The sequence below is a fragment of the Amblyomma mixtum genome, chromosome 3, assembly GCF_055824585.1.
Source record: "Amblyomma mixtum isolate Tamu chromosome 3, ASM5582458v1, whole genome shotgun sequence".
In the NCBI taxonomy this organism is placed as follows: domain Eukaryota; kingdom Metazoa; phylum Arthropoda; class Arachnida; order Ixodida; family Ixodidae; genus Amblyomma; species Amblyomma mixtum.
In genome coordinates, this window is record NC_143014.1 from 107,854,638 (window position 1) to 107,926,726 (window position 72,089).

The 72,089-nt window shown below is 47.9% G+C and overlaps 1 protein-coding gene across 1 annotated transcript; it reads right to left on the minus strand.

Moving 5' to 3' along the window:
• Positions 1-595: 595 nt before the first annotated feature.
• LOC149351299 (protein obstructor-E-like) lies at positions 596-24,505 on the minus strand. The gene is made up of 5 exons (XM_089580618.1): positions 24,247-24,505; positions 12,486-12,677; positions 9,183-9,371; positions 890-1,103; positions 596-736 (listed from the first exon to the last, which is right to left on the minus strand). The coding sequence occupies exons 1-5, from the start codon at positions 24,290-24,292 to the stop codon at positions 667-669; spliced, it is 711 nt and encodes a 236-aa protein (XP_089436744.1). The 5' UTR covers positions 24,293-24,505; the 3' UTR covers positions 596-666.
• Positions 24,506-72,089: the final 47,584 nt, after the last annotated feature.

Here is a 72,089-nt window from a genome sequence, read left to right on the forward strand (position 1 = left end):
ACGTTGGATGCCGACTGGCAGCGATGAGGCAACATTCCACGAAGGCCCATTCATTGTAAAGAAAGACAATTTTCGGCTACCCGACAGCATTCCTTGAATTAACCACCTAAGCATGGTAATGCATTTTTATTGAGCAGTCAACTTTTATTACGGAGGCATCAACCACCAGGAAGGCAACACACTTGTAGAGATTTATGGCTGTACCATTCTTCTTGAAAGGGAGACAAAAGCGCCTGCAATGACCTCCAAAAATTATTCAGGGGTCATGAGCTCGTGCTGCAGTAGTGCAGGGGGCTTCTTCTATAGCTTCGTTGCCCACATATGTCCGTGATCCAGCGTCGCTCTCATAATGGCACACAGACATTTATTTCAATTAGTTACTTGGTAATAACAGAAATTCTTGCTAAATTTTTAGATACCCATTTCTTGTATATGTCTGCCAGTAAGAATGCCTAGAACATGGGAAATGGTTTTTCACTGCCCAGACATTTGTTTTGTGGCGAAATTACAGCTTTGTTATTTTGCGGTTGGACTGCATCCTTGTAGTCTGAGCCTGTTATTTGTAATGCAGGATTGAATGTACAGGACACATGACTGGCGAGTAAACACTGTGTGCATTTTAATGGGTTCGGAAGATGCGACCAAAGTGCTCTGTTGTGTTGGCTCTTATCGTCCCTGGCGCCGAAGAGTCTGTCCCTTGTTGAAAGGGTTTTCCTGGGCACCGTAGTAGTTCTCGCTGCGAAAGAGCAAAAAATAATTTCTTAGAAAGATTGCCTCAGTTGTAATTAGTGGTCACTTCGCATGGACGAGGTTCATAGAGCTTATGCTCCGCGGCTACGAGTAGCGACGAAGCAGGACAGCTCGACTGTAGTGGTGCGGGGCTACGTACCAGCCGGGAACGTTGACGGGCTCGTCACAGGTCCTGGTGGATGGGTTGAAGACGGTGCCTTCGTCGCACGAGAGAAGACGAGGCAGTCTCTTCCCGTAGTACGTGGACACGCACACAAAGTGCTTGGCGCAGTCCCGAGGATGCGCGTATGGAGGATTCACGAAGTCTTGCAGCTCGTACGCTGTCGGCTCAGGACACTGGAAGCCCAGGTACGCTGCGAGAACAAGTGACACCACGCCCGAAGCATTTAACTTGCAGTTTGCAGGCAGTGGCCATTTGCCGTCCCTAACTTCAGTAAGGTACGTTCGGGATTTTGATACTTGTCCCAAGCAGTACGATCGAGCTAACTTGCGGTCCGTGTACAGCACCGTTAGTGCTGTAAACTTCTAGAATGTGTGCATTTTTCATGGCCTTCGTTTAAGGCTGATAAACCGGATACACCCTGAGCGCTTTCGTGGCTTTGTCGCTGCCTACAGAAATTTAAAAATCAGCACTGAAGAGTGGGTTGACCGTGGAGCGACGAGTATCGCGCCAATTGAGCGGACACTAAAACTGCAAGCTGTCTTTACTGCAACGCCTGTATGTAGCGCGCCATAGCTGACTAGACATGCCTGGGTAAACATTGGTGCATAGTTCGATATAATATATTTTATGCCACTACGTGAGAAACTATGTTTTAAGAGCTAATAGCGTTTACTGTAAACAGCACTGATATTGCATTCGCCTAACGGATAACTCCTCACTTGTGTTGAGCTCTGCAGACCGCAAACCATTTACATACGCCTGGCACTTCCTTTTAGAAGACTTGCGCCCAGATGTCGCGCCAGTCATATCGTTGTGCTTTTTATTCCAAGTGTTTGATGACCACGGGATACCTCTTCTGCCTTTGTAAGGCCTAGAGCTACTTGTTTCCTGGAATCACTTTTCTATAGCGGAGAGAGCCTGTATTGCACTTAAGTTTGAATCAAACCAAATCAAGCTTTATTTTAACATCGTGATGTTGGGTGGGCACATACAAAAAGCCAAAAAGAGGCTTGACGGGGAATGTGCCCCCCTGTACAGGGCAGAGGTTGTTACATCAGCGGGGTGAGTTACAAATAAACAGTAAAAAACATCATGTGGTATCTGCGTGCAGCAAAGGTTAATAATTGCATAGGACCACTATACAGGCTTATTAATGAACAGAACAATCGCGTCGATGTTAACTGGCGTCCCCATTAACTTCGCCTGCTGTTCATGTGAACGACGGAAGTTCTTGTTAGGAGAACTTCGCATACCTGAATAAGTGTATTCAGGTAAGAAAACAGATCTTAAGGCCTCATGTCTGATTAACACTTTGATCTAGACTGTTTGAAAGAAGAAAAAAAAAGCGTTGTCGGATATTGTTATGCTCGATAGGCATATACTCCTCGCTGCTACACGACTGACCAAAAACCAAGCGAAATCTGTAAGTTTAATACGTTAAGAGGATTGAAGGGGCGTTGTTATTTGAACGATGCATACCCATAGCACTTATGAAACCATAATTCGGTCTGCATGGGGGGAAAGACCCGAGTCCGCAAAACAGTGATTTCCATTATGCGCGATACAAATATAGTTTTATGTTTTAGAATTTAATTTGTAAACTACGCATTCGTGGCGTTTTGAACGATGTACAATACAAGAACTTAGCTGGGAGTTGGGAACGGAGCGCTATTAACTCAGGTTGTCGCTATTCTTCAAGTATAGCGTTCGATATTCGTGCACAATTTCGTGAGCGATTATCGATGCGCCTGCATGCACCTACACGATAGAGCAGAATGAATGAGTAGTTTGATACTGCGCTTCTTTTTGCATTTTGTTTACACCGCGGGGTGAGCGATCAAATATTTATGCACTCGAATCCCGTTGATTCGAGCTCGCTTGATTCCAACTTGCACTTTATTCGAACTGATTCTTTGGTTCCGTCAACTTCAAGTGCAGAGAGAGAGAGAGAGAGAGAGAGAGAAGCCCTTTAATAGAAAAACAGAGAATTTAGCCGGCGTCTAAAAATTGCTGGCATGCTGCTCTGCGTGCGGAAAGGAATTTAGGAGATAAAGGCAGAAAGACAACGGAGCGGAAAAGGTTAAATAAAATAAAAAGGGGAGAAGGTAAAATGCGGCCATTAAATGCGTACTAAGGTGCATCGGCCAGTAATGATGTTACATATGAAATGAAGTGCATAGTCCTACATATGAGCTAACAAAGTTCACTGCGTGAAGGATGGTTGAGGATAACATGCAAGGTGAAATTAGAGCTTGTCAACATGTCCAATGTCCTTTATATATGCGAACAAAAAGATCATTGCATGTCTCTGTTGCCTAGGGCAGGCTAAGGAACATAAAACACTGTCTATCGTTAGAGGCACTGGGGAGAGCTTCGCCATGCAATGCTCACAACACGCACGCTTGTCAGCATATGCAGGACACTCAAGCAGGATATGTTCCACGGTTTCGATCGAGCCGCAGCCGTCACAAAGCGGACTGTTCATTTGACTGCAACGGTATCGCAAGCCGTTCGTAAATGCAGCGTTCAGGTGAGGTCGGTGATAAAGTGTTTCCAGATGACGAGGAATTTTGGATGGGAGTCTTGATCTGAGATGTGGGTCGACTGAGTACAGAAATTGGTAGTGATGTGTCGGCAAGCTCCAGAGCCGATACGTTTCTTCGGAAGCAAATATTTTAGCCATTTGGGACACATCAAATTTCGTAAAGAGAGTCCGAATATATTTCCGATGTAGGTGGCCTTTATGGGTTGCTTCACCTTCTTTTTCATTGGCCAGAATGCCACAGTGTGCTGGTATTCACTGAAATCTTATGCAGTGGCCTGCAACAACAGCCAAATGATGTAGATATCCGATGTCAAGAGAAATGGGCTGACGACTGGTGTTCTTCAGCAGGTTGAATAGAACCTGCAAATATGCTTTGCAGTCCGTAAAGATGACACATCGGCCGGGGGTTTGGCGCAGGATGTAGGAAACAGCTTCCTTAATGCCGTGAAGCTCAGCTGTCGTAGGTGTCTTCTGCTGCAGCCAGTAAGAGAGGGCATTGTTTTTTGAGAGCATATAAAGGCCACGGGAAGAGGTTTCTTGAGTAGTTGAACCGCAGGTGAAAATGTGGGTATGCTGCGTATATTCCTCGGTTAAGTAGGCTAGAGTAGCTTGCAGAAGCGCTGCCTGTGGCATGCGGCTTTTTTGCATTCACACCTGGAATAAACTGCTTCACCTTTAGAGGCACGAGTGTGCAGGGGAGAAAGGACAGAGGCAGTAGTTTCTGTGGCTGATTAATAGTGGGGAGGGGTAGGAGCTGCACAGCTTCGGCAAAGCCAGTAATCTAGGTGGACACGATGTAGGAAGTGCTTCTTCCCTTCGATGAAATGGTGGAGGTGGGTACGCATAGTTTCCTGGGAGGCAATCACATCCAGCGGGAGCCAGCCTGCTTCCGCTACTGTTTCTGATGCAGAGGAACCCTTTGGGAGGACAAGGCATATCCGCAGGCAGTTGTTACGTGCGGCCTCGAGAATCTTCTTGCTTGTTGGAGATAACCTTTGAAGCACCGGTATACAGTAGCACAAGGTTCCTTCAAAGTAGGCTTTTTCAAGCAGAACCATTGAACGACAGTTGCTGCCCTACCATGTTCCCGCCATGAACCTGAAAACTTGCGATGCTGCACTGATTTTTGATCTGAGGCTACCACGGAGATTACTGTCTATCACAACACCTAGGAATCGCTGTGATCGTACATAAGGTTGTAATCGTCCACCTGGGACGAGCGCACATTGAGTCATCGTTTTTCTTGTAAAAGACATGGCAGCACTCTTTTCTGGTGAAAGGCGAAGACCTCGGGAGGCCAGTACATCGAGATGTGCAGTAGCGCTCTCTGAAGACGTTCCTGAGTAATATAGTGCGAACGTGACGCGTTCCAGATGTCGATGACATCTGCACAAATCTTTATGCGTACTCCTCGCGGAGGGTTTCTTGTTATTTGTATAAGGGTAATAATTAACAGGGGACGGCTGAGCACCGCTCCCTGAGGTACGCCCCTTTCCACTGCGTGAAAGAGTGTCGGACCATTTGGAGTGCTCATAAAAATTTTTTGTTCTTTTAAATAGTGTCAAATCCGTTTGTACACCCTTCCTCCGAGGACAAGACTCGCCAAGGCTGCGAGAAATGCGTGGTGAAAAACAAAGTCAAAACTGGCCTTGATGTCAAGGAAAACGGCTATCGGGATGTACCCGGCATGAAGGTACTCTTAAAGTGATGAGATGAGGGCGATGGCATTTTCAGTCGCAGACCTATTTTGACAGAACCCGTTCATTTCTTGAGGATACTTATTTCGGGCTTTCGAGGTACCAAGTGATGCGTTTGCAAATCGTTCGCTCCATAAGCTTACCTACGCAGCTCAGTAGGGCGATGGGCCGGAGGGATGCGTAGCTTGTTGGCTGCTTAGAAGGTTTCGAAACAGACAATTTTCGTCAGCTTCCATTCTGTGGGGACCTCGCCAGTTATCTAGGAAGAAATGTAATATTCCAGGAGTCGAAGACGGGAGTTCTGGGGTAGCATTGTGATGGCGTCATAGGTCACTTCATCGTGACCAGGAGACGTGCGTCTGTTCGATTCCGCTGTAGCTGTGGATAGCTTTTCATGTGTAAAAGGCAGGTCCAACGCTGGCACTGCCGCCTGTGGAATGCTTGATTGACCATCTTCGCAGAGTGTCGAAGGCCCCGACCCCGCTGACAGTAGTCTGCAGTATTCTTCCGAGACTTCTTTAAGGGATTTTCGTTCAAGCAGAGGGAGTAGAGCGCAGGGGTGAAGGTGCTGGAGTAGCGTACGCATACCTCTAACGATCCGCTACGTCTAACGATACCTCTAACGAAATCTTATGCAGGCGTACATCCAGAGTACAACAAAAATCACGCCATCTTTGCCGGCTGAGTTTAACCAGATAGCACCGAATGTGACGTTGTGCCCGTCGGCAGGAACGGAGGTTTTCAATGTTTTTTTGTGCGCATGGCTTTCCTTTCAGCTCGCCTGCGAATAGCGCACAGCCTTTGAAATGCCTCGTCATTTGAAGGTTGCCTATCATTTTTAGCTGTAATTTGTGTACTCTCTCTCTCAGGCAGTGAGCCATTGTCGATACTAATTCCTCATTCCGGGTTGCAACAGTAATTCCTCTGCTTGCAACGTCCTTGTATGCATCCCAGTCTGTAGATTTCGTAAGGAATTTCTTTGGCGCTGTCTGCGCGCGGACAGCTGATATGAGGGCTGCGTCACTTCCGTGTGTTTAGAAACCTTTGCAAAAGGCAAAGTTGTCGGCAACTAAAATTGTTTCAGAGGTCACGTCGATGCTGCTGGCAGTCGTCAGGCCTCGGAGGTAGGTTATGCTGCCCTTATTTAGCGGCTCATTTGAATGTGTTGAGAGAAGTTCTGCAAGCTTGGCATATGTATGTGAGCTGCCCTAAATTTCATTGTGAGCATTGGAGTCTCCACAAATAATATGCGGAGGACGTCCCTGCTATAAAGTCTTCAAGCCTCGGAATGTCGAATGGTTTGCCTGGCTCAAGATATACTCTAATGAGTGTGCACACTTGTCTGCCAATCAACGTTACGGCGCATACGCATACGTTGTCACTGTGAGGCGGGACATCAACCAAGAAGGTCGGGGTATCCTTGCGGAAGCCTATTAGCAATCTGCTGACGTCATCTGGTCGTTGTGAATGGTGAAAGTAGTATCCGTGCAGTCGAAAATTTTCTCTCCAACGTGCGATTCAAAGATGATTATGAAAGGGAAGCGGTACGCTCGCACGAGCTGCCGCAAATCGGAGAGTTTCGAGCGTAAAGCGCGAGCGTTCGACTGGAAAATGGCGCATGTGCGAAAGATGTTGCGGATGGTCAGCTGTGGTGAAGCTGTCGCTATTGAAGCCATGATTATCGATGTCTGGTATTACGCCCGTGTGCGGCGTAGAACGCAGACACCAACGGCTCCATGGGAAAGACAGCTTCTACTTCTAGGAGAGCTCGTGACGCGGGGTTGGCGCGGTCAAGAGCCTTGATGGCTGCAAACAGTATCGGAATCAGAAGGCATGCGATGTCTTGTTCAGTGCTTCCGTTTTGCTGCCTTTCACTGTTGGTCCTGTCGGGTTGCGGTGCCTTAGGCTGAGAGCGAGAGTAGCCTTTTGTCGGGGCTTGTGCCGAATGCACCGACTACTACGCCATGTTTCACCACTACGCCATGATTCGCCACTACGCCATACTGTACTACGCCATGTTTCGGCAAGGTCATCGGGTGTTGCAGTTTGACCTTCAGCAGAAGGAGCACCGGAGGTGTAGCTGTGACGTCAGGCCACGTGACTCGCCGCAGCTGCAGCCGCCGCACCGCTGCTCCGACCGCGGTCCCACGGTGCGCCGACCACCGCTTCGCCAGGTGGGGTCATCTGATTATGCCCGTTACTCGGTGTTCGCTTAAGAAGGCGACGCTGCTCTCGCATGCAGTTTCGCTATGGATGAGAGCGCGGCTGACAGTGTGCCTAAAAGCTTCTAACCCAGTCGTAGCCAAGTGTAATGGAGCTTTCGCCCTAACTAGGTTTAGAAGAGTTAAACCACTGCCAATTTTTTTCATGCTTTATTCCGAAGTGAAAACGTTTTTTTTTTTTTTTTGCACTGCGTCACACAGAAAAGTTTGCACATTATTACAAAAATGCCACAAAGTTTTATATTTCGTTCAGCGCTGATCCACACATGCAATTTTGTGAAATCGCAAAATCGACGTTTTTCCCCGTTTGTGACATACTTTTGTTTCCAGGACAACTACAAAGTTTCTTGCAAAACTAAGGTCCATTGCTTTATGTCGACACATTTGCCCACCACATATAAAAATTACATAATGCTCATGGGACCTCGATTGCCCTCCTTATCTGAGCACACACATAATATATAACAAAAATAAAGAACTGCTGAGAAGGTATATATCTGGCTCTCACCCGCTACTGTCGGGTATAGGACAATACATTTTGATGCCGGACTCATGTACGACGGTATGCACTGTACTATAAAAAAAAATGACGGACGATCTAGAGTTATTTATTTATAGGTTATAAAATAACCGCAGTTATTTTAACCGCGGTTAAGCGCGCCCGTGTAACAATGGTATTGGGTGCGCTAGCGCTTCGGTTTTCACTTCGGTTTCGGTTCGAGGCTCAGTTTTCAAGGTCAAGCAGGTTTCAGACAAATATCGGCGAAATCGGTGAGTGGGGTGCCTTAGTGCGCGCTAGAACTTTCGAGGGACACTTTAAGGGCATGACGCGATAAAGTTAATGGGTAAGTGCCCATATATTCTAAACTGGACATTCTCTACTTGCCGTTCATACATCGCTGGGAGTCCTCATGCCACTCCTGGGGCAGCGGTGCAGTGGTTAATTAAGCGATACGCGGCTGCCTGCGATGGCAGGTGCTGCCACCGATGGGGCTTGTGCGATCCAGCTGCTCTTCCTGAGAAACCTCTCGCGACCAGTCATTAAATTAACTGGCACCTGCCCCGGTGGTCAGCTTGCTCACAACCGGTGGGCAGGTTGTTATGAGGTCACAAAGTCGCGTGACCTAGGTGGCCCACTGAGGACAAGCAGGCTTCAGAAAAAGGTCGGTGAAATCGCGGAGTGCGGGCTTAACGGTGCACTGAAGAGGAATCTGAACTCGTCTTTTTGCCGCGGGAACTCGATCTACACGTTCCGAGCATTCTTAGAAACGTCGACTTATTGCCCTGTGTGGCCGATTTCCCAAATTAAATCGGATTAACGTCCGGCTCCCGCCTTTATTTTTTGAGTTCTCCCCGTACAGTAGGCGGAGTCGACCTACGCGTGGAGTGCCTTTTAGCCAGCTCCGTGGAGGCTTTGCTTTCGCTTTATTTTGTTTTTTTTTTAGGTTTCCATGAATAAATAGTTTCATTCGCAGATAATATGGCCGCAAAATAAGCCCGCTGAAATAAAAATACGCGCGGACTATTTGCTACTACGGATTACTACGTATTACTCCGCCGATGGCAGAGCGGCAAGCCGCCACGGGACTGGGTGAAAGGCACTCCACGCGTTGGTCGATTCCGCTCATCGTACGGGGAGAATTAAAAAAAAAAAGCGGGAGCCGGACATTAATTCGATTTAATTAGGGAAATCGGCCACATAATTGTGAACGTAATTTGCATATACACTCAAAAGATGAAAGAAGAAATGGGAAAATAACAAAATGCGGCAGGATCATGCACGCTCAAAGCGGATTTGGGCGTACCTTCGGCGTCGCAGCGCTCGACCAGGTCGGGCCAGTCGCAGACTCCGCGGCGCTCGTTGAAGGCCAGTCCCTCAGGGCAGTCGAAGGCGAAGCCTTTTCCATCCACACAGTTGTAGAACTTTCCGCAGTTGGCCTCGTCCGCGTACATGCCCCAGCGACGGGGGCAGTTGCCCACGCCCTGCGCCGGCTCTGCAAAAAAGGAACGCGCGCAGCCGCCCCCCCACGCGGTCAGCGCCTCTGGCGGGAGGGGGACGCGGTGCTCACTGCGCCCAAACCCCTCCGTGGGCGGCCTCTTTCTCGCTCAGAATTTGGAACGAGCAGTCCGTGCTTCCGCCGTTCCGCGACCGATACGTTCACAAACAGTGGAAGGCCGCGCGGAACATTCAAGGCCGCGGAATTCATTACAACCTGCTTTGTTTCCCCGCACACGCGCTGCGCATACTCGGGCCACAGCCATAAGCAATGATTCATCGATCCGAAAAAAGCTCGTTCCATCTACATGCTTCCCCCTACCATACCCCAACAGGCTCCTGCTGGCATTTCTTTTCTGCAGCTCACGCCTACAAAGGAGATACGAGCTAATACCACTTTCTGGATTCTTTAGTGCACTCTCGACTGGACGCTGCTCGTTTCTTCCACGGCTGATGCAACCCCTCCCCTTTGTTTCTTTCTACTGAACCTAAAGCGGGAGACTTCTTGGCCGGTGCGTGCGCTTGGCATCCATGACCTCCGCGCCCCTTCTGCGTAGACGCCGTTGGCTGTGCGGTAAATGCGTTCGCGAAGGCCTTGGCAGTTCAGCATCCGCCAGGCCGCGAAAAGGCTTCTGTGGACGCGCCCGCTGGCAGCTGGTGCGCGGTGTGCGTGGCTATTGTGTGCATCCAGCGCACTCACTTACGCGCGCGCGCTACTTCATTTCTTGCACTAGTCCTTTTACCGGATGCAAGCATAGGTGGCGAGCCTGCATTTAAAAAACTAACGTGAGGCAATATTAAACTTCTGCCTGGCAATGCGCACAAAAAAAATACCGCAAGCAGCACGATCTATGGCGCAACGCTTCAATGACAAGAAACAGCGGAACTTTGGCTGTAAAGTCGGCCTGTTGCTCTCTCGAGTGAGCAAGAGTTGTGAACACGAACTGTGGCTCAAGTTTTTCTTTTTTTCTTGCAGGGGAAGGCGTAGCACTGCAAGAAGGAGGTAACTAATATACCGGTGCTACGCAAGCGATTCTGTTTGTTTGACGTTAAGTCTTGTTCTTTATACCGCCGCTCTTTCAGCTTCTTACGTCGGGGAAAGGCAAACCTATTGCTTCACGCCTTGCGTGGTCGCAGTGTGGGCAGTTGGAGCTAAACCTGAGCTGCATCCGGAACCCTTAGAACGAGTTTCGCATACAGTACGGGGCAAGCATCCTGTTCGTTTCGCAAGGAGACTTCACTGTAACAGTGTACGTGCTTCATCGTGCGACACATATAACACAAAACACTTGTTGCTACATCAGAACTGAGAAAACCTGCAGCGCTGAAGACCGTGTTAAGAAACTGTACAACTATTCACGTGAGATCTGGAAACCCAATGACGAATTTCAATATTAATTTCTCCAAGCGCGCATCTAGCGCACTTTTGCAGCATGATTCAGCTGCAAACATGAGCAGCAGTAGACAGGTACACGAGACGAAGAACCGTTGTCCTGGATCTCTGAATTCGAGCCAAACGATGGGCTCACACAGAGACGATTAAACATTATTCTGCCTAGGAACGCCATCAGCACTCAGCCGCATGCCAACCAGACCCTTGAATACCGAACGAAGTCCGGAAACAGTGGCGGCGGAAGATTATTCCTTGCTGGAATATAATAGTTTTCTGTCCCAGGATGAAACACGCAGCGTTTCCGCTTCGCGTCTAACAGTAATAGTCGCACAGTTGTGCGGTGGGAACTACTCCTGATGAAGGCAGCGATCAGAACACCAGTCTAGCGGAAATCTAAAGCTCATCCAAGGTTGCAGTATGTCGTCACTGTAAATCACCGATGTAATAAGCTTGGCTGATGATTACTCGATAAGATGAGCCGATCGAAGGTGACCCTTCAGTTCGTTATTCTGCTACTATGTACTAATATATTGTTAAAAAAGGTGCAGTTGGATAGAAGTCAAAGAGACCTTGGAGTCCTTCCGTAAGCATTTATCCGGTAGTGAACGTCCGAAGCAGAACTGACTATACGTCGCCTTACCCGAAGAACATAACGGGCCGACGCTGCTCGCATTCAAACGCGCAACAGCCGTATCAAATACTAAATCTTGACTAGAGCGAGTCGGATATATTCAAAGCAAGATTCGCTTCAATACTTGTACTTCGTCTAATGCAAACCACACAGCGCGTTGCAGAAGCAAAAGCCGACGTAAACTGTACACCCAAGAAGTTGTTCGCGCGTATGAAGGGTTCGTGGAAGGGCGCTGCCGATGCGATGGCAGTCCAGAACAACCACCAATAAAGAAGCCAAGGCGCCGGCAAATCACGCACCGTTCTTACGTGCAGACAGCTCTGTGAGTGTGGCCCCTATTTAGCTGACGCTTCCAATTTTCGGCAGCTATTTGAGCATCGTGTTGTTTGCGGTACAACGAACAGCCGTTGCCAGTGCAGTTGGGTACGTCCAGCTCGTCATACACGCGGGTCGTTCGGCCATATTCACTTTCCTGCTAAAAGCGTGAAGTCGGGTTTCAGAGATGAAGGCGCTGCCGCCGTACACCGTAAAAGAGAATCGCCTCAACAGTGGCCGCAATTTTAACTTCACCCACAGCAGGACGAAAGGCAAGTGTCTGATTTCCAAGGCGACGTATACCCCTCAGTTCCCGGTCATACTTGTTACCCCACAAACAGTGATTTGCATAATTCCCGATAGCCCCGCGTTAGTGGTACAGGAGTGGAGGTGCAAGTAGCCGGAAAGAAAGCGGAAAGGGGTGTGGATTTTTTGCGCCATCTGGAGGCTTCCATAAGCTGTTACAAAGAAGGGGCATTTACATACCTCTAGCCTGCGAAAAAAAAAAAAAAAAACAAGAGGGTGACACATGCAGCGCGCTAAAAGTGTGGGCGAAGTGGGATATCCTGGTCGGGGGAGCATTGCACGACGATCAGGGGGCAGGCATTTTCTCAGCAAAGCAAGCCTGGCGACAGGGATGCAACCCCATGCAGGGACACCCGCAAGGCGAGGGGGCCGCGCCAAGGGGATGTGCAGGCGCTGCTAGGGCGGTTGGTTTTTCGCAGTGGATTTCTGACCGAGGGGACACGCGGGAATTCTCCCGATAGACTTACGCAAGTATGGCCGGTTCTGGCAGTTGATGTCGAATGGAAGGTCGCAGCGCAGGTGCTTGTAGCTGGCCTCGTCATTGAAGACCAGCCCGTCGGGGCAGAAACCTTGCACCACGGTGCCATTCTTGCACTCGTAGTAGCTGTCGCACTGCGTCTCGTGCGGGAAGAAGCCGTTGGTCGTGCACTGGCACCGGCCTGAGGGCGGATGGAGCGAGCGCACACCGTTAGTGCGTGCCTGCACAATGGCGTTCGCACGCGGTGCAAAGCCGAACGGACGGGCCTGCGCCTCGCACTCTGCTGCCCCGTGCCACCGCAACACGACGACTCTGAGCGCCAATTTCCAATACTCCCTCTCTCGCTGGCATGCCAAAGCCCTCTAAAGAAGCATCTCGCCTCAGTGAGTCCTAGTTAATGCAGTGAGACGTACTGAGGAAGCTCATATACGGACGATCAAGGCGGATTGACAGTATTTTTCCGAACTGGCCTGGTCTATGTGTACCGCCCCTGTTTACCGCCTCCTCCGAGCGTTGTACACAACTCCCCCTTGCTGCTGCACCCTCCATGCGGAGTTGGATGCTCTAGTGGGCACAGCCTCTTTTGGGTTCTCTACAGGTCAATGAGTTTTTATTTATGAATACTCTAAGTATAACCAGGACCTCTAAGTGTGAAGAGACGTCCCACTTTCAGATCATTCGTAATGCCACTCGCCTTTGATTCTTCTGCTTGACTCTGACGGTATAACTGATGACAAGTGGACGAGACGGTAACCTCAATAAGCAGAGTCTGGCTTAATTTAGAGCAAGTATTTTTTTTTTCAAGCTTCAGAGCTGCGTCTTTGAATTCTCCCATGTCCCAAACTCTCCCCGAATATATCTGACTTCTCTACTTGCTTACTGCACACAGCTGTAGTAGGTTTAAACATGCCGGTGATAATTAGGAATGGCTCCCAGGACGTGCTCATCCGATGCGCAGACACAGCAGTTAATAAATACTTGAAATGGCATGGTTTAGAAAGCAATTAGCATGGCTACTTCAGCAGCGACGAACTGTGTGCTGAGTAAGTTCTTGCATAGCATGGATCCAGTACAATACCGCAATGTGCTGAGTGATTCGCAAGGAAGCTGGGGCGAAAGTTTCGTAGTCTTGTCGTACAAGCTGCCAAGAGCGAAGCTTTCAAAACAGGACCTTTAGATGGATCTCCTTCGCGCTTGATAAATCGTCCTGCAGGCGTAGTTTCGCTTCATTTTATTAAAAGGTGTGAAGGATTGAGAAAAAGAGATGACAGACTGCACCTCGGCGTTTCATGGAAGCAAGCTCGTCTACGCAGCACAAATCGTTGACTATGCTACAAGTCAGCCGAAGCAAGCAAATGGAAACGACTTCTTGTTGGACTAGGCCATATGGTAAAAATAAACTGCGCCCGATCCTCGTTGGGCCTTCGGCAAGGGGCCTTCACTGCCCACTTTGTTTTTTACGCGACTAAAATATGGGTAACAGCCTCCAGCGAGCGATTTGCGCTTCATCGGCAAAGAACACGACTGCAATTGAGAAGCCGCTTGACCTTTAGCGTCCGCACTTCGTCCTTTGTATGTGCTGGGAAGAAAAAGGCCAATTCGCGTTTTACATCGTGGCACTCCGTGACCCCACTTTCCACCGTACAGTGCGCTTCGGGTCATTCCGGAGTCGCCTCACAGCACGAACTTGCTCCTGTCCTGTGTACTGCTTCAATACGTTGAAATCTCACATGACCACTTTCTAAAGCGGTACTGCACGACCAGCCGGAGCACCGAATTGCACCTCTTGAGCTGAAGCTTGTGAACTGGAGGAGTTTCTCTCTTACGGCAGCTACACGCGAGACTTCGAAAGGAAACAGAAGTACGTATAGTGAGTGCTAAGGGTTAAAAGTGTCCCGTCCTTGAAACAGGGGGCAGGTAGGCTTTCGGCATGAGGATGAAAATTGAAAGGACATGCGTTTTCCTGCTTTCGCGTTTATTTACGAGCTGGCTGCTGACATTGTCGACCTCATGGCATTTGGTTCGGTACGAAGGCAAAGGGCTAGCGCTCGCTAATCTCGTTGTTTGTTTAGCCGATGTCGGCCTTCCCACGATTTTACCGGTGCCGTCAGGTGCGTAACACGGAAATGTTGACAGTCTGTGGAACGCACTGCACTATCACTGTGTTCTTTTCGCGGTGCAGTTTCAAGACTTTGCGGAGCTCTTCTGCATAGTTATCTGCATTTATTCGTTTGTTACTAAAGGGGCATAGTTTTTAACGAATTTCAGTGTCGGGGCTATGAATCGAATGCCATAAGTAAGCGTAAATGATCTCTGAACTAAAGAAGGCGCACAACAAATTATCGTTTCTGCGGCACACCTTTTCGCGTCTCGTCCATTTCAGTGCAGTGAAGAACGAAAAGGAAATCGCTGTTTTGTGTTCTGGAATTCACAGTTAACGTGTGCGCGCACTAAATAACGGCGCTGTATACTTTAGTTTCAAGACGCAGCACAGACGCCCAAACGCAACACTAAAAGTTAAAATAGCAAGTTCAATCCCACCAGACTCCCGCCTAACAGACAGCTCGCGCGACTAACGGCCTCCCCCAAGGGTAATGGTTCTCTCGCGAACTATAGCTAGGAAAAGGACAGCGCATAGCGGTAGCGGAGAACACCTTTGCTGACCTCAGGGCGCACTGCGCAAGAGGCGTATGCGCTTTTGGACTCGCGGGTGATTTTCGGCTGCCTCCACTACGCGTCGGCTTTAACGTGATCACGGTACAGGATGACCCAGCTGTGGAAGCCAAAGCTGCGCGTTACGCCATTCATCGAAGGTCAAAACTTTGCGACTGTGCAGGTAGTTTATTTTGGATCGCCCAGGATCGCTTCCACCCCGGCTCCTTTGTTGTTGGTTTTTTTTTCCCCCTACCCCAACGTAACGTAGCCTGTGAACACCCCGGATGGGCTTTAGTGATAAGACAGACAAAATTCAAACCAGGTTTTTTTTTTTAGCCCCTACACACGTTCTGCACTTTTCGCTGTTGCACCTCTAGCACACTCCATAGGCCGTAGCGCGAATTCTTGGAATAATGAAAAATGCCAGATTGCCAGTGTAACTCATACAAAGCCTCCCGAAATGTATCGCGCTCTTTGGGAGCACAGATATCGGAGCTGTGCTACGGATAAAGCGATCTGGACTTCTTTTCACGTTCCTCAAAAGTTGCGTGTCGCTGCAATACTGAGGCACTGAAGCACTTTAGTCATGTACGCATATGGCAATATTATGGTCATGGCAGTGCTCAGACTCATTTTTATCTGCATATCTAGCCTCTATGTTTGCATGTGTCCATTTCTCACAAGGATCATGTGCATACGAGGTGTCCCCATTAACACAAGGACACTTTTAGACGCTTATTAAGCTGTCTTTCCTTCATTTTACTTTCTTTATAACTCTTTCTTTCTCGCCAGCCGGAATTTCTTTTGCGGATGCCAACATCCCTTTCCGTCTTTTCCAAGGAACCCTCCCGTGCGTTTACACACGCGAAACTCTTGTGCACGTGTACAGCGGTGAGCGCGCGAATGAAAGGCCAACCCATCTGTTTTCGGAACCTCGCAGCAGGCGCATCGCAATTTGGCGCGGCGCGACGAAGCTTCGTCGTGCGACCTCGCCTTAGCAGCGATATAGACGGCACATTGAGAACTTGCCAAGAGAATCGGCGCAGGGGCTACGATAGCTGGCCAAGGCTGTGCGCCGTTGAGAAGCGAGCGCCACTCTCGTGGTGGCCGACTGCATGCGCGGTGCACTCGGCACCTGCGCGCCGGCTGTGCAATGCCGTTGCGGGCAGGGAGAACGATCATCACACATACTCTAGGGCCTGGTCCCGCGGCGGTAAGAAACGAGCTTTTGCAGCGGGGCAGTGGGCTGTGTAGTAATTCATAGACCCCCTATTGGCTGCGCTGAACATCCTGAACGGATACTACAGCAGCAGCTGATACGCCCTGACTGTATCTGGTGCCCCATCGCTAATGAAGCGCCTAGGAACAGCAGTTCTTGCCCGCCACATGTGCTAAAGATAGCCTGTCAGGGTAGACACCTAATTATTCAAAGGAGCCATCGCCTTAGCGGACCTCTGGTGTTCTGTGCAAGTGAGGTTGCGTACTTAAGTGTGGGAGACGTCTATCCTTGGCATGCATCCTTCAGCCAATAGCTAATGGTCCCATTGCAGATCTTTATTCACTGTGCGTCTGAGAAGGCCCCGAGGAAGAGAGAGTGAAAGATTTAATAAACGCGCGAGGTCCAGGTGGTTGGAGCATTTAGGAGAACTGAGGCTAGAGTCCGAGGCGGTACAGTGGTCACCCAACAAACGGGCTGTGTGAGCTACTGTTACGACTCGCCTTCGTCCTGGGGAAGACAACGACATGGCAGCAGCGAAACGCCGACAAACCCCGAGACGCGCGTTGGGTGAGCGCCTGGATTGCCACGGAAGCCGCGTCCGTCTGCCCGGTTGAGCGAGCGTTTCCCGTACACCGAGTGTGAACGCGCGTTCGAAATGCGCGCGAACGCCGCTCATGGACATTCCGGCGTCTGCGCTACGTGGTTGGCATCGTTCCCCTCTCCCAGCGCGTGACGACGGCGTGATCTCTCGGGAGTGAGTGAGTGCGGGTGTGTCTGTGGTTGGTGCCAGTGAAACCCGGCCCCCATCTAGGGACCCTAGGGAAGGGAACTCTTAAAAAGCCGGCAGCGGCACGGCCGAAGAGCTTGCTGTCATCATGGTCTCCTGTTGAGCTGTCGTGATGCAGCGTTCCTGCAGCTCACTTGTAAATATTCCTGTATAAAGTCCTCTAATTGCCTTTTCCAGTAGCCTCGTCTCAGACGTCCCTCATCCACTCTCCGGCACACGGCCATGCTACCTCGTCCGTAACAAACTGGTGGCAGCGGTGGGATGCTGCTACCTCGGCTTTAACACTACCAAGAGTTCATAATACTTTGGTGTGCACCTGCGAAACGGTCTATTTTAAGAATTGTGCGTGAAGAGGGGAAAAGATTTTAAAAATCCATTTCATACCGATAAGCACCGTCACTGGACTGTATGTACTTGATTTCGGGAGAAAAAAAAAAAAACAACGAAAAACAAGCAAACATGTAGTGTCGTTCCCTTCTCGAACCAACATTAATTTAAGCCATTTCTAACTAAGGAAACACGAAGGGGACAAAACAATTGAAAACACTCAGGCACTCAGTTAAGTAAATTTCTGGTCATGGGGTTTTAAATTCAGCAGTCAGTATTTACTTAAGAGCTGTGGCGCCTGTGCTTGGTAACTGAAAACAAAATGTGTCATTACATCAACCAAAATATTACACTTGTTACTTTCTTAGTCGTACTGATACAGTTTCGTATCATTTCATGACAGTACGAGCGTGATAGCAATTTGTATCTTTTTTTTTTGTGCTTCTCGTGGTTCTTCGATGGCCAGGCACTAACTAAATCAACTGTTTCACCAAAGTTCGTTACCAGTGATAAGTGCTGTATAGCTGACAGTATCAAGTCAAAATGACAAATGCTTTATTAAACAAAGCTCGTTATGTTTCCGGAGGCACTGCAACTTCTCAAAAGAATATTCGGTAATCTTCACTGCCCAGGATGGTCCGAGGTGGATTGCTCAAAATTCGCTCACAAGCATTTAATGACCATGCCGCTAGACCCGATACCGTTTTCTGCAAAAAGAAAGTCACGGTGGTATCGTTTGCCAATCCACAATTTTATTTCTCTTTTATTTCTCATGCTTTCTTCATCCTTCGCTTTCTTTCATGGAGAATCTGGACAGGCCGAATTAAGCACCTCTCAGTTACTAAACACTAGGCGAACTTTCACTGACGCGCTCACTATATTCGTCAATTAGACTGTTCCGAGTGGAGTAATGTAGAGTTTTTGTTCCTCCAATGACGGGCCATTTGCGCCGTTGATTATGGCTTCATAGCCTGAAACCGTGTTGTTGATCGATATAAAGATAAGTTAAACGGTCGCCGCCTTCACGCCCTCCTGCGACTTGCCATCGGAGTAATCGCACGCCGACATCCGACGTGACCATCGGGAATTCCGGATCCGACGGACGTGCAGCGAAAGAGGCGCAACCGCAGTGCACGTATCTAGTCGTCGCGCATTCTCTTTATTTTTTTCCTCCCTTTCGTTTCATTTCTTTTTTCCAAATTCTAGGCCAGTTTTGAAACGAGTTTTCTCCCGTCACGCGTGGACAGCGTGCAAGGGGTTCGCGCGGCGCGCAACCTTGAATTGGTCCCGCACTGTCGATGCGTCGCGTCGATAAAAAGCGGACCAGACCGGTCAAGGCGGAGAAGAGACGAAAATCCGTGTAGTACGTGGGCGAGAACACATATAGGCGCCGCAAACCTTGGATCCCGTAATGAGGACTGCATTCCGCAGCGAACCGTCGACGCTGTGTGTACGGCGTCATTACTCAAGGATCCGCGCAGTCGGCGAGGATATCTCGGCCTCTCGCGCGAATAACGAGGCTATACATACTACATGCACAGGCTTCTGGCGTCGCGAGCAGCCGTACCTTTTTCTTCGCTTTTACTTCTATCTCGCCCGTGCAGTGGCGCTCCATCGCTATCGCAGTGAGCTACGGAAAGCGACTGATTTGTTCCCGGCATGCTAAGTGATGGTAGAACGCACGAAGCGAGATGTACAGTGGAGCTACGCATGTCGTTGCCTTCGTTTGTCGCGGTCCCATTTTACGCGGCACCGTTTGCTTCCGTCCGGTCACGGCCGTTTTCTGGACCACATTGATTGCACAAGCGGAAATAACGGTTGAAATTTGTCTCGCTCGCAATACTCTGGGGGGTGCAACGCCTAACGGTGTCCCTGGTTCTGTTTAGATAAGAACGGTTGAGGTAGTGCCATGGCTATCTTTTTGCCAGGAACAGGTCATCAGGGTCGCATTCGTTGTGACGTTACGAGAGCCAGCACGGCGTTATGCGGTCGTCTTGGACCACCCTCTTTCGTGGCTCTGTTCATGCACTGTTTTGATCACTGAATACGTCGCAGTGAGGACACAACGACACACGCATATGTACTCTACGTGATCAGCTGAGTTCGATCTAGTGGTCATCCTTGAAAATTATCCGAGAAAATTACACTTGAAGGACTTGCAAAATCTAACGCAAACGGCAATTGAGCTGGATGTTTACGGCAAGCGGGCACGGAATAGTGTTGCGATGGTGCAGGTGGAATCGTCAGCCAGCCGAGACGAGGGCACAGTTTGCGGTCACACCATCAGTGAGGGCATACTGATAACTTGCCTGAGCACTTGAGTCCAGGTTAGCACAGACGACCAAAAATGACTTCATGTCGCAGCTTCCTGCACGGCAGCTTGTGGAAGAATTCAAGGTAGGCCAACCGTTCAATCTTTCCAATCACCTAAGGAAATATATGGCGAATTTTGTCCGATTTTGTGGCTTGCCTCCGGAGACAACTTCGCAACTTTAAATTTTCTTTATTCGCACATGCCAGAATATTGAACTTGCGTTGGAACGAAAGGTTGGCGCAAATTTATATGCAAAAAAAATTCGTCTATAAAAACAAAACTCATTACCTTTTCTTCAGGTTACCAATGTATGAAATTTTTCATACCGCAAATTGGCACCTCTTGCGACTTCGGATTTTTTTTATGTCTAAACATTTTTTCATTTTATCGCAAACTATAAGGTTGATTCCTTTGTGTGCATTCATTTTCTAATCTCCCACAATCTAAAACGAAAAAAAAATAATCGTGAGACCACCATCAGCGTTCTTATCTAATCGTGACCTCTTGTTTCAGCTCCATGCACTGTGAATAGTAGAAGGTGCGCAACCGTCCAGCGTGCAAACATGCAGTTTCGACAAAAAAGCTGCGAACTCTCGGCGCGCGCGCGCACCGGAAAAGAAAGTCCCACAAAGCTCTCATCTGGTCGCGCGCGCTAACGCGGGAGCGCCTTGTTTCGACATGAGTTCAGGAAACGCGTGTGCGGCCGACCCAGATACCACCTCACATGCACTCTTCTTTTCACCGAGGAAGCGGCGGCAAAGTAGGCATGAGACGAGGCGAATTTCGTTTTGTTGCGCTCGGGGAAAGCGCTGCCGCCGCCACGCATAAAAGCCACGCCACCCACTCCGTAAGTGCCTGCGCCAGTCGTGAGTGCGAGGGGAAGAGAGTTCCACGCCACGAAAACGGCACCCCGCTCGAGGCGTTTTGTTCCAGCCGTGCCGAACAGCTGAAGAGATCGTACGGCACCGGTACTGCCCATGCGGCGTGGATATGCAGTTCAAGCGCCAGAATACTTAGCGCAAATTTGTGCAGTGTTCCCACGGAGACACAGAAGGCGCGCTACAGCTAGCAAGCTCGTGAATGGTCTTTATGGACTAGCTAATCTGAAATGACAGAGCAATGCCCAAAAACCAGAGGTGGCTCTGTGCAGCAGCGAAAACAAGAAAGCAACAACGTGTAAAGCCCGCGTGTGACCCCGCATTGATGATAGTGCTTTTGAAAGCATGTTTGCAAAACTAAGCGAGAGGAGAAAAACTTGATTTAAAGAAATTGCGATTGTAGGCAGCGCTCAGGGACGGATCGAAGGAATGATTCTATGGCACAGTAAGACACAGAAAGCGCACGTCCCTCAAAGTCGATTGGAGCGCGCTTACCAGCACCGGTAGATACCTCGTTATCGGCATATGCTGTCGCGGGTGCACGGCGCCAAAGGTTATTTTTTGGTCTTTACATCGTTGTTTTAGGTTAGCCTGTCTACAGCTGTACTAAATATGTGACAGCTAAAAAGCACAGCGCAACTTTGAGACAGGGACGAAGAAAGACGTCTTTGTCCCTCTGTTTTTTAGCTGTCATGTGTTACGAACTAGCCCGATCAGCCCCGCTTGGAAACTAAATACGCCGCCGAACACAAAACGGTGGGCGGGCGTTTGCGGGTAAAAAAAAAGAAAAAAAACGAGAGCAGGCGGCTGGGTTGTGGGAAAGAGGGAGAAATGTTTTTTACTTCACAGCTTCCTACCGTTCGCTGATGCTTTCTGCATCCGATGCGAGGATTTTTCTCGCATTTGCACTTCCAAGGCCAAATGTCGGATATTGAAACTCTCAGAAAGACTGCGCTTACCTTTAGTTTTTATTTTTGCCATCGTCAGTGCTGTGAATAGCACAGGTAATTAATACATGGAGGAAGAAAAGTATTAAAAGGCCTGATCCAAACGCGCTCACATCTATACGCATGTGCCGAAGGCGCCTCGTGAAAGCTCGAGCTGCTTTTATTATCGCATCTGTGTTTTTTTCTTCGTTTCATTTATTTCGACTTGAGCGATCATCATTAACCACAACGCGTACACCACAGCGAAAACAATCCCCTTTCATAAAGCTACTAATAAATTCGCGTGCGCGCTTCAACTGCGCGCGGCTTGGCCTATCCTTGGTCGAAGTTCTGCGCAGAAACATCGTGTCGCATACATGGCCTAGGGGTGGCGTCCTTCGAGCTGGCGCTCATAAAGGAGCGTGCGCTGAGGCCAGGTGCCCGGCGCATGAGACAATGGTCCCCGTCGCAACCTCGGATAGGCCGCACTAACAACCCCTGGCTACTTCGCAAGGAAGCGCGCTTAGCAGTCGAGAGGGCTATCGTGAAGCCGCAATGTGTGCGAATACAAAAAATAAAAGGAAGTAAGAACCAGCAGCAGTCGTGGTATTGCGCATGGCGCAGCGGAATAGCAGACGCATATTCTTGGTTTGAGAGATTAGGCCTAGTATTTGTAATTCCCTCGCTTTTACCATTTATTTATAATTCGCGCATGGAGGTTTTACCGAAAGGAGTTCTTGAACGAGAGTAATCTGGTGTTCGCAGTAGTTAATGCTGTATCCGCGCTGCGTTTGTGAGCAGCGTGGTCAATGCGTCGTCGTTCGAAGCGCGAGTTTCGTGTCCGTGATAACCACGGTGTCGGCATCAGAAAATGAGAGCTCGGCGGGAGGGGTCACGAATTCTTAAGCGCAACGCGCAGTACCGGCTAAATGCAGCCAGAATGCCACCACAATACCTCTGATGGTACGGCGCTCAGACCGAGGATAAACGAGAAGGGGAAAGATGGAGGGAAGGCCATCTTAGTACTACACACTGCGCAAATTTCGAAACGCGGCAGTCCATCAACAAATAGAGCTTGCATCTTGCGATAAAGAAGCTACAAGCGAACGCTGCGAGCGTGCATTGCACGAACAAGCTCCGCGTGCGAGAAAAGGAGATCAAGATCAACCGATTGTTTGCTCTTGTATACGAATGCGCACTTTCGCTCTCCGCTATCTTCGATGCTTGGTAAGGAAGGAGTCGTGTTTTCAACGAAAACGACGCATCTATAAATTTATTTCTAAGCCACATTTGTTTTCGCGCTTGCAACATCGCGCTGAAGAGAGGACAGGAGGGCGTAAAGGAGAGCAACGATTCTAATTGGACTAAGTCCTACGCTTTGCCTTTTTTTTTTTTTTTCAGTGACAGGCACCCTTGGGGCGATACCAGACGAACGCGAACTAAAACTAAATACCATTGTATTTTTTTGGCCCCGGGAAAGTATAGTGACATTAATATGAGGAAGAATGTCTGCACTTCGAATCCTTAGCGGTTGCACAAGTGCAAAGTTAATATTCGCCTTGGATACGCATCGCCCCTCTGCGTAACTAGATACCTGGCTTTCAGAGCTGAGCGAGCGACAGACACCACTCGCTGGAGGCTGTTGCAAAGTATTTCATCCACAATAAAATTAGGCATAAATATTCTGAGTCGATTTTTTTTACAAAGCCTGGACTTACTATCTCCGTCCTCGAGGCACAGCAAGCATTCATATTCGCTTCATAATATTATTTGCCCAACTCACATATATGTTTATGCCACCTCTATTCGTTGAATGATCACGCAATGCTCTTAACGTGGCGTTTGGTACGGTGGGAATACGTAGTGGCATAATATATTTGAAATTCGTCATTGCAGACTGCGGCACTCGGAAGGTAGGCAGACACGGGAGCTGCTGCCCTATCGATGCCATGTCTCCTTTCTGAGTACCGCATGATACGCGAATAATCTAAGTATTACTACCTCTATTTCCCAAACTAACGCTGCGAATCGACTGCGCAGTAAACCTTCATTACTGCACTTAATGTTGGCCACCAAATGAAATGCAAACGGGTCAGCACGTTTCTGACCAAGCTGTTATTCAGCTCCGCCGACAAGTTCTCGCATCATTTGCGGTAATAAATGCACATGCATGAAGTACTCCTTGCACCTATCTAAGAAGCTACGTCCTTTTTTTTTTTTACGGCCCATCACGTTTCGGGTACGCGCTACTTGTGCGAAGGTTCGATGAGTCCTTTCGGTGAACAGCACGTCAGCTTTTCCATGCACAGTGCAAGCTGCGCAAAGTTAGAACATACCGTCACATTTATGTGGCGATATAAACGAACGGGGCTCTGCTACGGCACGACACTATGAACTGCATTCGCTTCGAAAACGAGAAATCTGAGGACTGAAAGCGAAGGGCCCAGGATCCGCGGACTTTCCGCAGCAGACAAATCCCCGGTCCTGTGCTCCTTCTCAGTAAAAAAAGCGTCTAGCCAAGGGCCGCTCAGCAGCGAGACGATGGACAAGTAGAGAAAGCCCGTGGTGGGGGGGCCCAGCCGAGGCTGGGCCCCCCGCTGTCGGGGACGAGCGCAGGCGCAGGGCCGCGGCGGCGGAGACTCACCGAGGCCCAGGAGGCCGACGAAGATGAGCGTTGCGTAGAGGAGCATCTCTGGAGGAGCTGTGATCCGGTCGGCTTTCACTCTCGCTATGGTAATGCGCCGGCGGCGCGGCGCTCCTCAAGAACTGTAGGAGGGCTCGCTCTCTCCGAATCTGGGTCACGTACGGTGGCGCGTTTGCGTGACCCTCGGGGGTCACGATGGGACCCTTCCTTCCCCATCGCCTCCGCGCGCCACTCGCATCATGTGCGCGGCTTTTCCGCCCGCGTGCTGAGAGGGCTCGTGCCCAAGAGGGTCGCCGGATGCGCTCCTGCGGCGGCGGCTGCGCGGGGCGCCACGGAACTGTCGGCCGTCGCTTATGTCACGGCGGTCAGCGGCCACAGGGAAGAAGGCGCATTTGGCCGGCGTCGTGCAAACTCGCGCCCAACTGCTGCTGTACGCGACGGACGAATATCTCCGGGGAATCGGCCAATGCGTGGCCAATGTCTGCCTGCGCGTGCTCGTGTGGACGCGCGCACGTATACTGGCGTTTCATAGTGAAGACAGCGCGGGAAAACGAGAAGATCAAAGAAAGACACAACACAAGCGCTGACTCGCAACTGACTTTTATTCGAAGAAAACGTTCTTTAAATGCTTTCCTTACAAGGAAAACACCAAACGTAAAGGAAGACAACCAAAACTACTGATCATACATGACGGGGACAACACACACAAACAATCGCCGTGGCGCATACGCGTGAGACAGTTAGATGTCTTTCCCGGATAAATAAGAGACTTGGTCGACCGAGGAGAGCACAACCAGCATGCATGGTGCACTTATAGGTGTAGTCTTAAGTCGAGAAATTGGAGATCCCGATCTTTTGGAAGTTCTGTCGTGAAAGTCAGTCCTCTTGAACTACAAGTAGGGTCATACAAAACTGGTAAAAAATAGCATTATTCTCTCATGCCTTAAATCCGCCATTTCCAAATCTTGTGAAGATAGGATTAATGAGAGTGCGATGTGCCAGACTGCCCGATTAAGGTCAAGCGGTTTCCCTTGCCATTTGATTTCTCGGGCACTTCTTGCATGGGTGAAGAAAGGTGATTAGCCAAAACGGGAAAGAAAGAAGTTCGTGGTTGCGTCGTACACTCATGGTGTAGCGCATGGGTTAAAGAATGTTGCTGGAAGATACAGCGTTGACGTTGTGTTTTCAGCACCGAGCAAACTTCACCGTGTGTGCAGGCAAGTGGAGGTAAAAGCGAAGGGAACAAACACAAAAAAGAAAAATATGGGTGGTTGGCAGATCAACCATCAGAGTCGTTTTGTACCATGCAGTGTGGGGGTGGTGTACAGAATACCTTGTACTTGCGGAGCGGTTTATATCGACCAGACGGGGCGATGCATAAATGTTCGTTTGAGTAAACATTGCAACTGCCGCTCCAATGATTCTTCATGAAATCATGCCCGTCATTGGAAGAAAGGTACATGCTCTCCTTTTCTCTAACACCGTCATCCACGCCAAACATAAAGATAGGTGAACGCGTGAAATTATAGAGGCATTTCATATTCACGATAACAGTGGCGGTGCATCAGCGATCCCTCTATCGTTCTCAAAGATAAAGAGTTCTCTTATTTATCCGGAAAAGGCATCTAACTGTCTCACGCGCATGCGCCACGGCGATTTTTTGTCTTGTCACCGCCATGTATGATCAGTGGTTTTGGTTGCCTTCCTTTACGTTTGGTGTTTTTCTTGTTAGGAAAGCATTTAAAGAACGTTTTCTTCGAATAAAAATCAGTTGCGAGTCAGCGCTTGTGTTGTGTCTTTCTTCGTTCGTCTCATTTTCCCGCGCTGTTATCACTATGAGTAAATACCAACTCGCCCAAATCGCAGCCTTAAGTATACTGACGCTCATGCAACCTCACAGTACTCGTGCTTGATCTGGACGGGATCAAACGTGCAAGGTGAAGTGCCTGCGCCAGTGGTCGCAAGTGGCTCGTCTCTTACTGCTTTTCAGCACTTCTGTATAGCTCTGTATAGCTGTATAGCTCTTCGAGCACAAGATTTGCAGATGAAGAACAAAGCGACGCATAAGCGGTACGCACGCTTCTTAAGCACCTACATGTATTTTTATAGCTACGTTGCAAGCTCACGTGCCACCACTTGCTTGTTAGCGACAAAAGGAGACGTGCGTAACATTTTGTTCTGCTTCGCCAAGGACGGCTAAACTGCACGCGGCTCGTTGCTGTCTTGTAACGGAGCGCCGTCGTTCCACAACTGGCCACTGCGACGTCCTCTGAAATGTAGTCGAGAATATCCTTTTCTAATGACAACAACTGAAATGAAGGTTTGACTAAGAGCTCAAATCTCCTGCATTTTGTTTCTTACTGGTCACGGGATTTCTTTGGAAGCGCTAACGGCTTTACACTCAGTGGTGTGACGCACTTCTTCGCTAGAAGCGAGATTTTGATCACAAGGGCGGCACAGATTAAGCTCTTATTCGGTTAGAAAACGCTCGTACAAAATGCAGGGGATAGTGTGAGCGTTTCTAAAAGTGAGAGACACATCACGGATCACGGTCCCACAGTATTGTTTGTTTGCTGGCTGAGCGTCACAGAAACCATAGAACCTGTCACTTCAAGATAAAAAAAAAATGATACTCCAGTTCACCCTGCGGGACATCAGTTCTTAAAAGGACTTACGGTAATCGTAATTCTATATTGCCAGCGCTGAGTTGCGTTTATTTTCAGAAATTAAGTAGAAAGCATTTCACAGTCACTACCTTACGTGTCACACGAAGAAATTTTGAGTTTCACGTCATGAAATTGAATGTAACTGCATGAAAGGCCATAAAGCGCCGCTATAGTGAGGAATTTGTGAACCAATATTTTTCTGCATCATTCTGATAGCCGGGATAGATTTGAAAGGTGGTGCCATAAGCACTATACTTCGAAAGTCGCCTACAGGATTGTAAAAAGTGAGCGTCGACTCTACGAGCGGTGACCTCCTCTAGCCGCTGCTTTTGTCGGGAACAAGAGAAGCACACTGGGCTTCATGACTACCACGCCAACCGTAAGCAAAAGCTTAAAGTCGGCGGTGATATCGGGAGCAGTTTATGACCATCGGAGAGTAACGAAGCAACGCCCAGCTTTTGAAAACTAGGCATGCGTGCGTGTATTTTTTGCGCTATGTTTTAAAAAATCTACCGAGCTACTGTTGCACCAATGCCTAGTGACGAAACATTTTAATAGCAGGCCGGTCCTAGCTTCAAGTAAACTTTCGTGAGATATGTTGTATATGAGGTTTTGCTTCACAGTGACTGTCAAGAGAACAGCGGTAGCTGAAGACTTTTGCCTTCAAGAACTTTTTTTTTTTTTGATAGCAGAACATTGTTCTGATTGGCATCTATCCCTCTAACTTGATACCTATAGAGCGCCTGCTATTGGCTTATTTAAAACAATAGTAGGTGCTCGTTCACGCAGTGCAATCTATAACGGCAGGTAAGTGATCCTGCAAAGGCAGCAAGGATATTATACCGCACTGACCTTGCCAAACGCTGTCAAAGAATCGCTCGTTTTGTGAAGATGTCTCCGAGCGGCGTAAACAGGCATATTGTGACCATGCTTCAGTGCGGAAAGGCGTCTTTTAAAAGTTAGCGTCCTCACTTGATATTAATAAAATTTCCAAGAGCGCCTGACAGATCATCGCGCGAATGGAAATCGTTGGACAAAATTTCTAACATTCGCCTTTTGTTAGGGCCACTAATAAAAAAAATGCCTCGCTCCGATGTGGTGCATATTACAGCCGGACGAAAATGGACGTCGTAACGGCTCTTACTGCCTTCGAAACAGAACATTAATGTCTACATACCTGACGTATTTACAGAGCACGGTTAGAGTACAGAGAACCTATTTTTCTCTTTTTGGCGGGATTTTGCATGCGAAAAATTGGTCGTTCACACATAATCACACTGTGTACACGCACTGCACGGCTTGTTGTCTGCGAGACATTTAAAAGGGGGTGTTTGTTGACCTTGTAGTGGGAATTCTAATGCAAAGGGCTTGAGCCTACGCACGGCTCAGACATCTTGTTTTATGCCTTCACTGCAGTCGGCGCCGTCTGATTTCTCCTTGTTCAGTTCGTTAAAAAAATATCTGTCCACTGAAGGCAAGTATGTCATGCCCGAGCCAAGCGCTGCAGTCAACAGCCCCTCTCAATACACACGCGGTAACCTGGTTTACGTTGAGGGCCGTACGAGACCGGGGCTTGCAAAAATAGCGCACGCTGGAATGCGCGTAGCGTGTAGTGACGCCCTCAATCGTACTATGGCCGTGCAAACGTCGCAAAGTGCTTCCAGTACGACCGCAGCTGTGTCGAGAGTTGTTCCACTAGAGCTACTGTAAGCCGTTCTTGTGTGGCAGCTTTTCAGTGTTTGAAAGGGAAATGGCAGTGTAGAGCAAGGGTACGAAAAGTTAACGAATAAAAGGGCTCCTCTCAGCATAAACTGACGTGACAACTTAATCTAAACACTGCCTCTATCACAGTTCGATGAATATGCTCTTTGTAAGTTTATTAAAAGATGATTTAGAAAATTCGTTTAGCTATGTGCGCCACCGACTACATTGAATATATTTACAAAAAGCACTTTACCCGCCGCGTGGCTCAGCGCCTTTGGCGTTCCAATGCTGATCCCAAGGTCGCCAGTTCGATCCAGGCCGCGGTTGCCGCAATTCATTGGAGGCGAAGTGCAAATTGAGCTGTGCTATGTCAATGCATGTTGACATAGCACAGCTTTGGGTGGTCTAAATTAATCCGGAGACCTCCACTACGGCGTCCCTCACAGCCAATCTGCCGCTTTGGGACGTCAAACCCCACATACTGCAGAAAGCATTATAAATGTAGGTGCTCAGTACAAAGAAGGTTAGGTTAGGTTAATGGTGGTTTAACGTCCCAAAGCGATTCAGGCTATGAGAGACGCAAGTACAAAGAAGGTATATTCAGTTTGTCTGATGGTCTTCACTATTAAGGCAATCATAAATGCAACAAGCCTGCGCTACTGTGCATGGCAGTCGCGCGTTCGATGCTCGGCCGAGACGACCGCATCTTACTGGGAGCGTAATTCAAAGACGCAATAACGCGCGTGCTGTAATATTCTCTCCACGTTCAAGAAATTCAGGTGGCCGAAATAAATGGACATCTGCGTCGCAGCTGCAGCATCCCTAATAGCCTAAAATGCAGCTGCGGAACGTAACTTCTTTTCTTCTTCTTTTTTTTTAATCTAACGGTCGTCTGTCTCGTTTTCCTCCTTGGAGGCCTTTAGTAATGCGCAATAAACACTCAGTGCCCGATACAGTATGTACATTACTCGGCACTGATTGACTCAGTACACTTACTTGATACACGAGACTAACGTCGCGTTAATTTGAACCAAGTTTAACTCGCATGGTTCGGGCTGCACTGAGTCTCGAGCTAGCGCTTGCGCACCTTTTTTACACTGCTTTTAAAATAAAAAAAAAACTACAGACGACAGACCACTCAGACTCTGGCAGCCGAATTCGTTCTCACGCCGAAGACATTGGGCAAGCAGCTTCCACAACAGGCGAGAAAGTTTATACGCCCTTCAGAGGGTTTCTTGAGACGTGTCAGTTGCCAAACTCGGAACGATTAGCTGCCGCGTCATCGGTTTAAGAATGGCGCGCGTAGCGATGTAGAGACGGCGCCAACTGCGCGGTCAAGTTATTCTACGAACTTGTTCGTTCGGTGGCGGAGAGCGGCGAATCTTTCGAGCACGCGAAGGAGATTTGCCGAGTGTCTGCGTGCCCAGAATGCCAAGCACCACGTCGCGATCTCAGCTGCGACAAATGCTGGAGGGAACGTGTGATTCGCTTTAATGACCCTCTACAACCCCCCATCGTTAAAAAAAAAATCGAAAACCAAGCAAGCTTGCTAACGTTCCCAGCGAAATAAATACCTCGGTTGCAATTCTGACGCGGCTTGTGATATATATGTCGTGTTTTAAGCTTCAAGTAGTTGGTGTTCAAACAACTCCTTGCGCGTTCGCTGCTTGGGAAGTTATTGTTGCATACATAAATTAAGCTTCTGCGTAACGATACGGTTCTTGTGCGACGGACTAAATAAGATTCTTTAAATAGTCGGTTATGTCTGATTTGTTTCAGGTTGTGCGAAATTATATTAGGTTGTGGCATATAACTACGAACAGATAGTACGCGCCGACAAATAAAAGGTTATGAAGGGTGCAAAAATTTTATTTCTCGTTCAGACTACCACCTCTTTGGCACACCAATGTTCGGCAGAAAACATGTTCTCGATTATTCGTCGTATGGGCGTGTTTTTATTGTATTCTCTTCCTTAGCATCGCAGTGATTACTGGTATGAATCAACAGCAAAACATTCGCGCCCAGCACGCCAGTCGGTAAGCATGTTGAGTCACAAGCCTGATTCGTCTGAGCTTCTGGGCTTACAAAAACTGTGCAGGTGGTGGTAGTGAATATGATGATCGGGGAAAAAAGAAGAATACTCCTTCATGAACGGGAAAGCGAGGTATATCGCTCCTTACAACGGCCCTTTGTCACGCGGTGCGAAGCGGCCTCGAAAGTTGCCGTTCTATAGCCCTTCTGGCCAGAAATATAATTTGTATACATAATGTGGGTGCTTTGCAACACCCAGCATCGTGCGCGGAGTGTAACATAATTAAAAGTGTAACCTGCGGTCTCCATTACTTGGTGGAGAAAGGTGGCAGCCCAAAAAGTATATATCTTTTTTTTTTTTTTTTAGCTAGTGGCAGCCTTCTTCTGCGATCACTACCTCAAGAAGACCGTCATCATCTCAGACTCCAGTCAGCTTTGCCAACCTCACTGTTATCGTCAGGATCCGCTCAGGAGACCACATCGTACACCAACAAGTAGCCGCGCGGGACCACAACTCAGTCTCATCTAGAATGAATGAAACACTGAGGCTTAAATCTGAAACCTCCACCTGCAGATTTTGTCACATTTCAAAGCATGGCCTTGTATACGGCATGATGAGTAAATGAAGCGCGACGATTCGGTTTCGCTTAATGCACGCTCGAATCAATGGTGATTAAGGGGCGTACTGGGATCGATGTGTTGCCATTGCACTGATAATATACCAGCTTCTGTCCAATGCAATTTTGCACCGTAGCGCCATGCTTAAGTTGCCTTTTCTGGCGCCTCTAATTTGGGACATTTAATATGACTGCCTATATTTTACAGGCACATGACCGACGTCGTCAGCGCACGAGCGCTATAGATATGACACAATTTCTCTCCACCTAGCACTATGCTCGCAGAGCGTGCTTCATCTTCTGAGCGTCCCTGCATATCAAGGCGTGGATAGAGAAACAAGCGGGAGGCAGAGGACACGCACGTTACGGTCTCCTCCCGACCCGTTTATTGGCGGGAGACCGAGCCCCGGATCGACATGGACCGGACCACAAAATCAAACATCGGCTCCAGAATCAAGTAAACTCGCTCAACTTCGAACTCGGGCGTGTTTGGGATCGATATAAAATGAGCGCCAAGCCTGTCTGACGTAGTTTTTAAATAGTCCTCGGTTGTACTCCCCTGTCCGTACCACATACGTTTGGGTTCCTCTTTGTATACGTAAGATGCACCACTGAATATGCAGCATTGGTATAATATAGCGCACGGCATGCATTGCATTTCACGCGAAATTCTTGCCCTGTTTGAGTAAGGATAAAGCGACTGTGCAGTTGAAACGCGTGTATTTCTGCTGCGCTGAAGCTTGCACGGAAGACTCGCAAGACGTCGTCTTCGTGCGGCTGATCCGCACAGACGCGCATAAGCGCCGTAAAGGTCGCAGCGTCGGGCTGGCTGCGAGGCCGGGGGCATTCCGGACTTGTCGATTACGATGCGGTTGGGCAACGGGATCTGCGCGAGACTCGGTGGCCGATATTCTGGACACGTCGAAGACCTCCGGATGGCGGCCTGCCAGAGCGGCCCTTGGCGGCCGCGGGCGAGGCGAAGACTGCATTCGTCGACTGAATTCTCGCTCGCGGCGCTCCGCGGGGCTAATAACTGCAACCGCATCGATGTCACGCGCTGCTGTTGTCAACAGAGTTCACACAGTCCCGAAAGAATTTGTCGCAGACATCATGGCCCCGAGATCTACAGCTCGATGGCGCTAGAGGTGTTTCAGTTAACCTCTCCTTCAGAATCTGGGATCTACGCAGCAACCGGCCGCCTCTAGTGTCAGCGTCATGAAAGAGGGAACACGCGCACAACGTTGGAGCATAGAGAAAGAAATTTCATGAACTTTCTTTCTCTACGGTTGGAGCTTGGGGCAACAGTTGTACCAAAAAGTCGTCTGGCATAGACGCGCTGCCTAGGGAAACAGAAAACCGAGGTGAGAGACCAGTGGTGGGTGCGTGCGTGTCAAGCGCGACGTGCAGCTGGGGAGACGAAACAAGACAGTGCTTGGAACCATTCGCCTCGGCCAGGGAAGGAGACTAGGGAAACCACAGCGCTGCCAGCGTGCACGCACAAGAAGAAACACTGGCGCCAGCGTAAGCGCCTCTCGGCTTGCCGTGAGATTAAAAATACGCCAGTGAGCGTCACTTTTATAGTTAGAGCAATACGTCAGGGGTACTAAGCAGCGCATGACGACCCTCTTCGCCTCGAGGCGTGCCACGTAAAAACACGCGTTTGGGAAGAAAATAGAACAGCAACACCAATAACATCTCAAGCAAACAGCAACAAAAAAAAAAGAGATGCAACAGGCTTAGGAAGGATGCGCGCGCAGGAAGTGCCTGGCTTACGAAAAACCGTGCCTGCCTCGGACACGATGTGCGCGTGTGCTCCACGCAGTCCTGTCCCTTTAGCGGGTCGGCAGAGGAAGCAGCGGCTGAGGCTTAAAAGCCGTGACGGTTCTGTTGGCTTTTTCGCGCGCGCGTGCCTGTTGCAATTTTCAGATGGCGCGCCACGGTCGGATGTGCTTTGGGAGCGCAGGCACGGGGACGCACAGGCACCTGCTTCCAAAAGATAAAGCACGAAAAATGATAACGAGGCCACCCCTTCCAGGACTCGTCGTTGTCGCAATGGCACCAACCCGACCAGCTCGGCGCGCGTATACCGTGTCTATATATGGCTTTCCCTCACTTCTGTGTCGTAGCAACGGGGTGGAAAACGGTTCGTAAAGTAAGGCGTGAAATTATGAAAGCAAACACAGAGGTGCAGCCTGCCTTGTAGATATCTGTTGTGTAACTACACCGCTGCGGAATGAAATGACAGCCGCTTACAGCGGGTATCAGCATCCTATGTGATCACCAAAGGCATGACCGTTGTCACCCGGTGCAAAGTCCGCGCTTTTGCTACGTCCTTCGGCAGCAGGTATTGGCGCCTTCGGGGGTCCTAGTCTGGACCATTCATGGACCTGATCGCTCAGTCGTCGGACACAGCGGCTACACAGGAACCGAGACACGTTTCCAATCCAGGCTTGACGGCCGGTGCATGAGCCTGCTTCCTTAGTTCCGAAAGATATGACCTCGAAGAAGGAGTTTTTCGCTCTTAATAGCTGCTGGAAGCCAATGCTTTTTCCTGTTTTGTTGCTTCGTCTTGTGTGCCCCAGCGACAATATGTCTCCTAGGCAAAACAAAAAAGAAAAGAAGCGCTGTGCTAGTGCCGCAATGACCACGACGTTTTCACTCAGTCACCTTCCATGAACGGAATATTTGCTGATACAAGCTTTTTTTTTTCATTTCCACTGCCCAAAATGTAAAATAAAATCTTTTTAACACCCTTTCTCTTTTTTCACCGAACTGGGACATATTTCAGCTCCACGTACAAGATGGATTTTTCTCAGCCGCCCCGGCGACAGAAAAACGGTAAGAGCAGAGCGATGTCGTGGCACCATTGCGCATGCGCGGCAATTATGTAAGGTGGCCTGCGCGTTGGCGCAATTAGGTGCAATGTAAATGGGATGACATGCCGCGCCCAGATACCCGCTTTGCTACGACTCTCTCCAGGCACCTATCTCTCCCTCTTTCTTTTCGGTTCAAACAGATCCGATTAAAACAATACCGTTCATTTACAGAAGTTTCCAGCTTATTGGAAGACTGTGGGTGGTTACCCGATTTTCTTATCAATGGCAGCGAAATAACGGGAAGTAGCAATATCACCTGCCCCAGCTTGCGAGAAAATATTTTGAGCTGCAACAGCATCATAAAAAGTACATGGACGACTGAGAATAAAGAATCGGCAATGCTATATGAGTTATACAGGGACTGCATTTGTTCAAAAAATAAAGCATGCCGAAGCACATCGAACGGCACCGCGAATGCTGTCGTATATTGAATAAGATAGAGGTAGAGGTATATTTTTGCCCAAGTCATACTGCGGCATGGGTCGAGTTCAACAGCCAATTAGCATGCTAGAATGGTTGGCGATTGAATGGCGCCTGGGTTACATGGTGATTGCCAGCGCTTGGGAATCGCTCAGTCATTAAAAAAACGTTGGGACTTCGGCCCATTAATTAGCTGACGCCAGTTGTAAGTTTTACAGCGCCACTTATTTTCAGTGAGGCAGCCTAGAAGACTGCGCGTTGTACCCCTGTAGCTGAACTCCTCATCCTCACTGGAGTTTCAGTCGCATACGTACGCACAGCCTTCCAAGCAATTAAATTCAACGATAAATAATTGAAAAGAAGAACAAGACAGAAAGATAGTTTTCCCTGTCATATCCCAAGGCTGTACCGCAGCAACGCAGCATACCTTACACCATGCAGGAAGATCCGCTTGGCTTAACCGCTGGCGTTACTTTTTTGTTTGTTTGTTTAATCGGCCAGGTCTCTCATCGCATGCCAACGACGACGACCGGTAACCGAGACGCGTGCCGAATAAGAACGTACGCACACGGACAGGCATCTGCTAATTCTTTGAAGGTATGCGGGAAGGCATTCAACTTTTTCGCCGGCGCATCGGGAGGCCTTGGCGCCCATTCCCCCTCGCCGTGCAGTGGGCTTAGCAGGCGCACGTAACCGAGTTACCGGGAGCGAATACTGGGCGTCACGCGCTGGCATGACGGGTTTGGAGCTTCCATTAATGCGGACTCTAGGGCACTTTTATTTTTCTCTCTTTTTAATGCCCTTTCTGACATATGACATAAAGGCCTCAAAATCTTCAGAAAAGCGCTTCAAAATCGAAGCAGTGCTACGTGTGCGTGAGGGAAACCGCAACGTTTTTTACTCTAGAGACGCTCTTTTTCGCCACCTCATAATCAAGAGGAGCAGCGCGCAGAGCGAATGCGAAAGCTCAAAGTGCCTCTGACGCGTGTTTCTTTAGCAGCGCGCTAAAGATTAAGTCAGTAGGACCAAACTGTGTCTTGTATGTTTGTAGTTTATGCAGGGCAAATGGCCATTTTCTATAATAAGGGAGTAGACACTGATTAGCGTCCGCCTAAGCGCATCTATACGGCTACAGAGGAAAGCTATGCAGATTTCACAGAAAATTCGCAGCGGAAGAATTTATCCTTGTCCGAAGATTGAACCCGGGACCACGGTATGTCCGCGGCAGTCGCTCTACCAATGAAGTGAACCAGGACGGCCAGCAGATGGTAGGGCGATATCGGATTGATCAACTCAAAGTGGAACCGGTGTTCAGAGAAATCCCCTATAGAGTATAGAAAGGTTTTCTAGTGTCATGGACGCATTCATTCATTCATTCATTCATTCATTCATTCATTCATTCATTCATTCATTCATTCATTCATTCATTCATTCATTCATTCATTCGTCAATCTTTATTGACAAGGATGGCCTAAGGTCTAAGGGGAAGTGGGAGGTTTAGTTAAGGATCAGGATGCCGGATAGAAGAAAAAAGAATCTGGAGGGAGCGTATGGTTGTAACGTTGAAACCTAGTCATAAACACTAAAAGGAGAGAGCCGGTCCCCCTGTGATCTATGAACAACCGCTGCGCGCGCGCATGCGCGGACCAGCGTGGCAAACTGACTGTAGGACAACCTCCTTGGTGTAGACGCCCACGCCATGGGCCGCACAGACGCGCGCACTAAACATAGAACACCAAAACATTAGGGACTGACTGGGAAAGCGAAAAACAGGGGAGGGAGCAGCTTCACGGGCACTTGGCCTGCGAAGGCTGGCCGCGTGGCGCCACGCTCCGTCCTGAGTTTTTTTCCTCCTTGTCCGAAACGAAGTCCAGCAGGGCTCAGAGCTTCCGCTGGGCCTCGCCACCAGGCGCCGTCCAGTCTTCGTATGTCTGATTGTGGAGGGCAAAGGTGCAGCGGGCGCGAAAACTGGCCGTGGCGGGGCACGTCCAGATGAGGTGACGTAAACTGACGTTTCAGTCAACAGGGAAATTGGGGCAGCCGACCTGGTTCGACGCCATCGACTCAGGATGCCCGGTGCGCGCTGCACCGTCTTGAGCCTTGTGAGCGAGAGCCTGAGCCGGGCGAAGGAGGCCAAATGGATTGAAGGGGTAATGTTGAAGGCAGTTAAGGCCCCGCAACAAACCCCTCTGCTCATGTTTAATTCAAACTCAAATGTTTAATTCAAACTCAAATGATAATTAGAATTATAATTATAACCCAAAACTTTATGTATAATTCCAACTTAAACTCAGTTGAAAGAGTGTTATGTAGCAGCAGGGCAGGTTTCGGAAAATACAGTAAACGGCAGTATGATGTCTTGATCACAGAACTGATTTTGCCTTGTCGTGTGCAACTTCTCCCATTGCTACGGATTCGAGACAGTTATAACAAGATGATGACAGACGCAGCAGCGCCACTACCAGCACCTATTCGAGCAACAATTCAACAGTGTTGCGCGTCTAAGAGCCGCGAGCAAACAACTTGTCCAGTACATGAGCGTGCAGTTAAAAACTGAGTGGGCCGTGACGTCTGTATGAGCCCGTTTACGTGAGCGCAGCGCTGGATTCCAGAACATAGCCACGTGGCCGCGCTGCAAGGACAGCTCAGAAACAGTAATGATGGCACACGCTTCTTTTTGCAATGAAAGGAATGGGTTCGCGAGAAACGATAAGCATGGTAAAGAAGCAAAAGGCAAGTGCTCTTTCAGAACTGCTGCTTACAGGGGCAAATAAATTTCCCAAAGCATGAGCAATGGCGCCACAGTAACGTTGATACCCAGGGTACATCCCGATCGTATTGTGTTACGAAGTACAAAACGCAGTGTGGAAGGAGGATGAAGAGTAGGAAGAAACTTATTCAAGCAGTAACAACAGATTGGTTTATTGGGGTTTAACGTCCCAAAGCAACTCAGGCTATGAGGGACGCCGTAGGGAAAGGTTCCGGAAATTTTCGAACACCTGGGGTTCTTTGACGTGCACTGACATCGCATAGTACACGGGCCTTCAGAATTTCGCTTTTATCGAAATTTAGTCGCCGCGGCCGGGATCGAACCCGCGTCTTTCGGATCAGCAGCCGAGCGCCGTAACCACTGAGCCACCGCGGCGGGGCAGTACCAACAGAGGCTGGAAACGACAAAGCCCAGCGTAAAACAGTGCTTGCTCCGCTAAGAACCGTTGCTCATCTGCCGAGACCGAGTGAAGCCAAGCACTCCAGGAGAAATAGGAAGTGGAATAAGGGTAATGGAAGCGTTGCGTGAGTATGGTACGTGCATCTGCCCTGATCTCTGAACCAGTGGGACAACTTGTGATAAGACGTACCTTGACTTCCGAGAAGGTTCTCGAAGCTGCCAAAACGCGTTGGTCTCACAATGCGATATCATCATCATCATCATCATCATCAACCTGACTACGCTCACTGCATGGCAAAAGCCTCTCCCACGTCTCTCCAATTAACCCTATCCTTCGCCAGTTGCGGCCCCCGTATCATCACAAACTTCTTAATCACGTGACTTTCTGCCGCCCCCTGCTACGCTTGCCTTCTCTTGGAATCCACTCCGTTACCCTTAAGGACCAACAGTTCTCTTGCCTTCGCACCTTACACACAAATCAAATCATCATTTGTGCAGAATAAAGCAGGCGCCTCAGCAAAGCCTGCGTGCTTCGGCGCTGTCGTGGCCGTCGTTAAGGCGAGCTTCCAAATTAAGCTTTCTCGCATCGCTTTGGAGCGCGCCGAATACGACGGCCCTTACTGGAAGCGAACCAGTGAACTAAACATGCAATGCCGCTGTACAACTCTTACCCTGGGTGACAGTGACGCACACGCTTTCTCCCCGGAAAAGCATGATTACAAAACTGCTTTCGCAACATCAAAACATCAAAGACACATTTGCATATGTGTCTGGCAATGCGCGTGTGGAATGCGGGAGGAAGAGTGCTAACGCACGCTGAAGTTCCCACATGCATTTACCGCGTGGCTCTCAAATACTTCAAAATCATGACACGACATTTCATCAAATAACATTTAATTAAGCGCCATTCCATGCCGTCACAAAGCCAAGTCGTACTCGGCGCTAACATGGCCACTGATGTGAAAAACAATTACAGTTCTTGTAAACAATTGTGGTATCACACAGTACTTCAACCGAAAACTGGAAAGAAACATGAAAGACGTTGTTACGCCCATGGCACTGTTCCAGTGATGTTGAAGCGTCTGTTGTTTTCTGATTCGATTGCATGTTAAGCACACGAATGAATAAAAATCATCCCAGGCCGGACAAAATCCGAAAGGCTCCACATCCTCATTTCGCAAGTTCATTTTATCGCTGCCCAAAAGGTTCGCTCTCTCAGATTCAGCGTCGGACCCTTCGCTTTCTGGCCTCCTGTAACGAATACATCCACCTCAGAATTCGACGAGAACTGCAGGTAGGGTGACGACTGAGGAACCACCGCTGGAGGGAGCACCTGCCTTTTGTGGATGATTCGGAGCCGCAACATGGATTGGTGTCACCGCCGCCAATGGCTTGCCGCTGTCACCCCAGTCACTTGCAAGGCAACTGGCTCTCTGCAGTGGCCCGTCGAATCCAAGAAGTATACCGTAGGGCATGTCAGGGTGCCGTCCACGATCCTCACAAAGCAGCAGCGGGTTTCTCTCCGGCAGCGTCGTCTTCCCTAGAGGAAAGGAATCGATGGTGGCTGGGGAATCACTGTAGGCGGGGGTACTTGCGGTCATTGCAGGAGTCGGAGCCGCCGCAGGGGTTGATGGCACCGCCGTTACTAATGCGGTTCTGAAACTTGCCTCGGTCACCGTCGCGTGGTTGAACTCCTGCTGTAGTCGTGGCCCGGGTGAGAGTCTCAGCGCTGCTGTGGTCAGACATGTACGCTGCCGGGAACAAGGCAGTTCCATCTCGAGCCCGGGCGAGCTGTTCCACGCAGCCGCTGCTGCGCATTGACGAGGTAGTGGCATTCTACTGCTGCTGCAGGAGTCGCAGCGCGGACGCCGACTCTCAGCAGGTCTATCGTACTAGCTGCTGCTCGACGTAGGTGGGAAGCAAACAGCTGGAGGCCTTACAGCCGATGATGGGTGCGTAGGAGGTCTTCTCAAAGGTACTGGTGCAGATGATGACAGTAAAGAAGACGAAGGCTAAATACCGACGGGTGGTGTTGAAAAAGAAGTACACACGTTCGATGATATTTCTGCTACTTATTTTTCCATTTTTGTTTCCTTTTTGTCCTTGTGCTGCTGTACAGTCGCGGGTAAAAAAGATTAGCACACATGACGGAACACCAGATCGCCGGAATGACAACGCGTGGCGCTGCGGGTGGCGAAGAGGCTGATAACGAGAGTGCCGGGCCGTTCCCATTCTACTGTATTAGGGGGGGTTCAGCGGACTGCCACGGACAGCAAAGTTACTGGCTAAAAGCAGCGCTATCATCTATTGTTCCCGCGAGTTCTTTTTGATAGACCATCGCAGACATAAAAAAACAGTAATAGAAAAGAAGCCATCTTAGCTCATGATAACCGAACCAAAATAAATCCCGCAAGCACAGTCATGTAGGGTCGGCACTTCAACGCTCGGGCGGTGCACGCGTGATAAAGCTTACTTCATGCCGTCCCCCCCTACGCTGCAAACATGGAAACGGCCCGTTAGGCAGCGCCGCGTGGTGGGATATACGAATTCTAATCGCCAATAATCTGTGCTAATATTTTTTGGCCGCTACTGTACTTCCATTTCCATTATCTCTCGACAGTACAGCAACCACGATCAAAAGCACTGATGCCTCCATGTCGTTGCTTCAGGCTACTTAAAAATGCCCGTTGTTTTTCAAATATGGCTACATATTCCATATAAATAAATATGCCACCACAACGCGCCCCAACTTCTTGCAGTTCTCTCCCTGATCGGCGACAGAACACCAGAAGAGAACAGACCGAGGTACACAACCAGAGAACTTTTTCGTTTAAAGTGCGTAATAATAAGAAGTTCATTACCATTGATTGCGATGTGATTGAGAAAAGTATGGTGCTGGCTGCAGTTACTATAAAAGTGTTAATTCCTGGATGGTCCTTCTCGCACCCGCTCCGCAAGACCAAAATGTCCTCTACTCGAAAACCATTGAGAAACGTAAATGTACTTTATCCGAATGCCAGAATTTTTCTTTAATTTGAAATACAAGTAATGCTCTCCTTGGCAGGGAATATTCTAGTGCAAATGCGATCAGCTTAGATCTAATAGCTCTCTCAGAACGAACTGTGATACATGTGGCAAAATCTTGTGATAAATACTTGTATGGAGTGCATGGAGTGGGGACTGGCGCTCCTCAGTAGCAATTTTCCACCCCTGGATGGCATCGCCTCTTCACTGCGCTCATAGGAAAGAGCAGCAGCATGGCGTCACCCTTGCCATGTCGTTTTGCTCGTCTGCTCGTCGTCTTTCTGCGCCACTCGAAGCATTGTTTTCACTCATCGGGACTGTGGCAAATGTCCTGCATGTTCTTCCCGCCAGCGAAGCGTACTGATGGCTCCATCCCGTGGATAGTGAGGGACACTGGAGAACTCCTTGCTTAGGATCAACCTATTAATGTTTCTGCAAAGAATTCCTGATGTTTATAATAGATTAATTCTGTAAATGCGTATTATACAGCCAGAAAAAGAAAAAAAATCGAATCTGCCTACTTCTTTCTTGTTGCCACCGGTGCCTTCTCCTCTTTCGCCCTTTTCAATATCATCATCTTTTGCTGCACAGCTTTGGAACGTACCTGCTACACGACTACTCTACAGCAACAGCTCCTTCTGTTTCCTCACTATCTCAAGGGGACAGATTACGGAGGTATTCTAGCTGGAGACAAGATCTACGCTGTTCTATCTAGCAGTTCAAGGCGAGGGAATGCCGTTGCCACGTCAACCCGAAGCAGCGGCTATGTGGAACAGCTCGCCCGGGCACGAGAAAGAAACACGTCGTCTACAGCAGCCACCTTCAACTCCAGCAGGGATGGAACCCCTCTCCAGGCCAGGGTTACAGCAGGCGGCCAACCATGTGACGACAGCCGAGGCAAGCTTCAGCAGCACATCGCTAAAGGCGATGCCATCAGCCAACACGGCGGCTCCGACTCTTGCAAAGATGGCAAGTGCTCCCACCAGCAGTGGTTCCCCACCCACCATCGATTCGTCCCTTGGGAAGAAGATTATGCTGCAGGAGGGTAAGCTGTTGGTTTCTGAGAACTGTGGACGGCACGCGAACAAGTACTGCGGTGTACTTCACGGAGACGGCGGACCCCCCTGACGGCCACTCATTTGATGGCTGGCACGGATCTCTGTGGCATGTCAGTGACGGTGAGGCCAACAACCGCAGTTTCGGCAACGACTCTTGCGACTACTGTCCTCACAACACCTGTGGCTCTACAGCGGCCAACAGTCAACAGCCATCGTGGAATTCACGGGCCGAAGCTGCTGGCTTGTGAAGCCTAGGGCATGCAGGAGCTGGGACAGAGGCAGAGACATCCAAAAGAGAGAGCGATGCCATGAAATTGCGAAAAGAGGATATGGTATTTCGCGGACATTTTTTTAATTTTATGAATTATATTTGACTCTCTCCGATCGTTTACAAAGCCGGTGGTACATTCGGACCTTCCCTCTTGGAAGTCTTCTAAAGTGATGTTTATGCCCTATAATGCAAATTGAGGGTGCTCTGTATGTGCAGTGCACGTTACTGCTGAGCTCTGCTTGGTTTGTGCATTGTTATGTTGAGGCGTTTTATTAAATGTTATTCATGCAATATTACGACTCCATAACGTGTGTAAAATGACTCTGCTCGCCTCTTATCTTTGTCACTCGTCTCTGGATTGCGCTGGTTTCTTTAGTCTTTTCCATTTGTCCAGAGCGGTAACACTGCGCTGAGCATTTCCTTGGAGATATTGATGGATGGCTCTGAGCCCGTGAAACTTTAATAGAAGTTCTCTTATGAACTCTGGTGCACAAAAAGAATGCGTCGTTCATATAAAGTGGTTCACGTTGAGAAATTCACTGTCCAGACAGGTGCCAGAACGTGTCACAGCAATACTAAGCCCTTTAGAACACAAATATGCCACGAGTTAGTCCATTCTGCCTTGGCATGTCTCTAAGGTAGGACATATTTCGAGCAAGAGATGATTGCACTTGCATAATTGCACAACAGATAAGTGCCTGATTGACGTTGGACCAAGGACTAACTTCCTTGTGGAACCCGTTGTCTCCTCGGCAGCTAAACTAGAGTTGCCGAGTAAAGGTATTTATTCATATTTCAGTTGCGCGTCTACACGCAGTAGTAATGCGTCTACAAAGTCAAGCTCCACCTGCCGCTAGGCGACACAGGTGACACCTGACAACGTAAGCGTGCCGACGATGTCAGAAAGTTTCACCTGTCATCTCAGGGTTAACGTCACACGCCGGAGGCCGGCTCCAGTCGACATAAAGACGTCCGCGTAGCACCTGTCCACGAAGGTGTGGCTGAACAAGTAAGCCTCAGAAGCGCAGTTTATAAAACGCGCTTTTGAGCCTATAGACATAGGCGCCTTTGCCTCGCTTATTGCCTGTATTGGAAAACGTCTAACTTGGCGGCGGCGACGTTTTTCTCCTGTGAACACGTACTGAAGAGGCTATGCCAATTCTGGGTCCAACACACTTGAGCAACATCCTCTGGTGGCATGCACTGTCGCAGTAACCGTCCGAGATCTGATCATACTGCTCTTACCCGGCTCAAAATCCTTTGCTTTAAGTATCGCAAACCAACACGAAACAATCATCACTTTTCTTGGAATGCGGCGTTACATGAAATCGTCGCGGCAACCATTGTTTTTTTATGCAGATACATGCAACTCCGAAAAGCAAAAATCACCCTACATCACAAATTCTTCATAACACGTGCCGTTCAAGCGTTCTTGCGCCTGCTGAAGCCGGCAGGCAACAAATGAACGGCCGTCATCGAAGGCAGTCCACAAACGACTCCGCAAAGAAAGACTCGGGGTGCAAGCATCACAAGCAGACAGCACCTGAAGGAACATCCACGATGCCGCCCTTCAGCCGCGTTATTAATTGGTCCACTCTTCATTCCCCCAGCCCGCCGCGGTGGCTCAGTGGTTACGGCGCTCGGCTGCTGACCCGAAAGACGCGGGTTCGATCACGGCTGCGGCGGCTGAATTTCGATGGAGGCGAAATTCTGGAGGCCCGTGCACTGTGCGATGTCAGCGCACGTTAATTTGGTTGAAGTTTCCGGAGCCCTTCACTACGGCGTCTCTCATAGCCTGAGTCACTTTGGGACGTTAAACCACAATAAACCAAACCAATCATTCCCTCAGCGTCTCACTTGAGGCGTGACTCGAACACGGGGGCGGAAAAACTGATTAATTTTATTAGCGCACTGTGCAACTCCAATCAAAACAATACCGAAGAAAAGAACTGCCAAATCATGGACCGTGTAATAGGGCATATTGTATTGACCCTGCTGCTGCTGTTGCCGTGTTGGTAACATATCAAGGTCATACTCGACGCCAAGCGCTGCGCTGTAATAGAGTTCACTCCACCTCTCTTCAGCTTCCCGTGCACTGTGTTTTTGCCACGTCTTTAGATTTATATCAAAGAATGGCCTTAACTGATTGAATGATATATATTTACTATTTACCGAAATCGTACTTATGAAATGATCAGAACTTCTACTACTTTGCAGGGAAAGCAGGTATTACAAAATGTAAGCAGGAGGTATAAAGCTAGCATTATTCAATGCATTTATGTGTGCACGACCGTTGCGAGGAGTACTAGTTGGTCGAGTATAAACGTCTACAGAATATGGAGTCCTTCTTTGAAGACTTTTGCATAAATGCTGCCCACCCGCAGAGCGATCAAAATGACCCAACGTGCCGATGCCTACACGTCATCGATCGCTTTGAGTTATTTCAAAAGTGCATATTGTGTCGTGACTTTGGCTACATATTTTGGATAACCAGAATTCATCGTATACAGACAGGAGACACTGGCATGATCGGCGAGGGAAAATTCACCACGATGTGGAGCAACTACTTCTAGGTCATTTGTTTATCAGCGACACAACTCCAATCGAGGATAAGTTCGGCCAGTAAGTTAAACAAAAGCTGAGGCGTTGTAGCGGAAGTTACGTAATAACAAAAAGTTTATTATCACCGATTCCTACGTGTTTTAGAAGAGCGCGTTCGCTGCAATACCTCAAAAGTGTGAAATATCCTAACATGCCTGATCTACCTGCTGCTCTACAACAATAAATATGCCTCTACTCAACGGTTAAGAAACTGTAATACACTTGCTCGAAACGGCAGAACCTTTGTGAATGTAGCTGTTGAAGTAATGCTCTTCTTGTCGGAGAATACTCCTATGAAGATGCCAAGCGCGCTTGCATCATGCAGCAGTGGCGGGTATTCGCAAGTTCCCCTGCGCCACTAGGATATTGAATTCAATCGAATTGCCAAACATAAAGTTTATGGGAAATTTAATGAAAAATAAGCTCTGTCTCATGGCAGCAGGGGCAGGCACAAGCAGTAATATAAGAATACACCGGGTGTTTCAGCGAACACTAAAAATTTTCTAATTTAGGCTATTTTTGGGGCAAAAATATGGCTTTTGCGGCATAATATTACCAGTGTTGGCGGACACCGGAAAGCCGGTGAATTGTGTTTAAGTAGCAAGCTGGTTAGCTAATTTCTGATAAATAACTTTTTAAAATCACAGTTAAGCAACTGGTTGGAATTAGACATTTGTAGCCGGTCGTTAGTAAGAGCCATATCAGTTTTTAGAATTTTGAAAACGCGATTACCCTCGCCGCTGTGGCTGCAAAAATTTGGCTGCATCGTGCAAAAAAGCATACGCTTTCGAAAGCATGCAGGCAAAGCAACTCCTCCAGTTCACGTAACTAGTCGGAAAAGCCAAAATTTTGTCTAGCGAAAGCGCCAATGGTAATCGCGTTTTCAAAATTCTACAAACTGATATGACTATTACTAACGACCGGTGACAAATCTGTAATATCGACTAGGCGCCTAACTCTATTAGTTATAAAGTAAATTATTAAAAATTAATTACTCAGCTTAGTACTTCAGACGATTCACCGGTTGTCTGGTGTCCGCCAGCACTAGTAACACTATGAAACAAACAAAAGCCATATATATATATATATATATATATATATATATATATATATATATATATATATATATATAATTAAAAATTATCATATTAGTTGTTGTAGAGCAGAAAGTAGATTAGGTATGTTAGGATATTTACACTTTTGAGGTATTGCAGCGAACGCGCTCTTCTAAAACACGTAGGAATCGGTCATTCCAAACCATCGAGCTGTCATGGCGGAGTGGTTAGCGTGCTCGTCTCGCACTCCGGAGACCCTGGTTCGATTCCCCAATTTCCTACTCGATGTTATTTATTTATGTGGTCTGACTAGAAATTAGGCTAATTGCTTAACCGATATCATTCGAATGCCATCGATGCACTGCGCGCCAATGCTGCTAACGCCGGCTTCGAAGGCCAGAAGTGGCGGACCTCCTAGTGGCGCCATCTGTCGTAGAAAGAGCAAACTGCTCGGCGTCGCTGCCATGCGGCGCGCCGATGGCGCTGCCATCTGGCGGAGCGCGACTGAAGAAACGCTGTTCAAGGTCATCCGTCCCTACCGACCCGGGCTACGCGACGAGGCGAAACCTACAGTAGTATTGCTAACGCAAAAAAAGAAATAAATATAATAAGCCCCTGCCTGCACAGTCTGAGCCGCCTCAGGGGTCACTGGCACCGCCGTTACTGACGTTGCTTTTAAACACGCCCCAGCCACTGTCACGTGTCTGGCCGCTTGAGGCAGCCCTGGCCTCGACAGGAGTCCCAACTTCGCTTGTATCATAGTAATGGATCCTTACATGCCATGTCCGGGGTTAATATTCCACAGGGCCGCTGTTCTTAGTTGGCGTAACAGAGCCATTCGCTTGACTGGAACTGCTAGAGCTGCAACGCGATCATCGACTCTCAGCTAATCTGCATCATTACTATTCCACATACGTGACTGCGAAGAAGCAGTTGAAGTCTTTGCTACCGTCGACAGATGTTCAGGGTGTCCGCTCAGGAGCCCTGGAGAAGCATATGCAGACACTTGAGAATACGAAACAGAAGAAGACGAGCTAGCGATGAAAAAGAAGTTTATTGTTAAAGAAGTGTTTAAAGAAGTGTATCGAAAAGAAGTGTTTAATTAAATGTTACTCAAAGCAACATCATGTGATAGTTGGAACTATTTAAGAGCGTCGTGCAACGCACGACTGCATGCTCTGACACACGTACTCCACCCAGCTCAGTTTATTCCACAGTCCACCCCGACATGCGCACAAACACTTTCTGATGCGTTCGAACGGTGCGCGCAGGACTTGAACTGCCAGGTCTCCGGAAGTCGTAAGAATGCGCTTATGTGTGGAGTGCCGTGCACGCCACAACATTGAAACTTCAACTTCAGTGCCCCGCCGCGGTGGCTCAGTGGTTACGGCTCTCGGCTGCTGACCCGAAAGACGTGGGTTCAATCCCGGCCGCGGCGGTCGAATTTCGATGAAGGCGAAATTCTAGAAGCCCTTGTACTGTGCGATGTCAGTGCACGTTAAAGACCCCCAGGTGGTCGAAATTTCCGGAGCCCTTCCCTCATAGCCTGAGTTGCTTTAGGACGTTAAACCCCAATAAACCAATAGAGTGAGTGAGACTGAGTGAGAGTGAGTGAGAGAGAGTGAGTGAGAGTGAGTGAGTGAGTGAGTGAGAGTGAGTGAGAGTGAGTGAGTGAGTGAATGAGAGTGAGTGAGAGTGAGTGAGTGAGAGTTAGTGAGTGAGTAAGAGTGAGTGAGTGAGTGAGAGTGAGTGAGTGAGAGTGAGAGTGAGTGAGAGTGAGTGAGAGTGAGTTAGTGAGAGTTAGTGAGTGAGTGAGAGTGAGTGAGTGAGAGTGAGTAAGTGAAAGTGAGTGAGTGAGAGTGAGTGAGTGAGAGTGAGTGAGAGTGAGTGAGAGTTAGCGAGTGAGTGAGTGAGTGAGAGTGAGTGAGAGTGAGAGTGAGTGAGTGAGTGAGTGAGTGAGAGTGAGAGTGAGTGAGAGTGAGCGAGTGAGAGTGAGTGAGTGAGAGTGAGTGAGAGTGAATTAGTGAGTGAGTGAGAGTGAGTGATTGAGAGTGAGTGAGAGTGAGTGATTGGGTGAGAGTGAGTGAGTGAAAGTGAGTGAGTGAGTGAGTGAGTGAGAGTGAGTGAGAGTGAGTGAGCGAGTGAGACAGTGAGTGAGCGAGCGAGCGAGCGAGTGAGCGACGAGCGAGCGAAGAATGTCATTTTCTCGTTTGTCGCATGGCCGACGAGTCGTTAGGTTGCGAAGAAGTACCGTTATCCTGTCGTGTTCCTCTGGAGAAAACCCTGTCACCGGCGATGGGAGATTTGACAGGGTATAGTGTAGCCCCGAACAAGAAATGAAAGTCCTAATTCCACAAAAGTCACACGATCGCAGCAGACTTCACTGCATGACTCATAATTTTCGACAGTGTGAATCCTGAGCGGCATAATAAAAAAAATTATGCTGAGAATTATGCACCGCAAGAGCGGCATTAACATGCTCCTGCGTTGGACGTGCCCTGCCGTGCGCTACATGAACGAAGATTCCGTAGGAATGACACATGATGGCAGTCTGCGGTAGCAACAAGGGTCTCCGCGCTCGGAATATATATATATATATATATATATGTTGAAATGCCCACAAAAATTTCACGCTGTTAGAAGTTGGAAGCGTGAATTTAAGCTAGGTATGCGAGTTTTCAAATCTAGGAGAGCGATAGCGGCTAATTTTAGCAGTAGGCAAAGACTCAGAGCGCCTTTCTTTGAAAGAAACTAAGGTTGAAGCATATGCTCCGGATTTCCAGAGAAAACAACACAATGTAATCTAGTAAGGGTCTCATATAGCCCTTACAGGGAAACAGTAGCGTATTACGGCTTCCACTGAATTATTTGTTGCTTAACCTCGTTAGCCTCTCAAGAGTAGTACGTTCCCCTTCCAACACAATGCGTCTGGTGTAAGGCCGCCGGCACAATCAGGGCGTATATGGCAGGCACGTTATTGACTCAACCTGCGAAAAAGGCTCACAGCGATACATCGCAGTTGAAAAAACGAGAAGTGCACTTTTCTTCCCATTAAGGACTAAATCTTTGCTGCAAAGCCAGAATTCAAACATTGAGGTACGCTTGCAGCAACTATAGTACAGTGCATGCATGTCTCTAGCAGAGACAAAATATTCTGTGCCGTCAGCATACACAAAGTCTCAATCACTGTTTCGGGGAATTCCCCATGGTGCAATAGATTCGTAATAAGGTTGTAATTACTAGTTACAGTCCACCCGAGCGCAGCCGCACGGCTACATACTAAACATAGACATCTTCCACAGAAACTTTGTAGATGAATAAAAATTCGTACTGGTTTGGGGTTGACCTCGGGACCACCCCCTCACCGGGGCAGTTGCGCAAGCGAACTAACCGGCACGGCTAGTATATGCTGGGGCGAGAGCGAAATGATCACCATCTCGAAGTGTGAACGGCACTGGTGCAATATTTAGGGAAAACCATCAAGGTGGAGCGGATTTGTAACAAGGGATTAAATACTCGTTATCATTTTTTCCTCAACAAAGTATTCTCACAATTAAGGAATTCTGATGTAAGAACCAGGGACATGCCAGCTATTGCTGTCCGCATCGTTTCTAGGGTCTTTCATGTTACCCTCATGTGTAATGATTTTGTTAGAGTGAAACATTTGTTAACAAGATTCAGCTAAGCTTTGCTTTTTTTTTTAGTTCGGAATTCGGCTTCGTATCGACAGTTTTCAACGTACCTATTTATAAATTAATGTTCCTTCATTCTACCTAATTCAGAAAGTGCCAAAGCTTCAAACGTCAATACACAGTCACTTACAAGACCACAGTGGCTCTCAACAACAATATCTGACTCCATCCAACTGATTTATATTGGTTCGTTTTATGACGTTTAACATCCCAAAGCGACTCAGACTATGTGGGACGCCGTAGTGGAGGGCTCCGGATAATTTCGACCACCTGTGGTTCTTTAGTTATCAAACAATACACGGGCCTCTATCATTTTCTTCCATCTAAATGCAACCGCCGGGCGGGATCGAACAAGAATCTTTCGGGTCAGCAGCCGAGGACCTTACCACTGAGCCACCGTGGCAGCCTGATTTATGTTCAAACGTATAGGCTGCCGACAATCAATAGAGCAAGCAGGAGTCAATTTACCCTCGAGTACGTCGCTTCACGCCAAAACATAGGTACACTTTCTGCTATCGCCATTCCACAGATTATTGTTAGCGAGTTCGGTATCATGTCACTACTTAATAATTGGAAGGTGTCATCTGCATCTGATCACGTGGGTTTCAACAACAAATTGCTTAAAAGTAAATCACAAAAAATTTCGAGAATTTGTGCGCTCTTTTTTAACAATAATCGTCATCGAGGCAAATTCCGAGCAGTCAATTTGCAACCGGATGGAAGATGGCATTATTAGTTCAACGTTACACTTGTATAGATCTGCCAACCACACATTCGGTTTAATCAAACACAGACTAAAGCAAGCGCCTCCACACTTAAAAAAAAATAGCGTGCACCACTTTAAAGCTACCCAAAATTGAATATGTATGTGCTATCGGGACTGGAGCCCAGCACTACATCATACGTAACACTGAATCCCTGCAAAGCTGTGCTGCGCGTTTTATTTCTTCAGGTTATTCCCCTTACTCTAGCGTTATGTCTTTGAAAAATCGTGCCAAACTGCATCCCCTATCACTACGACGGAAACGCGCTCGCCTATCACTCTTTCATAAACTTTATCATCATGATCGTTCGCATGAAAACTACTTTCAATCACCCTTTTTCATTTTCTCACGCCGTGATCACACTTACAAAGTCAAACGCAAAACGTGCTATTCAGCACACTATGCCAAACCATTCATACCCAGCACCACAATCGATTGGAATAGCCTATCATCTGACATTGCAGCTGAAGTTCAACCCGATAAATTTCAACGCTGCGTACTTACATCGGAATGCGACGTATCGATGCGCTGTTAAAATGTACTTTTATTTTTCGCGGGTAGGGGGGAGTTAGTTTTGTGTTCCTTATCAGCTTTGCCGTCCTTCTGATTTTGATTTCATTTCTCTTTTTACTCTGAGGCTTTTGTATTTTGTTTCTTCTAATTTTGTGCTAATTTGGTTTTGTCCAAGCTTTGATCTTACTAGCGATTGTGATTCTAGGTTTTTTGTCGCTTTCTGTCGCTTTTTTCGTTTTTTATTGCATTTCACATATTGTTATTGTAATGTGTTTTTCGTGTGCACACCCCCTTTGCAATACACTGTTCCAAATGCCCTTGACGTTTATTTGAACAATTAAAAAACAAACAAATTTCCATGAGTGCGGAAAGGTGCCACATGAAATCTATAGTCGCACGGCAGGTGCCGGCTGTGGACTATGGAATATAGATGTGCCACTTGAACACAAATTAGGTGGAGTTATTATTGACCTGACACAGATTTCTGCGAAATAACCATCACCGAAGATAGTTGCACCTTCGTACGCGCACAATAATGCATATATTTGTGTTCCATCTCCTTAATCTTGATGTACACGCAAAGGTGGCGACGTACAGAATGCCTAATGCGGCACGTTCAAATACCTGCAAAGAGAGTGGCATACAGCTGCCATATATGTTTATGCACCTGTATATGTCCGAAGTATGGTTAGCACGCAGTGGTGTTTCCAATGCGATCGCAGATGCACAGTTTGCGTCACCGTCGTGTAGTGCGCCACAGCAGGGCGCTCCAAGCAACAAAAATTGAAATTCTGCAGCACCCCACTCGTTCTCACTGCTCCCGCCCACCTGGCTCGTAGGTCTATGCAGCTGTACTTCCACGCGAGCGCTGCCTCCAGAACCTATAGCAGCGGCGACGAGGTGTCTTTTATTTGCACGCAGGGCGCCGCGCCACTCGGGCCCTCTACACAAGTGATGACGCTCCTTCCTGCGAGCTTATTTCGGGAGCGTCGATTTGTCTCAAAACGTTGGTCTCGTGCAGCATCGCCTGTTTTACTGGCGACGCAGCACAGCCCTTCCTCCTTGCCTGCTCGCACCGCAGGCACGCCGGCAGCTCTACACATTCAACATACAGCTCTGCATACACAACAACAGATGAGTTGAGTATCCTCGCCAAACATCATATCAAATAATCGTCTCATTACCTCTATGTCAAGTGACTCAACTGCATTCAGCTATCTATATCGGCATCAGTTAGACAGGCAGAGCAGAACGGTGGGGAGGAGGAGGAGGAGGAAAAAACTTTTATTAAGCAACCCTTAAAACGAAGCCAGTGAGGGTGGGGATAAGGGGGTTTCAGGAACAGGTGGGCCCTCGCGGTCGCGCTAGGTGGCCAGGAGCCCATGGGCCCTGGCGACCTCTGTGGCCTAGGTCACCATCCGGAGCTGAACCTCCAGCTGTGAGCTAGCACGGCCTCCCATCTCTCCTGGTCGTCGAGTCTCAGAAAAGGGGGAGTTGGAGTATTAAGGCAAGCCCTAAGTATGTGATCAATATCCGCCTTAGGGTGCTGGCATAATTTGCAGGACGGATCTTGCCTTCGCATTAGATGCCCTGCCCAAGCCCACTTCTTCGTCTTGATTTCGACTAGGATGTCATTAACCCGAGTTTGTTCCCTCACCCACTCCGCGCGCTTCCGATCTCTAAACGTTACACCTATAATTTTTCTTTCCATAGCTCGCTGCGTTGTCCTTAACTTAAGGTGAACTCTCTTTGTTAGCCTTCACGTTTCTGTCCCATAGGCGAGTACCGATAAGATAAAGCTGTTGTATGCTTTTCTCTTGAGGGACATTGGTAAACTGCCATTCATGATCTGAGAGAATCTGCCATATGCGCTCCACCCCATTCTTATTCTTCTAGTTATCCCTTGCTGGTCTGTTGAACATTACTTTGGATTTCTGCAGAACGGTGGGGCTAAAAATTAACATGCAGAAATCCAAAGTAATGTTCAACAGTCCAGCAAGGGAACAGCAGTTCGCAATTGGTGGCGAGGTGCTGGAAGTAGTGAGAGAATATGTCTATTTAGGACAGGTAATGACCGCTGATTCGGACGACGAGAGGGAAATAACTAGATAGTTCTTCATAACGTCAGCCATAAAATTTCATTAAGGAAAGGTGTCAGGCAGGGCAGGGGGACACGATCTTGCCCGTGTCCTGAACCTGCATGGATTGGGACCAGTTGGGGATAAGAGTTGATGAGAATACCAAAGCAATATGCGATTCGCTGATGACATTGCCTTGCTAAGTCACTCAGAAGATGAGCTACAAACATAGTAAAGGAATTAGTCAGGGAGAGCAGAACGGTAGATCTTAAATTTGACATCCAGAAAACCAAAGTAATGTTCAAATCAGGGTGTCGAACCGGAACCGAACCTGAACCCGAAACCGGAACCGAACCCGAATTTTTGCCCGGAACAGGAACCGAACCGAAACCGAATTTTTATCGCCATCTTGGAACTGAACCCGAACCGAAACGATTGAAAGGAACTGTTCCGAACCGGTTCGGGACTCGGTTCAGCCGCACATTTTGTGCAACACGGCATACTTTTTTCTTTTTTTTTCAGACCAAATGGCATATGCCAGCGCGTAGATTTACCCAGCCAAAGCTGTCGGCGCTAAGGAGTGAGAAAAGGGCATCTAGTCGAAATGGCATCCAGTTCAACAAAAAACTGGAAGAAGTCTCGTGTCTAGGAAGGAAGCTAATTGGCGTTTCCACAATATGCTTTTGGTTATTATAAAGTATTTTACGCCAGATTGACTTTAAATGTTAGATTTTATAGTATCCCCCTTTCACATGCTTACGTACAGCTTTACTCGAATGGTTAGCACAGCTTTAAGGGCCGCTGCGGTGGCTCAGTGGCTATGGTGCTCGGCTGCTGTCCCGAAAGACGCGGGTTCGATCCCGGCCGCGGCGGTTGAATTTCTTTGGAGGAGAAATTCGAGGCCCGTGTACTGTGCGATGTCAGTGCACGTTAAAGAACCCCAGGTGGTCGAAATTTCCGGAGCCCTCCACTACGGCGTCTCTCATAGCCTTAGTCGCTTTGGGACGTTAAACCCCGTAAACAAACAAACAAAGCACAGCTGTAACTCGTAAAGCAGTGAGTCAGAATGGCTTCCTTTTCTTTGTGTAGAGTACCATAAATATGTGAAGCATAGGCGCAATGGCCCACTCACGTTGTGCAACATTTAGTTTCTGAGGCATTCCTTGTCTCAGGTAGCAGATAATGAATAAGACCCCTCACGATGGCTCAGTGGCTGTGGTGCTCGGCTGCTAATGTCAAGGCCGCGAGTTCGATACCGGCGGCGAGGTCGCATTTTTAATAGCGACGAAATGCAAAAATGCGTGTGTGCTGTGCGATGTGAGTGCACTTTGAGGAATCCCAGCTGATCTACGCTAATCTGGAGTCCACCACTACAGCGTTCCTGATAGACTCGGCGGCCGCTTTGACTCGTTAGAACACACATAATACTATTATTACAAAACAAACAAGTATACATATGCGCTTTCTTTTTAAAGAATCCCAACATTCTTTGTTGGACGCGACGGAAATAACCAATGAAAGGCGGGCATGTAGCAGCGGTACGGTACTTAGAAAAAAAAAGTGATTACACAAAGAGGCAATGCGGAAATACATGCGCTCGCTGAGATGTGATAAACGCCTAGAAAGGTGCTACTGAAATGAAATGTAACTGTGATGAAGTGATTTTCTGTTATGTCGATGCATTGAAATTGTTCTGCTTATATAAAAAAATACGCCAATCACTAGCGGGCAGCATCGTCACGCTGTTCTCTGACTGCTGAATCTTGAATTCTCTGACGTGCGGCTTATATCTGCCTGTCTGCAGCACATGAGGGAAGCCAACAGTAACCAAAACCAAGGAGCATAGGGGATGTACTTTTTTTAAAATAATTGGTGGTGTTCACCAATAAGAGCTTAAAGAGTAATTATTTTTAACGATAATTGGTTGAACTGAAAAAAAAAAAACATGTCGCCAATAGGATCTGATATCTTCACCTCCAAATTTTGCGTCCGGTGCTCTGCCAACTGAACTACGGCGACGATTTTTTTATTTATTGCATGTAAATAGTGCCGAAAAGGAAAATCGGAGTAAGCCCATGCCACAAAACACCAGGCTGTGTAAAAAGAGCCCACCATACCCCTGCACGTCCCCACCTCCCTAAACATCAGAAGTCTAAGAGGCACACCCATGCATATAAATAGGGGCGCCAACAAAGCGGCCCTTCCAGGGCAACGTATACTCCCCTCACCAAAGCGCACTGCTCACGGAACAAAGATTTCGATGACCGCGGTGATTCGGCGGCAATACATCATACGGCTCTTGAGACTAAACAGTCAATCACACGGCGCAACACAGTTTTTCTCCACTGGGGGTACTAATTCGTGTGATTTCAATGCCCTTCTCAAGTGTACGTTCGCCGTAATTATGTCCCAGAAGAACGTAGCATCTTTGCACAGAATAAAACAATGGTCAATGGTCTTTGTCGCATTGCGCAGGCGGCAATTTACTGTACATGACAAAAACATCTCCTCAGGCAGCGTCGGTGTGTGAAGTTTAGAGAAGAACGTTTTTGCAGCAGAAGAAAAAAATGTACATTCGCTTAACACGTTTTAAAGCACTGATGTTAAGGAACTCCAGAAAAGGTTGCCGGTACAACAGTACAGGAAACAAATACCCTGTAAGTACATGAGTCGTCTGCCTTCTGTAGAGACTATACAGAAAAGCGCACAGTGAGGACATTTAAGGTGTCTGCCTACTTCCGCGCTGCGGCGGCGACTGTCTTATATTTCTGGCTTTCGGGGGTACTTATGAGTAGTGCAGTCGAACCATCAGTGTTCACCAGCGCCATCCTCGTCGATAGCAGCCATGGAGGAAAAAAAACTAAGGAGGGAGCGTGACGTCACGCGGCCAGCGTTCGCAAGCCGAGTGTTTTGAAGTCGTTTTCTCCGTCAGTTTTTCGTTCTCCGAGTCTGTCCTTTATGTTTCGATTCTGGTACGTTTTAGTGCGCGCGTATGCGCGACCCGCGGCGCGGGCGTCTACAGCAAGGAAGTTGATCTACAGATAGTCTGCCGCGCTAATCGGCGCATGCGCGCGCGCAGCGGGGCTAGACTTTACCGCACGCTATCACGTGGTGCGATCACGGGGGGGGGGGGGGGGGGAGGGGGGGGGGACACACTCTTTTTTTTTTGCTATATCTTTACTTGTAAAGACTAGGCTTCAAGGTTGTCGCCGGACGCTCCCTCCTCAGTTTTTTTTCCTCCATGATAGCAGCAGCGAACGCAATGCGTCTTTAACCGAGAGTACCACGTAAAAAACATGGTCGAACGGTTAGGGCGGAAGCTGTGCGAGAACCCTCGCTTTGGCTTGTTTCTGTCTGAAGAGAGAGGCTTAAAGTTTGTTCACATGCAAGCTAATGGACAACTAAGCGACGCGTCCCAGCGAAAATTTCCGACTTATTGGAATCTCGCCGCTCACCACCGCGACGACTCAAAGACAAGTTTTTGCACCACAGCGGCAGGATTCGCTAGCGTTTTCGCATTTTTTTGTGGAACGCTTTGCGACGGCACACGTGCAGCATTCACAACATTCCACCTCAGGTAGATCGGCTGCAGGTAGATGGGCATTTTAGACCGCAGCTATAATGCGCCCGTTCCCGCGTTCCGCGTCGTAGTCGGCGTAGCCGGTTGTCCAAGTAGGAGAGCAATTGAACGCCACCTGGAAGGTGACCGCCACGGGAAGACCCCAAGAGTGGCTAGCAGTATAAAACGCCACATGCCGGGTGGCGTGTGATGAGTTGCGCTTAAACTTCGCATTACCGACGATTGCAACCGTCAGTCAATCTTTTGCCAGTGAGTGCCCGGATGTGCGCCCACCGGATGTACACGCTTGTGCATACACATGCTTAAGCGCACGCATGCATGGACACACACACGCACACACACACCACGGAAACTTTTGAATTTTTGAGAACGGAGACTAAACTGCTAACGCAGTAAAGAAACCAACTGCATACAATACTCTAACGCTGAGTGGGAATCGAGCCAGTGGCGGCGGCCGCAACAAAGAAGCTTTGTTTACTGATGCCTTAGGCTACTCGGCCATCTTCGAAGACTCTTTTTATTGTTGCCGCATGGAATATCGGAACCTCCCTGACCTCGTCTTGCGTTACTTGACTGGGTCGAATTCCGCGATCTCGGCATACGGCCTCATGCCACTATCACTCCCTTGCTCTGCCCGCACATAAGAATTCCTGAACGCGCACACGTCAAGAAAGGGCTACCAGTCAGGAGGTTGAACTTTCGCAGCATATACATTCTGAGCGGAAATGAACTGTTCTCTGAACAGTGACCTCGCCGAAAGTGGAGTTTGTGCGTGTTTATCAAGCATACAGCTTATTCACACGATAAGCAGTCTTATTAACAGGAAAAGTTCACACGGAATTCCGGTGTCCTTCATTACTGGCACAAATCTTATAGTATAAGGCATGACCTCAATGTCCTTTTTAAGAGACTGCTGAAGTGAGCTTTGTCTCAAACGAACAAAGCGTCACAAATAATTTCGTTGTTCAATAGTTCCTCCATGCTTGCAGATGTAGCAATTCTCTGATCATGGCACAAACGTCCCCTTGGCTCGATGGCATGTCCTAACACGTATGGTCGACGTTTGAAGTCTAAGAAAGGTTTTTGGGACCTATTGAATGTAGATCCTCTGAACTCGCCTTAATATAAGGCCGCCAAGAAAGGCTAGGTTAGGGTGCACGTAGACGAAATAATGACCGATCAGGAGCTTTGTCAGCTGCATTCTGGAGAAGCCGTGCAGGTATTGTAAGGAAAAGCGAATATTTAAGAAATCTAGTGGGTCAGCACAAAATTCCCTCACGACTATGTACATAAAAGACAGATGAGCATTTAGTCACCTAATAAGCACATCTGCCAGGAAGCAGTGGTTTTCGGTTTCGCAAAATGAAAATCATAAAACAGGTTAGTGGATAAAAACTCCACGAAACACTCACCATACTGTATCAAGGTAGCATGAAATTTTGTCCACCCATGGGCTCCCTTTGTAAACGCCCCAGAAAAGCAACAAAAATTCTGTTTAACGAATTTACTGTCCTCCTCTCGCAATGCACCAATTGCAGCATTGTCACAACGCAACGTCGCATTGAAGACGTCGCAAGTTTGTGTCCGTACAGACACGAAGTGCCCTCAACCAATGCAAGCCTGCTTTTTTATCATATTATTTTCATCAGAGCAAGCGACGGCGACGACATCAGCATAGGCCAAAATATTAATTTTACACTGTACTAGCGACAAGCCACGATTAGCTGTGTTTTTGAAGAAACTGAGCTATAGGTGGTCGAGATATATAATGCGAGTTACAAAGGCGATGTAGATCAAGTGATGAAAATAAAATATTTTTGGTAAACTCTCTAGATGTGTGCTGCAGGTGTGCCAAAGTGTGTATGTGGGGGGGGGGGGGGGGGGGGGGGAGGTGTTATGACTGGCAATCCACTTTTATGGTGACAGAAAGATGTCTTGGCTGTATATACCTGCAAATACAAGGCAACTTCCGCTCATAGTGAGCGCATGCAGAGGTCCTGACGGCGCTCGCTTAAGCATTTTGCGCCGGAGAAATTCCCAATTGACACGAGCTTCAAGAGAGACCTATTACTCGCCTGACGGGGACTCCGAAACTGCTGAAGCTGAAAAGTTTTGTAGATGAAAAATCCATCAGCTTTTCTTTTTTTTTTATGTATCTCATCAGACATAGTCTAGTACATATAGCCGGTGTACACTAATTCTGAGTTCATTTGATTTCGCGGCTCTTGCGTAAATTTAAATCTTTTTGCCGCGGACAGTAAAACATCTCGCATTGAGCAAATTTTGCACTGTTGTTTTATATGCTGATTTCGCAAAGAAAAGTAAACAGCAAAACAAGGTTGAATAAAAACCTACGTTCAGAATTTTTTATAGTCTGAACCCGTTTGAACCGGTTCGACGCTATCCGGAGCGGTTCGAACCGGAACGGAATGTCGCTCCGGAGCCGAACCCGGAACTGAACCCGAAAGGCGTGAACCCGAACCTGAACCGAACCCGAAAAAATTCCGGTTCGACACCCTGGTTCAAATACTCGCATGGGAACATCAGTTAAAAATTGGCAGCGAGGTGCTGGAAGTGGCAAGGGAAAAGGTCTGCTTAGGGCAGGTAGTGACCATTGATCCGGACGACGAGAGGGAATTAACTAGAAGAATAAGAATGGGGTGGAGCGCACATGGCAGGTTCTCTCAGACCATGAATGGCAGTTTACCAATATCCCTCAAGAGAAAAGTGTGCACCAGTTGTATCGTACCGGTACTCACCTACGCGGCACAAACGTGGAAGCCAACGAAAAGCGTCCAGCTTAAGTTCAGGACAACGCAGCGGAGTATGGAAAGAAAAATTATATGTGTAACGTTAAGAGACCGGAAGCGGGCAGAGTGGGCGAGGTAAAAAACGCGTGCTAATGACATCCTATATGAATCCAAGGGAAAGAAATGGGCTTGGGCAGGGCATGTAATGCGCTGGCAAGATAAGCGCTGGTCCTTAAGAGTAATAGAGTGGATTCAAAAAGAAGGCAAGTGTAGCAGGGGGCGGCAGAAAGTTAGGTGGGCGGATGAGATTAAGAAGTTCGCGGGGATATAGGGCCGCAGATGGCAAAGTACAGGTTTAATTGGATAGACATGGGAGAGACCCTTGCCTTGCAGTCGGCGTAGTCAGGCTGATGATGATCAAAGTCGCGTTCGACGCCTTGCGCTGCGATCTAATACCGTTCACTCCGAATTTCTCTGCTCCACTACAGCACTGAATTGAATGGAATCGGCATGCATACAATTTATGGGGAATTTATGGGAAAACTTGTAGGTAGAATCTTGGCGGGTATTAAACTTTGTCTGAGGGTAGAAGGGGTAGGCACAGCAGTAATACATGAAAAAACATATACTTTTTTTATCTATGCGTTTGTTGCTGCTGTTCTGCGAGTGTCAAGTGACACATCCCCACACTAGGGGATCGAACAAGAATCTACAGGTAAAGGAAGGCTAACCAGCAGGTAACAACTGTGAGAAGAAAAAATAAAAGGTAGACGATCAGCCAACATGATGCAATTCAACCAAGGACAGAACGGTTAATATTGTAAGTTTTATAATGGGAGCCGGTGTGGTCCCAGCACGAAACCTTGAATGGCGAAAAAAACTCTTAAGGCTGTGTCCGAGCATGGCGCCGCTGAATGACACCATCGTAGGACTGCTCAAACTAAGGCCAAGCTGACGAAACGGCCGTTACATAGACATGCTTTTCAAGGAGACAAAAAGGCGGAAAACTTCCAAAATTGGTTAACCTCATTCTGGTTAAAGGCAAAACTGGCCGTAGAGGAAAGAGCATTAAACTAGACATGTGTAGGTAAGAATTTAGCGCCGGGACACGGCAGCGCAGCCTTATGAGCGAGATTTTCATCCGACGTGTGCGCCAAAATTTCCTGCTCCGGGAAAGTCGCAGATCTTGGCAGATCTTTAAAGGGAATCATATAGCTCAGTTATTGAAGTACTTCTTCCAGACCTAGCAGCCGTGATATACGCAGTAGCCGGAAGGACAAGGAACAAAGGGCCGTTAAAGGACGTCCTTGCCAGGTTACCAGTGATCTCGGGCGGAAATTTGGGCAAGTCGGTACTGGCGATCCATGGAAGGGGGGGGGGGGGGGGGGTAGCGCGAACCGAGACAGCGGGTGACGGCTGCAGACACCGACGACGACGGCGCGAAACTAAGGAACGAGTGAACAAGAGCTAGCAATGTAAAAAGGAAAACAATTGCCAATTATCTTGTGGGGGAACCAAACATTGAAAAAGGTAAGGAGGCGATTCAGTGTGGGTGGAAAGAATCTCGCCAGAGAAAAGTAAAATTGTAATTATTAAACATTATGCACCAGCGTTGCCAAGAGTAGAAGTTCGCAGAATAGAACAGCCGACTGAAGGTCTGTCATATCAAATTAAGCGGGGTTTGGCCAGCCCATACAATCAAGTGACTGCGAACGAGTTCTGTGGTCTAGATGCAACCATAACATGTTCCGATGCTTCGTTTATTATTCACACTTGACACAAAGCCGTCAAATTCCTCAAATACATCCAGAAGACTACAGAAGTAGGTGCGCGCACACAAAACATTAGTGGCAGCTGCGCTACGCTAACAGCACTCGATCCTGGTTCCCATCGCGATACCAGCGTTGAGGTTGGTCTAGCGTCTAACGCGAAAGCTCACACTGCTTCCAGTGCTAGTTAGAGTGGCGCATGCCTCTGATCCGGAGTGAACCGTTTTCTCGATTCTCGCCACGCAGATTGGAGACGTCCACGGATCCCAGAAAACAGTGATCGTGCATGAACAGTCCTAGAAGTCAAATTAGAGGCGGGCCATCTTCCAAGGGTAGACAAAAAGGTGAATTGTCCAAGCGCACTTCTCCGAGTGCAGCCGTACGAATAGTTCCGCAGAAAATCTAGGGACTTCTTTTCGAACATTTGTCATTAAAATGGAAATGTGTCTGCGAGCAGCTAGGGTTCCATCGTGGTAGGACACCGATGCAGCCAATCTGCGAACTGTGCCTGGAACGATCGACTACTGAAAGCCGGAACGATGAAAGCCCAGTGTTTTGAAAGCAGTTCAAGGCGCGCAAGACTGGGTGGCTGAGTTAATCGAGCGACCAATCTGCAGGGCGGCGGTCTCACGCGTTCCCCCTTAAAATCATATCTTTTTTTGTAGCTGCCTTTCAGAACTGTATGCAGCTTCCCTTTCTGGGCAAATTTTTTTCACATTCTTTCTTTAGGGCCGCCCACCTAACGAGTGTATGATGATGATGCTGGGTTTTCATGGCGCAAGGGAATCTAAGTCAAAAGAGCGCCAAACATAAGGTTTTTGGTACTCTACGGCTAAAACATGTGCACATGTTACATTCAATGCCGGGTGTATAAGGCCTAAGAGTAGTGAGTATGTGAATGATTATAGTGTGACAGGAGCGTGTATGAGTCAAGTAGAATGGCCTGAAGTGGTGTATGGCGCCCAAAAATTGCGTTAGGGTGTTAGGGATTGCTACTTATTACAGAAGAAGCCAGGTAGTCTCAAGCACAGTCCTTGCTTGGGCAAGAAGTGCCAGGCATCTGGTAGCTACGGCTAAGCTCAGCCTTCTCCTCAGCAATGAGGAGGGGCTGCGGTTACTGTGAATAAGAGATCTCTTGTAAAAAGCCTGCATGAGTTAAAAATTAAAACAACCCTATCCAATAAAGACATGCGGCCATCACCTAAAAATAAAGAAGGGTGCATTTGTATTTTAAATGTGTACAGCTCTGGGAAGCCCTGTCGTCTTTCTGTTTCGAACCACGGGCATGTGATATGTGGACAACTGAGATGTGGGTTCCACATTTCGCGCACGGTGGTGCCGGTGTATTCTATGAAATATGTGAGTGTGTGATGTCTCACACTCACATATTTTAAAGGATGTCAGTGTGAGGCATCACACTCACATCTTACAGCCCGATAAATTTCGAGAAATGCTGCGTACTTACAACAGAATGCGACGTATCGGTGCAACTGTTAAAATGTACTTTCATGTTTTGCGGTGGAAGGGGGGCGGGGGCATTATGGTGTTGTGATCTTTATTCCCATTGGCATCCTTCTGATTTTGATTTCCGTTCTCATTTTTTATGAGGCCTTTGCAATATATTTCTTGTAATTTTGCTCTTTTTTGGTTTTGTCCGAACTTTGATCTTACTTGCGATATCGGTTTCCAGTATTTTGTCGCGCTTTCATATTTTTTCGTTTTTTACTGAATTTTCGCTCATTCTTATTACAGTGTGTATTTCGTGTGGCAACCCTTATGTAATGCCCTCTTCGAAACGGCCTCCAGGTATATTTGAATAAACAAGTAAACAAATAAATTTTAATGAGTCTGGAAAAGTGCCACATAAAATCTATATATTCGCACGGCAAGTGCCAGCCATAAAATATGTGATTGTGTCACTTGAACACAAATTGGGTGGCGTGACTGTTGAGGTGGCACACAATAATACATATATTTGGGCGCAATTTTCTTCACCTTGACATATACGCAAAGGTGGCGACATAAAGAATGCTGAATGCTGCACGTTCAAATACTTGCAAAGAGCGTGGCATACAGATGCCATATATGTTCATGTAACTATATATGTTCGAAGTATGGTTAGCACGCATTGGTGTTTCTAGTGCGATCGCAGATGCGCAGTTCGCGTCACCCTTGTGTAGAGTACCAGAGCAGGGCGCTCTTGGCAACAACAAAAATTGAAATTCTGCGGCAGCCCACGGGTTCTGATTGCTCCCGTTCAACTGGCTCGTGGGTCTATGCAGCTGTACTTCTACGCGAGCGCTGCCTTTAGAACCTAGCTGCGGCGACGAGGTGTCATTTATTTGCACGCAGTGCTCCGCGCTACTCGAGCGCTCTACACAAGGGATGACGCTTCTTCCTGCGAGCACATTTCGGGAGCATCTCTACATAAAATTCTGCTTACACAACAAGAGATGAGTATCCTCCCCAAACACCATATCAAATAATCTTCACATTACATATATGTCAAGTGTCTCAACTTCATTCAGCTATCTATATCGGCATCAATTATGGACCAAGCAGGGGCACCTTTAAAATAAGCAATTATAATAAGAAGGAGGGTGAAGAATGGAAGTGAAGGACGGTATTTTGAATGTCACTAGACTGTGTTTTAGTTTGGACGCGCCACTCCAGGCAAGTGTTTTGTGTCTTATATATGAAGACTTTTTATATGATATTTTTCTCGTATGTAAAGTCTCTCTGTGGTCTGGATTCTTTAGTAGCATTTAAACGTCGTGCAGAGCGTTAAACCTTTCTTTTACAGATCCCCCATGAACAGCTCTCTCCCTAGGGGAGGAAATATATGTGCTATTGGACTTGTTAGTTTTGATTTGGGATTTTTGGATTGACTTCTGGCTCCTTTCGTGCGTGTGCGCTTGGAAATCGGCAAATTAAGGGGTCATGTGAAAAGAGAATATAAAAAAGTGTCACTGATCTGAATAAAGGTTTGGCCTACGTTTCACCTCAACGGTTGCGTCTGTCTACGCGTCGTCGGGCACCCTTGGTCCCCGACATCACAAAAAACACCATAAGGGAACAGTCAGAGCTTGCCAAACTTCAACAGGGCAAACATACCTAAATGTTTCGTCTAAATTGCGCAATAATGAGAACTTCATTACCGCTGATTCTGGTGTGCTTTAAAAAGCATGGCGTTGGCTGCGATACTCTAAAAAGTACGCACTCTTTAACGGTATTCCTAGCGCCTGCTCTGATAGACCAAAATCGTCTCTACTCGAGAACCATTTAGAAATGTTAATGCACTCTATGTGAACGGCAGAATTATCCTGACATTCGCAGTTCAGATAATCCTCTCCTTAGGAGGGAATATTCTTGTGTAAATGCGATCAGCTTTGCTGTAATACCTCCCTCACAACGACTGCAGTGAAAAATGTGATACAGCCTTGTGATAAATGCCAGACTGCATTCGTAGCATGGAGTGGTGGCGGGTGCTCGCCAGGATCAATTTCCCACCACCACTGGACGGCGTCGCCAGTCCACTGAGCTACACCGCTGGCAGGGAAATGCAGCAGCACGACGTCACTTTTTCCATATCGTTTGTTCGTCTGCTCGTCGTCTCTGTGCGCCATTCGAAGCACTGGTTTCACTCACCGGGGCTGTGGCACATGTCCTGCATGTTCTTACCGCCAGCGAAGCGTACTGATGGCTCCATCCCGTGAACAGTGAGGGACACCACAATGCTCCTTGCTATGAAATAACCCACAAATGTTACTGCGAAGGATCCCTGATAGGTATCATATATTTTTTTTGTAAATGCGTATTATATAGCCCGGAACATTAAAAAAAATCGAATCTGCTTACTTCTTCCTTGTTGCCATCGGTATCTTCTTCTACTTCGCCCCTTTTCAATATCATCATCATCTTTTGCTGTACAGCTCTCGAAAGTACCGGCTGCACGACTGTCCGCTACAGCAGCAGCTCCTTCTGTTTCCTCACTGTCGGCAAGGAGACTGATCACGGAGGCATTCTAGCTGAAGGAAACATCTGCGCAGAGCATGGCTCTAAGAGTTCCACCCAAGAGAATGTCGCTGCCACGTCAACATGAAGCAGCGGGTACGTGGAACAGCTCGCCCGGGCACGAGAGAGAAACGCGTCGTCTACAGCAGCCACCTTCGACTCTAGCAGGGATGGGACTCCTCTCCAGGCGAGCGTTACAGCAGGCGGCCAAGCATGTAATGACGGCTCAGGCAAGTTTCAGCAAACACATCGCTAAAGGCGGTGCCATCAACCAACACGGCGGCTCCGACTCTTGAAAACATGGCGAGTGCTCCCCCCAGCAGTGGTTCCCCAGCCAGCATCGAATCGTCCCTTGGGAAGAAGATCATGCTGCGGGAGAGTAAGCTGCTGGTTTCTATTACCCGTGGACGGCACGTAAACAAGTACTGCGGTGTACTTCATGGAGACGGCGGACCCCCACTGACGGCCAGTCACTTGATGGCTGACACGAATCTCTCTGGCATGTCAGTGACGGTGGGGTACCCAACCGCAGTTCCGGTTCCGACTTTCGCGACTCCTGCCTTCGCACCAGCTGGGATTCTACAGCTGCCAACAGTCGTCATCTATCGTGGAATTCACGGGCCGAAACTGCTGGCTTGTGCAGCCTAGGACACGAAGAAGCTGGGACAGAGGCACAGACATCCAAAAGAGAGAGCGATGCCATGAAATTGCGAAAATAGGATATGGAACTTTGCGGACATTTTTTAAATTTTATTAATGATATTTGACTCTCTCCGATCGTTTACAAAGCCAGCGGTACATTCGGACCTTCCCTCGTATTGGACGTTTTCTAAAATGATGTTTATGCTCATAATGCAAATTGAGGTTACTCTGCATGCACAGTACATGTTATTGTCGAGCTCTGCTTTGGATGTGCATTGTTATGTTATGGTGTTTAATTAAATGTTGTTCATGCAATTTCACGACTCCTTAAAGTACCTGAAAGGCGTGCGCTCGCCTCTTATCTTTTTCACTCGTCTCTGGTTTGCGCTCCGTTCTTTAAGCTTTTCTATTTGGCCAGAGCGGTAAAACTTTGCGCTGGGAATTTCGTTGCATATACTGAGGGATGGCTATGAGCCCGTTAAAATTTAATAGAAGTTCGCTTACGAACCCTCCTAGAGACAAAAACAAAAAAAATACGCCGGTCATCATATAAAGTGGTTCGCGTTGAGAAATTCACGGTCCAGACAGGTGCCAGAACAGGTCTCACCAATACTAAGCCATTTAGAACACAGATGTGCTAGTACGAGTTTGTTCATTCTGCCTTGTCATGTCTCCAATGTAGAACATATTTCGAGCTAAGATAACTGCACTTCCCTTCCCAACCCGTACCTCATGGAGCGTGTATTGACGTACGCCAAGGACTAACTCTGCGGTGGAACAAGCCTGTTGTCTCCTCGGCATCTAAACTAGGGTTGCAAAGTAATGTTATTTCTCTCTCTTTCAGTTGCTTGCTTACACGCAGTAATGCGTGTACGAAGTGAAGCTGCACCCGCCGCTAGGCGACACAGGTGATACCAGACGACGTAAGAGTAGCGCCGATGTCAGATAGGCTCACCTGTCGGCTCTGGGTTAACGTCAGGCGCCGGACGCCGGCAGTGGTTGACGTAAAGACGCCCTCGTCGTACCTGCCTACGAAGATGTGGCCGGATAAGTAAGCCTCAGAAGCGCAGTTATGAAAACGCTCGTTTGAGCCTAGACGTAGCTGCTTTAGACCCAATGCCTGTATTGGAGAACGTCTAGCTTCGCCGCGGCGACATTTTTCTCCCGTGAACGCGCATTGAAAGCACTGCGCCAGTCTTGAATTCAGCGCACTTGAGCAATATCCACTGGTGACGTGCACTGCCACAGCAACCGTCCGAGAGATGATCATACTGCTCTTACCGGGCTCAAAATCCTTTGATTTTAGTATCGCGAACCAATACGAAACAATCATGACTTTTCCTGGAATGCGGCAATACCTGAAATCGTTGTGCCAACCATTATTTTTTTTATGCAGACACATTCAAAGCCAAACGGTACCAATAGCTCTACTTAACACATTCTTCATAACATGTGCCGTTCAAGCATTCTTGGTCCTGCGGAAGCCGGCGAGCAACATATGAACCATCGTCAGCAAAGGCAGTCCACAAACTACCCCTCAAAGAAAGACTCGGGGAGCATTAAGCCTGACAAGCAGTCTTCACCTGACAGAGCACCCACGATGACGCTCTTCAGCAAGCTTTATTAATTGGTCCGCTCATGATTCCCTGGGCGCATCACTCGAGACCTGACCAGAACGTGGAGGAGGAAAAACAGGTGGATTTTATTCGCATACTGTGCAGCTACTATCAGAATACTGAAAAAAACTGACAAATCAGCGAACGTCTAATGAGGCATTTTGTTTTGATCGCGTTGCTGCTCATTTGGGTAACATATCCCTTTGCATCCCCAATTCTTGGTGGGCGAGCACAAAAATGTGTGGGTTTTTTTTTTCGGTTAAGAAGCTGTTAAAAAACGTGCAAAAAAAATTATGAGGACAGCAAGTACAACGGTTTTCATGGAAGAACCATGCCCAGTATACTGGACACTGGGATTTATTTGTTGCACTAGGAGTAGCACATTTTCATCTGCACTGGAAGAATTCTCGCTACTTTCTTCGCTGTGAAGCAAAGACTCTGGCTGGAATTTTTCCGCTTTGTCGCCTCAGTACGAATTGACATCAAGGTCAGACTCGTCTGCAAGCAAAAGTTCCTGAATTTCCTGATTAGTGACAGTCTTTTCAGCTAATAAAACAACCAAATGGTGCTCAAAATCATATTACTTGCATTACATGTCCACTTCAGGGTGTTTCTACAACTACATTGGGAATTGTGTAATTTGGTGCCAAAAGTTATTAAACTAAAACCTAACCCGTTTGCACGCGGATTTGAACAATACGCACCAATTGAGTCCTAGCGACCAGTACATTGGACATAAAAACATTATCGCATTGCGAAAAAACTACTCATAACGAGGGCAATGTTTTAACTGCATTGTTTGAAATGGAGGTTAACTCTTTCGCTACCGCGTAAAAATGGCCGATTTGGAGTGTACTGAAGGAAAATTTTTTTTTACAAGAACTAACACACCCAGCTATATTGCAATGCATGAAATAGTAGCTTATTAGTTACACTTCTGAGTGAAACAAACAGCAGAGTTGTGAGTGCAAAAGTACATGAACATTTATTGGTGAAATTTGCCAAAAACACGAAAAAAGTAAATAACAAAACAAATATTACCGGTTGCACTAAGCCAGAACTTGATTAGAAGAAAACTGTAATATACCAACTGTTGCACATGCTTATAGCTGCCATTATTCCCAATTTCAGCTGTGACAAAAATTATTGCACATTCCATGGCCAGTCAAGTCAGGGGTCATGACTGCAGTGCCAGTGTGAAGATTAATCAGGGGTGAAGATGTGAAGCAGAGGTAGAGTGACAGGTGCTTCACATAACATTTTAGCTTTGTTTCCTCTCTTGTTCTCTGATAGCCGAGCTTTGTTCTTGTTCTCTGATAGCCATTTTTTTTTTCGGTTGGTGATGAATGGATTCTATGGGAAATTGGGGCGTGGACTTCTTTTACCTCATCATACCCGAAGATTTCTTGAAGAGCTGCTCCCTGAAAGCCAGCTAATAAAATTTGGCATTTTAGGCAAGCTCTAAAACATCAGGATAGATGAAGTAAGTTTTATCGATGTGGTTCAAAAGCCAGGACACTTTCGAAGTCTTGACAATAGATGCTGCCGCCACTGAATCATCCAGGTCCGTTGCGTGCAAAAAAAAACAAAAAAAAAGCAAAAAAAACAATGTCAGGAAATGATTTTTGATGGCAGAAGGCCAGAATAGATTATTTCTGTATTTCGATACAGTCGCAACAGGTCAACAATTCCAATCTATATGATGACTCCAATGAACTTCAGCATTTCCAATGAATTCACGTCTTCTCATGAGCCGTCAGGCCGAGCCTATGTTTGCCTGTCCAAAATCTTCACCCATCCATATTTATTAGTCTTTTCGCACACGGTCTTTATCACTTCCGTCATGAAGAACATTAAAAATATAAGTCGAGAGGTCGAGCGAATCTCCGAGCGCCGCTCCGCAGCGATACGCCGATATGGACATCTGGGTGTCGTCTCGATTGAAAAACGCGACGCGACCTTGAGCATTTGGCAAAATGTCTTCGCCATACGTTGTGAAGACCCTGAAGCACAGAAATAAACCACTCTCATCAATTACAAACCGCATGCACCGCAGGAAACACAGAGCGAACGAAAACAGAACTTAACAGCCGTTAACTGTGAGTGAGTGAGTGAGTGAGTGAGTGAGTGAGTGAGTGAGTGAGTGAGTGAGTGAGTGAGTGAGTGAGTGAGTGAGTGAGTGAGTGAGTGAGTGAGTGAGTGAGTGAGTGAGTGAGTGAGTGAGTGAGTGAGTGAGTGAGTGAGTGAGTGAGTGAGTGAGTGAGCGAGCGAGCTGGAGAGGCTAATTGGAGAGACATGGGAGAGGCCTTTGCCCAGCAGTGGGCGTAGTCAGGCTGATGATGATGATAAAGATGATATTGGCATCAAGCAGAGGCACTTTTGAAATAAGCAATTATAAAAAGGAGGGAGAAGACCGGAAGTGAAAGACAACATTTTGAATGTCATTGAACTATGTTTCTCTTTGCACTCTTGACTCCAGGCTAGTGTTTTGTGACACACGTATGGAAATTTTTAATGTATTTTTGTCGTGTATGATGTGTCTCTGTGGTCTGGACTCTTTTGCAGTATGTAAACGTCATGCAGAATGTTACACTGTTCGTTTACTGATCCCCCAAAAACAGTTCTTTCCCTAGCGCAGGGAATATATGTAGTATCAGACTTGTTCGTTTCGATTTTAATTTTCGATTGACTTCGGCCTCCTTTTGTGCGTGTGTGCTCGGAAGTCGGCCAATTAAGGGGCCATTTGAAATGAGGATACAAAAAATGTGACTGACCTCAAAAAATGTGTTGTTCTACGTTTCACATCAACGGCTGCGTCTGGTCTACGCTTCGTCGAGGAGCGCCTGGTTCCCTACATAACAAAAACACCATAAGGAAATAGACGACAAACAGAGAGAACTCCTTTGTTTAAATTGCACAGTAATGCAAAGTTCATTACCGCTAACTTTGACGATCTTCAAAAAAGAATGGTGATCGCTGCAATACAATAAAAAGTGTGAACTCTTGGAGACTATTTCTGGCGCCTGCTCCGCAAGACCAAAATAACTTTTACTCGAGAATGATTAAGAAATGTTAATGCACTATATCCGGATGGCAGAATTCTCTTAACATGCGGAGTTCAAGTAATGATTTCCTACGCAGGGAATTTTATTGTGCAAATACCATCACTCACAGCGACCCCTCTCATAAATGTCATTCAGCCTTGTGATAAATGCCAGACCGCATTCGTAGCATGGAGTGGTGGCAGCTGCTCCGCAGTATCAATTTCCCACCAGCGGGTGGCGTCGCCTCTTACTGCACTACAGCGCTGGCGGAAAATGCAGCATGACGTCACTTTTGCCATATCGTTCTTTTTTTTTTGGTCTCCTCGTCGTCTCTGTGCGCCATTCGAAGCACTGGTTTCACTCATCGCGGCTGTGGCACATGTCCTGCATGTTCTTCCCGCCAGCGAAGCGTACTGATGGCTACATCCCGTGGATAGTGAGAGACACAGCAAAGCATCTTGCTTTGGAATAACCCACAAATGTTGCTGCAAAGAATTCCTGATATCATAGATTCTTTATGTAAATGCCTATTATATAGCCAGGAAAATAAAAAAATCGAATCTGCTTACTTCTTCTTTGTTGGCATCCGTGCCTTCTTCTTCGCCATTTTCAATATCATCATCTTTTGCTGTAAAGCTCTCGAACATACCTGCTGCACTACTGTCCGCTACAGCAGCAGCTCCTTGTGTTTCCTCACTGTCGGCAAGGGGAGTGATCACGGAGGCAATCCAGCTGAAGGCAACATCTACGCTGTGCATGGCCCTAGCAGTTCCAGCCAAAGGAATGTCGCTGCCACGTCAACATCAAGAAGCGGCTGCGTGGAACAGGTGGCCCGGGAACGAGAAAGAAACACGTCGTCTACTGCAGCCACCTTCGACTCCAGCACGGATGGGACTCCCCTCCAGGCCAGCGTTACAGCAGGCGGCCAACCATGGGACGACGGCCGAGGCAAGTTTCAGCAGCGCATCGATGAAGGCGGCGCGATCAACCAACGCGGTGGCTTCGACTCTTGCTAAGATGGCAAGTGTTCCCACCAGCAGTAGTTCCAGTGCCACCATCCATCCATCCTTTGGGAAGAAGATTATGCTGAGGGAGAGTAAGCTGCTGGTTTTTAAGAACCGTGGAGGACACGCGAACAAGTACTGCGATGTACTTCATGGAGACGGCGGACGTCCACTGACGGCCAGTCGCTTGATGGCTGACACGGATCTACCTGGCACGTCGTTGACGGTGAAGCCAACAACCGCAGTTCCGGTTCCGACTCTCGCGACTCCTGCCTTCGCACCAGCTGGGATTCTACAGCGGCCAACCGTCGTCAGCCATCATGGAATTCACGGGCCGAAGCTGCTGGCTTGTGGACCCTAGGACACCAAGAAGCTGGAACAGAGGCAGAGACATCCAAAAGAGAGAGCGGTGCCATGAAATTGCGAAAAGAGGATATTGAATATCGCGGAGTTTTTAAAATTTTATGAATAAGATTTGACTATCTCCGACCGTTTACAAAGCCATTGGTACAACCGGACCTTCCCTCTTCCAGGACGTCTTCTAAATTATGTCTATGCTTTATACTGCTAATCGAGGTTGCCCTGCTTGTGCAGTGAATTTTTTTGCTGCGCTCTACTTGGGTTGTGCGTTGTTAACTTATGGCGGTCAATTAAATGTTATTCATGCCATTTCACGACTCCTTATTAAAGTATCTCAAAGGCATGTGCTCGCCTCTTATCTTTGTCACTCGTCTCTGCTCTGCGCTCCATTCTTTAGGTTTGGTTTGGTTTACGGGGTTCAGCGTCCTAAAGCGACACAGGCTAAGAGAGACACCATAGTGAAGGGCTCCGGCAATTTCAACCACCTGGGGTTCTTTAACGTGCACTGACTTCGCACAGTACACG

Excerpts from the sequence above, each read along its gene's own strand:
- LOC149351299 (XM_089580618.1), bottom strand. The coding sequence starts at position 24,292 with ATGCTCCTCTACGCAACGCTCATCTTCGTCGGCCTCCTGGGCCTCG. Across the intron at positions 9,372-12,485 it reads CCAGAACCGGCCATACTTGC|AGCCGGCGCAGGGCGTGGGC; the intron begins GTAAGTCTATCG and ends CCTTTTTTGCAG. Across the intron at positions 737-889 it reads CCCGTCAACGTTCCCGGCTG|CGAGAACTACTACGGTGCCC; the intron begins GTACGTAGCCCC and ends GCTCTTTCGCAG.